General features: G+C 39.2%; 1 pseudogene; it reads left to right on the top strand.

Moving 5' to 3' along the window:
* Positions 1–8,275: 8,275 nt before the first annotated feature.
* LOC129069714 (prolyl 4-hydroxylase subunit alpha-1-like) lies at positions 8,276–42,185 on the top strand (annotated as a pseudogene).
* The last annotated feature ends 25,576 nt before the right edge of the window (positions 42,186–67,761 follow it).

Below are 67,761 nucleotides of genomic sequence, written 5' to 3'. Positions count from 1 at the left end.
TCTAACATGGATGCAATACCTGTGTCTATTTTTAACAATTTATTCCCACCAATTTATTTTTTGAAGACTCCAGAACCTTTTTCAGTTTATGAAAAGAAGAATGCTAATTCTCCTTTCAACCAATAGTTTTACAGGTTCCATAAATTTTTTTTGGTAAACTCTTTTTTACTGTAATGGTGACATTTAAAAATAAAAACATGATGTTTATTAGAAAATAATTTCCCCAGTCTTTACGAATACTTGTGAATGTTAACAGTAATAACAAAATTCCTAAAGTAACTACTGCATGAGGCCATCTGCTATTCGAATTGCAATAAAACCAGTCTTCTCATAAACAGATCATCCTGAGTTTTAGGTAACTCCAATTTTATAAAGCTTGATATGTCTTATTAATTAGAAAGTACAATAAAAATACAAATAATACTGAAAATTGTGACTGCGTAGGGATCTTTATAAAGTAATTTTTATTTATTTTTCCTATGTCATAGATTAAAAACAGGAAAATAAAAACCATATTGCCATTACCTCACACTTGTTAGAATGCTATTATCAAAAAGACAAGAATAGCAAGTGTTGGCAAGGATGTGGAGAAAAGGGAACCCTTGTGCACTGGTGGTAGGAATGGAGATTGGTGCAGTTGCTGTGGAAAAAGGATGGCAGTTCCTCAAAAATATAATGTGATCCAGCAATTCCACTTCTCTCCATGTATCTGAAGGAAACGAAGTCAGTGTGTAAAGAAATATCTTCAATCCCATGTTGATTGCAGCATTATTTATTGTACGATAGTCAAGACATGGAAACAACCTAAGTGTCCATCAACAGATGAAGAGATAAAGAATATGCGGTAAATACGTACAATGAAATGTTATTCAGCCATTAAGAAAACAAGAAGGAATTCTGCCATTTGTGACAAGGTGGCAGCTGACCAGAGACCCCTGTGCGCCTCCGCGGACCCTAGAGCTGCCTCGCTGCTCTCCCCCAAAGGGCCTTTGCACAGCCAAATGAATGTCACTGTTTTAATCATGAAGTTTGGGGTGGGCGTTACACAGTACAAGTAACGACTGATACAAAAAAGATAATACAAAGTATAGATACTAGGGATAAAAGAGGGACTATCACTACAAAACCTACAGATATTAGAAATATAAGTTAATATTATACATGACTGTATGTCAATAAATTGAAAATTGAGATGAAATAGACAAATTCCTGAAAAAAAATGCAACTTACCAAAATTGACACAAGATGAAAATAAAAACCTTAAGAGCCTATATTTTGTCTTTTTTTTAAATTGAAATCGCGAAACCAACCCACAAGGGATGCTTTGTGCCATTTTGTTTCACTAGTAAGTTCTATTGAACATTTAGGAAAGAAATATCAATATTACATCAACCCTCTTAGAAAATAGAGGAAGTAGGGACACGTCAACTCATTTTATGAGAAGAGTATAACCTCAATACCAAAACCTAACAAAGCAATTAATAACAACAAAAAATATAGAATGAGCTCTCTCTTCAAGATAGATGCAAAAATGCTTTGGAAAACATTAGCACAAAGTTACCAACAGAATGGGAATTATCCCAAGAAGACCAACTTGGTTTAACATTTGAATTTTAAAAAAAAATCAATGAAGACAATGTGCCACAATAAAAAAAGAATTCCATATGATTCTTTTAACAGAAGCAGACAATTCAATTGACAAAATTCAACCCCTTCATGATAAAACACCTCACCAAATTAGGAATAGAAGGACATTTACTCAATCTGAATCAAAAATGTCTATACGAATAACCTATAAAAGCTATTACACATAATGGAAAAATATTGAATACTTTTCCTTAAGAGTAAAGACAAAGTAAGTTGTCCACTCTTACCACTTCTATTCAGCATTATATAGGAGATCTTAGCCAGTGTATTAAGACAAAGAAAAAGTCACAAATATTGGAAGGAAGAGTAAAATCAGCTCTTTTCACAGATGGCATGATTGTTTACATTTAAAATGCTAAGGAATTTACAAAACTCCTAGAACTAAGTAAATTTAGCTTGGTTTCAGGATAAAGATCAATATACAAAAAAAATCAACCATATTTTATATGTTGTCTGCAAGCAGTTGAAAAAATAATATTTAAAAAATCCACTTTTGAAAGCATCAAAACCAGTACGATACTTAGGAATAAATTTAATGAAAGAAATGTGAAACCCCCACATTGTAAACTACAAATCACTGCTGACAGAAATTAACAAAGATCTAAATAAACATATAGATATACCACATTCATAGATTAGAAATGTCAACATTGTTAAAGTGTCAGTTTTTACCCAGGTCTATGGATTCAATGAAATCCCAATCATAGCTCCATCAGTTTGTTGTTTTTTTTAAGTAGACAAGTTTATTCTGAAATATGTATGAGAATGTAAATAACCTATAATATCCAAAGAAATCTTGTAAAATAAAAAAAGTTGGAAGGCTTACAATAACTGAATTTAAAATTTACTATAAAACCACAATAATCAAGAGAGTATGGTACTAAGAGTTAAGATAAACAAATACTCATAGATCAATGGAACAGAAATATATCTACACTTATATCTTTGATTTATTTACAATAAAGGCACAGAGCAATTCAATAAGGAAACAAAAAAATCTCAAACAACTTGTGTGCAGAACTGCATGCATAGCTATAAGGATAATAAATAATGTCTATCCTCACTTTACACTGTACACTAAACATAATTCACATTTAACTTACAAATGGCCAACACATAAAAAGTTGCTCCTCTTCCTAGCCATCAGGAAATAGAAATTAAATCCACCATGAGATATCACTATCATCTACTGCAAAGGCTTAAGTTAAAAAGACTGATGCCACCACCAAATGTTGGCAAGAATGTGAGACAGACAGAACTCTATTGTTATTGAAGTTGTGAAATTGTGTAACTACTTTGGCAGTTTCTTATAAAACTACTCTATGACCCAGAACTCCACTCCCAGATGTTTACACAAAGGATTAAAAAAGCATATGTCCACAAAGACTTGTATAAGAATGTTCACAGCAGATTTATTCATAACTAAAATTTGGAGACAGCCTCGATGTCCATCAACACTCAAATGGATAAACAAATGGTGGGCATTCATACAATTAATATTAGTCCACAACAAAAGGCAACAAAGTACTATATCGGCAACACTGAATTCCAACACATTGTGCCGAGTGAGAAAGATCAGAACAGTGCTTACCTCTGGGAGTAGGGGGAGGTGTGGACTGAGAAGAGGAATGAGGGAATTTTCTAGGGTAATAATAATGTTTTATATCTCAACAAGAGGCACTTGTAAATGGTCATCAAATGGCACATTTACATTTTGTGCATTTCACTGTATGTGCATTTTACCTAAAAAAGTAAACACATACTAATTTCCAGTTAGCTGTACTGATGTCTACACCTTGCTTTGAAATGCATAAAAAATAAGATGGATTGATAGATGGATATATAGACCCAGCAAAATACTGATTATAAACTCTAGGTGGTGAGTATACGGGTGGTTATTGTACAATCCTATCAATATTTCTGCATATTTGAAAGTTCTCTTCATAGGATGCTGGGAGGAAAAACTGCCTGAGGGTTCATGGTAGGCCTCCTTTGTTTCCATACAATTTTCGTATACAAGGCATTACTTTCTCACAGCTACCCTGTAAAACAGGCAACACCGGCATTGTTACTACGTTTCACGGCTGAAGAAATGGTCTCATAAAGGACCTTGCCCAAAGTGTCTTGGCAGTAAATAGTAAACCAGTAGCTCAGGAGACAGCAAACTTTTTCATAAAGGGCCTGACAGTAAGTATCTTAAGATATAAAGTCCCTGCTGCAACTACTGTACCCTGCTTTCATAGCATGAAAGCAACCATAGACAATTTGTAAATAAGTGAACATGCTGTGTTCAATAAAACTTTATTTACAAGAAACAGTCAGGGGCTAGTTTTTGCTCATGAGTTATAATTTATTGATCCATAGATGATAATCCTGTTTTTTTCACTACAGTGTTTACAGATAAAAGAATTGATTTTTAGAGTCAGATAAACCTATGTTTTAGGTACCACATGGGATTAATATGACAATTAAATGAGATACTTCCTATGAAGTAACTAGGACAGTGCCTGTTTTATAGCAGGTATTCAATAAAGGTTGGGTATGATAAAGGTATGTTCATTTACCTTGCCTTTCCTCATTTGCTATTACTGCCATTGCACCTCATGGTCTGGATGAACTATAACAAGAAAACAGCTGTGTAATGTTGCTCAGCCAAATTAATTTACCATAGTATCCTTTGTTTAGTAAATCTCTAACAGTTGCACTGTAAATGGAAATGCTCGAGTCTGCCTGCATTTCCTAGGCCAGCCCTGCGGTAGAAATTCATTCAGACCCCTGCAGGTGCTCCCCTCTGTTAGATCGCAAGAAGGTCCCCGTTACCTCCCTCTCTCCTCTCTTGAGAAAACAAATTGGTTCATTCCTGCCATGGGGTTTAACTCTCAGGCCATTTCTCTAACCTGCGTGATTTCATTCACTTCTTAATACCAAACTGTGTTTGTATATGAAGTCCCACGAAAAATCGAGCTTTTTCTTAAATGTGTAGTGCCTCTATCTTTCGCCTCTCTGCAAACACTGTAAAGCTATTGAGGCAACAAAATACTAGTGATAATTCTAATGTATGCCTTCTACAGATTTTGTGAGGATGAAAATTATCCCACCATAAATTTGTTAATATATCAATGGGCAAAGTTGCAAGGTATAGTCAACCATTAGGTTATAAGGGAAGATATTATTTTATCTCCTTTAATAGTTTACAGAATATTACCATAATAACAATAGACCCATTAAATGAGCACTTATTATGTACCAGGCACTTTTTAAACCATTTCTTTCATTCATTCTCACATTCATCAATATGTATAAAATACCTACTGTGTGCCAGGTTTTACATAAATTATCTAGTGAATCTGTACCCAAATCTTGTAAAGTAGGTATTAAAATTCCTGTTTTACAAACTGTACAAAATGAGGCTAAAGAGTAATTAAATTACATTTCCAATTTCCCATGGCTGCAGATTGTCAGAGCCACTGTCTAGCACAGATCTAGCATTCTGGAGACTTTCAATAAATATTGTGAATATATACTTGATATCACTTGTTTGATGTGTTACTGTATTGCTTTACCCTTCCTTTTTCAGTAGTTTTGTCCTGTCTGTGAGGACCGAACCAAGAGGCTCACTGTCTGTGACCATCCCGCACTGCTCTGTGCATAGTGGAGGATCAATAACTTTTGCTGATTCCTACCCTCAGCCCCCACCCACCATCTGTTCAGGCAACTTGTTTCCCAGCACATCCCTTACGTCATGTTTTCTCACTTTATTCTTAGCTTCTCTAGAATTAATCTGCGGAAATCAATAGAATCAGGGTCTCCCTCTCCGACAAAACACTCTTCCCACTTTGAACTTTGCCATTATACTTGAACAATCAGCTATGCTGCTCATGATTTCTGTCACTTTAGCAAGAAAGAATGTCTCTAGAGAAGTGACCAAAAAGGAGACAAAGCATCAAACCATAAACTCCTTTAGAGAATAATGTGCAATCTGAAGAGGTATTTCCTCCCAGTGCATTTGTGTAACACCTATCACTGTCACTGAGCCCTGAGGCTGAAGCATTCCTACCAACGGCTGGGGTTTCTTCACTTCCTTTTTTCCCTCCCGGCAGGCTTTTATATTAACTCAGATCCTTCTGAGCGAAGACTCCACCTTCTCAGATGTACCTCTGAAATCAGCTAATAACACTGGGTGCATTAACTAATTAACAATAGTACGGAGTTCAGAAAACAAACAGGCATGGAGCGATGCTATTATTATGGAGCTTCTGCCTGACACTATCGTCCTCATTAGGCAGGCAGTAATGTCAATGCATCTAGGAAGAGAGCAAGTCCTACTGCAAGTTGCCAGCTGGGTTTAAATTCCTTTCTCGTCAGATTATAGGCATAGCTACCACTGCAGTGAGAGTTGCAAATGATTTCTCCCCCCTTTTTTAGTGTAACTTTCTTTTTTTAAAGTCTCCTTTCACTACTATAGTCATGCCGTCTCATTTTGCATTGCTCGAAAATTTGGTTCATGAAACTTCCCAAATACCAACTCCTTAAATTCTAGAAAGACCAAAAGAAAAATGACAGTATTATTTTAACATTGTTCATCAATTGATAGTGGCTCCTTTCTGAAATGCGCTTACTGCGAACATCCCTCACACATCACATTGTAGAGAATATCGATCGACTCGCATGTTACTCATTAAAAAATGAAGTTCTTTTCTGATCAAATAAAAGATGAATATAGGAAGGCTTTGACTGTCTTTCAACTGGTGGTTTGGTTTTGTTTTTTTTTTTTAAACAAACTAGAGCTTAGGAAATAGCTTCTGTAAAAAAGTGCTTGGCTCCTTCCCTGCCTCCTTTGCAGATCCAGTCTGCTTTCTTGTTGAACATCACAGTCCTTCAAGTCCTGGTCCCGGGCTCTCTCTTCTTTTCACTCTGCACTCTCTGCCAAAGGCATCTCATCCACATCCGTAGCTTCAATTATCGCCTGCATTGGATGACTCACAGCCCAGACCCCTCTTCGCAACTCCCAATCCCAAATTTCAACTGTCTATAACACTTGGGAGGGTAGGCCTGTGAAACCCGAAGAGCACCAGCTGCCCGCTGGGGGTGGAGCACCTGTGTGCCAACCTCAGCAACTTGGTGAGTCTGAACACAAATGAGCTAAGGAGAGAAACTTGCTAAAAGAGTAGATGGTGAAAGTTCTCATCATGAGAAAAAAAATTGTAACATTCATGAGGTGATGAATGTTAAATAAACTTACCATAGCAATCATTTTGCAATGCATACATGCATCAAATCATTATGTTGTACACCTTAAACTAATAAAAAGTTTTATGTCAATTGTATCTCAATAAAACTTGTGTGTGAGGGGTGTAGGGGCAGTACCAGGGAGACGGAAGAGATAAGCCCAGATTCCTGAATTAGGCTGCCTGGTCTGAATCCCAGAGAGTCCACTTACTAGGATAATGACCTCAGACAAGTGACTTAACTGCCCTCCTCCTGAGTCTCCACATTTCCTGTGGAAATGAGGTTATAGAAGAAACTACTTGTAGTGTTTTTACAGAGATAACCTGGGTTACTATTTGTAAAGCAGTTGTATCAGTAATGCTATACTGTAAGTGTGTGATTTAAAAAAACAAAGACTATGAGAGCCAGAGCAATTAATTTCAGTACTGTTTATTTACAATGGGTCTTACAATTGTTCTTGAAGAAACTACTTTTGAATCTATAAAAGGCTTCTGAGCACCAGAGAAGAGCTGAGAGATAAAAAGAGCCCTAAAAATGACACTGGTAAGGTGTGTGAGGAAGATCCCTTCCCTTCTCATTGGCCACTGGTTAGGAAGCATTTGCGGAGATGCCCATAGCCAGTAGGTACATAAACCACACACGTGTTAAAAATCACACTGTCAATTACTACCCAGCTACTAGGAAGGCTGAGGAGCCATCACAGCTCCCTGAGAGCTGGTACTGTGTTCTTCTCACTACAATATCACCATTGTTAATTATTGTACCCTGCACAGAGAATATGCACAACAAATATTCAACCGATTGATAATACCTCTCTAAAGACAAACTTCCTATTTAGAATGATGATTATTTTCACATGTATATGTTACCTCTCTCTAAAGTCACTTGAGAGCAGATTCCATACTTCATTTATCTTTTCATGCCCGCCTAGCACACTGTCTTGTACATAACAGAGACTCAAAAGAAAAATGGAAAGAATTCATGAGTCAATAAAGGATGAATCACCCATGAAGTCTACTCATTAATAATCTTTCTCTCCATCTGTAGGATAGTAAATCTGAGTTTACAAAACTCAACTGCGAAGTCCAAAATAGTTATCACCCTTTTGTGATACTAATCTTGAGCCCTTTTGTAAAAGGCGATTATAGCAATCCAGCTACTCATTTCTCATTAAAGTTTTATGTCCTGGAATGAAGAGTTTATTTTGGCCAATTTACTAAAAGGGATGCCGAGTTCATAAAAGAAGTCTATTTCCTCTTCTGATTTTATGCCAGTAAGTATCCAAGTGAAGAATTCAGACATGTGAGAGAGGCGGCTCCCAGATTGCATTGTGTTAGCACCAGGGATACTTCCAGGCCAAGTGCCTCAGATTAAGCTCTGTGGAATAAGTTTTGAAAGGATGGTAGATAAAACCATTATTACGCTGACAAGCGTTTCATCTAGCTCCTGGGAAAGTTACCAGGTAATTTCTCTTTTCTTTGGTAACAATTACTTGAATTCCAAAGCAACACTGTTTGCTATCAAATATATATTAACATTTGGGAAATGTAGGAGATTCTGAAAAGTAAAATAAGTATGCAATTTTATTTCAGAAAGAAAGGAGTTGGAAATGTTTTATTGAGAATTATGCAGAGTACTTAACAGGTATTTAATAAATTAAGGTATATTCAAGCGCTATGTAATTAATAACAAAATTGAGCACAGAAGAATATTGACACTATAATATAGACACTATTATTTTACCCCAGTTTTTTAAACTTTTGGAATTTGAAAATACATGGTTTTTATTATTCACACAGCACAGAAACCATGGCATTCTAATTTAGCAGCATTTATGTTCATGTAAAACATGCCTACAAGAGATCAGTTCTGCTCAGCAGAGTCAACCCTGTTCCCAGCAAATCCCTAAACCTACTCCTTGCTGGGCAGGGCACACTGAACTGTAGCCTCTTTGTTTTTTCAGCTATTGAATGCACTCCTCATTCTCCTGTGGAGGAGGCTACAGAACACGAAGGAAACACCCAAATCCTTGAGCATTCCTCAGAAGTGTACAAGGTTATTTACAAAACAGAGATCAGTCTTCAGTGCAATTCAACAAACACAAGGCATATCCACAAATAACTACAGTAAAAGACAAGATCTTATAAGTAATTACAGAAAGAAAAGATGGTGCAAACAAGGAGCTGAAGGGGATCTCCTCTGGAGATCAGGGAAGAAAGCCACCTGAAGAAATGGGCTTTGGGGAGTGGCTAGGGTTGATAGTAACATGCCTTCTCTCCTACATGCGATGGAGTACATGGGACAAAGGCTGATGCTACAATGCTGACAAAAATCATAAGCATGAGAATTGTGTATGTCTAACAGGATGTTAAAATGAGACGGCTTCCAACTTCCTTTTGGCTGAGGAATAAGGACTCGGTGGCAACCATCTCCACCTTTCAGAGTGAGGTATTAGTCACCCAAGCAGCATTTGCAAAGTGAGTGTCTGAAAGCCAGTGTTATGACCTTACTTTACTCATCACCTCCAGACGCTAACAGAAGTAAGAAAGGCTGAGGGCAGACAGCTGAACTTAGAGAGGGGGATCATTCGAACGTGTCAGGATACTGAGTAATACCCACCCATTCACCCACAGCGACTGCAGAGCAGAGACAAGGAATTTCTTGGCAGGTATTCTGGAGTTCTAGGAGTAGACTGACTCCAAGGAAGAGGTTGTGGCAACTGACCAAAGACAGCAGGCAGGGGAAAGAACAACCAGGTTACACTGGCAGCTGCCTCCAGTGCCCTGTCCCACCTGCAGCAAGGCCTGAGTGCCCACGTATTTCCTGTGGTCATCTGTGGGCCACTGGGTGGAAAACAGTCAGCCTGGAGCTACTAAAAATCCAGCCCAAAGGATTCCTGGAAGGAGCAGCCTGCCTTTGGTGTCCCAGGAGCTGAGGGAGAAAACATCAGTGGCCAGCCTATGTCACGGCAAGGGCAGACATGAATGTTTTCAGAGGGGAACACCTCAAACTACAACAGAGGCAGCTTCGGTCATCTGTAAAACCCAAAGAGAGGAACCTCTCAACTCCTTCAAGGCAGCTAGAAGGAACCACTGCCAGATCACATCAGTGGTAGTCCACGCGCTTCCTGCTGCAACCCCGGGGTGGCCTGAGCTAGCTTAGGTGGCTGTGGGCGGGAGGGTTAATGTACAATGAGAAAGTAAGGACAAAACCCATACTCCTGTCCCCTGCCCAGAGCTTCCACTCAGGCTTGAGCTGAAGGAGGGGAAAAAAAGCTTTAACTTTCAATAAAGTTTCATGTTTTAAAATTATTACAGTTGAATGAATGTGTTAATTTCCTAGATGAGAGTATACTTGTGACAGAGAGTAACCAGAGGCCTTTTGTTATGGGACAGTGACCACAGCCAGGCATGGGCTTGCCCTCACACCTCACCCAAGCAGCAAAGACAAGAGCCCCTCAGTGAGGATGTCAGTGAGCCACAGGCGCACTGGACAGAGTTCTTTCTGATTCATGAATCCTGCCCATTCAAACACTACACACGGTTTATATTTTGGTTTCTATTAAGACAGAAAGCAGATGAAAACAAACTAGTGTGACCTGTAATTACATGGATAAATCTTAAAAACATTATGTTGCGTGAAAGATGCCATGTGTACATATCTGGGAATATACTAAAAATTCCCCAATTATACATTTTAACTGTATGCATTGTGTGGTATATGAATTATGACTCAAACAAAGCTATCTTTATAAGCCAGACATAAAAGAGGATGAGCAATATAACTCAATTTATATGAAGTTGTAGAGTAAAAAAAAACCAAAAACCAAAAAAGTTCAGTACCGGTACCTGGTGAGTAGGGAAGGGAGTTGGGGATTGACTGGGAAGGAGAATTAGGAAAATTGAGGTGTCATGGAAAAGGTCTACGTCTGGGCTGCACAATATAGTAGCCATTTGTAGCTATTTCAAGTCATGAACATTTTTAAAAAGTAAACAAATTAAAAGTTCATTTTCTCAGCCACACTATCCGCATTTCAAATGCTCGACAGCAACATGTGGCCAGTGGCTACTGTGCTGGACATCACAGAATAGAACATTTTCTATTGTCGCAGAAACTTTTACTGGGCAGTAGTGTTCTGTGTCCTCATTTCAATGGTTGCTCCGTGGGTCCTCTTTTCTCACAGCTTATAAACCTTACACTTAAAACTGGGTATTTTGACATGTATATAAATTCTACCATAATAAAGTTGACTTAGTTTTTGAGAGAAAATAGCCCTGACAATAGACTGTTGCCTGAGGTTAAGAGTATTTAGGAAGGGAAGGAGAAGGGGGTAAAGAAAGGATGTCTGAGAGAAGTGGAAGCAGGTGGGGGGTGGGGAGCAGGTCACTAGATAAGGAAGGAGGGTTGATGTAGGACGCCTTGCGGCCGAGAGCAGAGAGCATGCATTGACTAGAGTTGAGTGCGCAAGATCTCTAAGGAACACAGATACACAGAGAGGACAGTGGGTTCCAGAGGGGAGATATTAGATGTAAAGGTTTTGAAAGATGTGTGAGAGAAAAATGAAGCCCTAGGCCAAGACTCAAGTGGTCTGCAAAAGAGCGATGGCTCAGAGGCTGGGAGAGAAAACTGAGCACCTCCAGGGTCGGGGGTGGGGGGTGGGGGGAGTCATAAACCTGGCGGCGCCTGAAACCTGGCACCAACACATACAGAAACTGATGTGGTTGTTTAGCTAGTTTAACAGTGCAGGCCTGGGTCCAAGTGACAGGGGAATTCTGTAGAGTCTTGGTGTTTCACTTGGCAGTTTTGAACTCAGAAGCAGATGTATGAGCAGGCATTACATGAAAGAGGCTGTAACTGAGCAAAGGGTCCAGAAAAACATGTACGTGAAAGGGCAATAGGCCACCTATGAAGCGGTCAGCACTGTGTAGAAAGAGGGGGTGAAAACCACAGAAGTTCATGCAGGTTGTCATACTGGAGGAGGCCAGAACAGCAGGTGGATGATGATATGACAGGGACCAACAGAAATAAATCAGATGCTACTCCTCATAGAGAACTTTGGGGAAGGAACATTAAGAAAATGAATAGAGGTGCCCTTTTCCTGAATACCCATCGACCACTTTCACCTACCTGGTAAACATGTGTTCAGGGGTATACACTATCGGTATAATTGCCAGAAAGAAAACTAACACATTTGTTAATTCCAATGGAAAGGGTCTTTTAAAAATCATAAGTGTTTGCAACATATACAATTCTTTTGGCCTAAGTGAAAACACTAGCTTACTTATCACGTGGTATTTGTGAGGCCTACATCTAACTAAAAAGCAAGGACTGGTGACTTTCACATCCGGAAAACTGGTTTCAAATGACCAAACTTGCAAATGAGTCTGTGCCTTCTTCAATTATCACAGCCATAGTTCTGACCCATCATTTCTGAGATGAGAGGACAACTGTAGGAGCCTCCAAACCGCCCTTCTTACCTCTGCTCCTACCCTCCTGAAGTGTACTCTCCTGAAGTGTGCCCTCCAAGGCACCCCAGATGCTCAGTCCAAGGCGTAATTCTGACCACGCTTAAAGCTCTCCGCGCTCTTTGACTCTTACATCAAGTATACATCATGCTGATTCCTCCTTCTTAGCTTTCACTGTTTCCATGGGTTCTGCCTGGAACAGGCTTCAGGTGTCTCACCACATGGTTGCCTTTCTCTCATTGGATGAACCTGAGCCCAGGTACATTTATTGCACAAGCCTACCCTCTTGAACCACCAGATTGACTGCACACTCTATCTCTGCTCCCATAGGTACACTTAGCACAATATTTACGTTATCTGTTTGAATCTGCTCTAAAATCCTTGCAGATGTGTTATTGATTTTGTAATGCCTAGCACCTAAACTGCTGATGATACAAACGTACGAAAATCCAAAAATACAATAATATTGTCAAAAATTATAATGGAAATAAGGTTGCCAAATTTAGCAAATAACATACAGGATTCCCAGTTAAATTTGAATATCATATAAACAACAAATAAAAAGTTTTTAGTGTAAGTATGTCCCAAACATTGCATGGGACATACTTATACTACAGAGAATTATTGTTGTTGATTTGATGTTCAACTTTACCTGGGTGTTCTGTATTTTACCAGCAACTATAAATAGAAATTTTCAGAGAACTTAAATTATTTTAGTCCTCTTTATCCTTTTCAGAGATATGAAGTACTCGGAGTTTCACAAAGTTTCATTTTCTTAAACTGATTAAAACCCAGGCTCTAAATCCATATTTTTATTAAGTCATTTAAAGGTAAAAATGTTAGACCTGTATTTATAATCAGTATTGGGAGAAAAGAATTTTCATTGTTTTTAACTTGAAAAAACAAAGTACAAGTTTTAGATTAAAATAAAAACTCTCAATTTGATTATTTCAAAGAACTAATGTGTAAATTCAATCTACTGGATAAAACATCTGTGTTCTTAACTGAAGCTTAAAGTTTTGGAAATGTTTATAAATGTCCCACAAGCTCTAAAAAACACATCCTTTGAAAAGAGATAAATTTCACAGAAAAAGTACTGACCCAGGAGATTGGAAACTTCAGTTCATCCCCATCTTGGTCATTAGTTTGAAACATGAACTTGGACATGGCATATCTCATTTTTCTCATGTATAAAATGAGAGGCAATTTTATAACCATCTCAAAAGACCCTTCTTCCAACTCTAACAGTGTATGACTGCAGGTAGCCAAAGCCACGGGAACTGGTCGGAAGGAGTGAGCTTGGGCTCTGAGTCAGCAGACCTGGGCTTACTCCCAAGCCTTCCAGGAAACTCTCATGTTAAGTGCACCTGTGTCCAGGCTTGGCTGAGAAAATCTCCATGCATCCTCCTCTCTGTCACTAGCTTCACATTTCTCCTTTGGGCTTAGTTCACTTTTGTTAAAATAGACATTACTAAAGACAAGGGAGCTCTGGCTGGTGTGGCTCAGTTGGTTGGAGTATCATACTGTAAATTGGCAGGTTGCAGGTTCGATTCCCGATCAGGTCAGGGCAGGTACCTAAGTTGAGGATTTGGTCCCCAGTCAGGGTGCATGTGAGAAGCAACCAACTGATGTTTCTCTCTCACAATGATGTTTCCTTCCTTCCCTCTCTCTCTCCCCCTTCTGTCCCCTCTCTCTAAAATCAATAAGCATGTCCTCAGGTGAGGATTAGGAAAAAAAAAATCCACCAAAACAGAACACTAGGCAATGTCAGAAGCAGAGGGAGAGTTTTCATCGATATGTTGAGTGCCCTCTTGACTTGTCCCATGTATGCAGGGGGACACAGAGACCCTTCTCTTTCCTACCAAAGCCTGCCTTCTGATTTCTGGTTTAAGCACCTGACTTTTTTAAAAAAGAAAACAGACTCCTGGAAGTAACACCTACCTTCTGGGAAGAGCACACGTTCATAGGCGGTAGACCTCAGTAAGACCGTAAGACCACAATATCAGAACACAATATAGTAAAACTCCAGTGTTCACCTGTGAAAGTTACCTAGTTACATCTTACCTCTAGGAGCCTTGTCTTTCTCTGCACATTTTAGCGTACATCTTCTAACAACCATTACCTCTGCTTGTCTGTTAAGACTTCATTTTCAGAGACAGTAAGTCGATCAGTGACCTCTCACAAACATCTCACATGGACATCTCACATAGACGATCTCTGACTAACATGTCCACCTTAATGCTATTTAGCAAAATGTTGTATGAACTGCTGCTGATGGTGGGAGCTCCAAGCACAAGAGCAATGCAGTGCATGTGCTGTATGGTAGACCTAAAGAATGCTCTAGGATAGTCACCCAAAGTGGGTTGTTTCACTTTTTTTGAGGACCCTGGAGGCATATTTTATTACAACTTATTAAATGTTTATGTGAGGATACTTAGAGACAGAACAAAATGCTATATAAATCATTCATACTATGCACCAGATCTTTACTGGTCAAACACCATGTTCAAGGTATGATCCATGTTAGGAGCCTGAGCACAAAAAATATTTGCCCTCAGAATGAAGAGAGTGAAGAGAGAAGGAACTTTGTGAATAAGCATTAAGAGAGAGAGTACATGACCCCAATTCTATTCCCACCATCTTTTTTCTTTGCAGTGTGAGTGGTGCAGCTATGGGTACAGTTACCAGTCAGCTTATTGAATGAATTCAGTGAAATTCCACCAAGAACAGATGAAGCAGAGGTTCTGTAAAGTATGAAGAGAATGTTTCCATTACAATATTGGAAATATTAATATATTATATTAATCTGGGTCAGAAAGAACTGTTACCTACTATCCTTTTTCCCTTGAATAAGCAAGGTTTACACATATGGCATAGGTTCTGAGGTACAAATAAAACCATAGCAAGCTTTAATAATGCAGCTGGCTGTCTCCAGATTTGGGGAGAAGAGGAGATGATTCCTTTCCTAAAAGGGAATGAAAGGTTATTATAGTATGGTGGTTCCTCAAAAAGTTAAATATAGAATTACCGTATGACCTAGCAATTCCACTGCTAGGTATATACCCAAAAGAACTTTGTAAGTTATCTAAATGTCTAACCACTATGCCATACACCTGAAACTACTATAATATTGAATGTCCACTGTAATTTAAAAATAAAATTTAAAAATAAATGAAAGCATTTGCAAGAAAAAAGTAAAAGCATGGGTTCAAACAGATACTACTACTATTTGAAAGGTTCATTGAAGTGTTATTCTCAATAGCCAAAAGATGGAAACAACCCAAGTGTCCATCAACAGATGAATGAATAAACAAACCAAGGAACAGGCATGCAGTGAATACTATTCTGCCCTAAAAAGGAATAAAGTTCTGATCATGCTACAACATGGATAAACGTGGAAAACACTATGTTCAGTGAAATAACCCAGGTCCATAAAAACAGTATGATTTCATTTATATGAGATGTTTAAATTAGGCAGATTCATAAAGACCCAGTAGATTAGAAGTCACCAGGGGTGCTATAGCTTAACAGGTACAGAGTTATGTTTGGGGTGATGCAAGGGTTTGGGAAAGAGATAGTGAAGATAGTTGTACAACATATTTAATATACAGCTGACCCTTGAACAGCATGGGGTTAGGGGCAATGACAGACAGCACAGTTAAAAATCTGCATATGACTTAAGTCCACAGCTCCAGGTGCACAAATTCCCAACTACAGGTTGGCCCTTGAATAATTCAGGTTTGGAGTAAGCATGTCAGTTGAAAGAAATAAACCTATCAGTGGACCCAAGCAGTTCAGTCCCAGTTGTTCAAGGGTCAATTGTAATTAATGCAACTGAATCATACACTTAAAAAAGATTACAACTTCTCAGCACGCATGCAGACTATAGTGAAAGTGTTAGCGAATGAGGAGGGTGCATCTGCACCATGTACTGCCCTGCGGGGCTGGAGAAATCCAGTCTTGATTTCTAAAGGGGAATCAAGCAAAGGCCAGTGAACAGAGGAAGTGCACTTCTACAAGGCAGTTTCCACAGAAACGGCAGTGACACGGTCCTGAAACCTGCCTGACTCCCAAGCCCACCTTCTAAGGAGTGAGCTGAAGGAAACCCTCGCTCTTACATAGAGCAGGCAGGCATTCAAGGAGTGTGCTTAATGGGCACAAGTTAACCCAACAGACCTTTAAAAGACACTGTTAAAGTCCAATTGCACTCTCACATTGTGAACACAGTGTTTGTGCTGAAATTCAGTCTTGGCCATTGTAATCAAGCTGCAGCAAGCGGGTCTATAGGTAAAATCTGCAGGTTTCAATTAATTTAGGGAACATGCCGATGGCCAAATGGAGAAAGTTTGCTAAAATATGGCTTTTGTTTGAAGGGCCCAGACCCCAAAGTGAATTGTTAGAACTAGGTAGTGTATATTATAGAACTGTACCCATATTATGGAAACTGATATAATTTTATTTAAAAATGTCACCCCAATAAATTTAATAAATATAAAAATATAAATAAATAAATTAGTAACAAACTTGGTCATGCAGTATTAATAGTTAATAGATTTCTCAGTTTTTAAAGCTAAGAATGTTTAAAATTTTTACTTTTACTTTTAATAAAAATAAAATAACAGCCTTGGCCAGGTCACTCAATTTATTGGAATGTCATCCTGTACACCAAAAAAGGTTGTGTGTTTGATTCCTGGTCACGGCATCTACCCATGTTGTGAGTTCAATCCCCAGTAGGGGTACATATGGGAAGCAACCAATTGATATTTCTCTCTTACACCAAGGTTTCAGCTGATACAGAATAATAATGAATATAAACTGTAATTGAAAATTTAAAAAAAATAAAAAAGAACAGTATAAAAATACAGAGGGCTTGGACAAAACTTTACTGCAGACATTATGAGCAGGGATTTGGAAATGGGTTGGGTTTTGGTGATAAAGATGCCACTTATTTTCAGATTCTGATCTATACTTGGAGTATTTTTAAAATGCTGATTTGTCTTACCTTTAAATTTGGAATAACTTTCCCTAAAGTTTTCCCCAAACTATTCTACCTTTATGTGTCCTTGGCTATAGCTTACAGCCACAGAACCCTGGCTAATTAAAAGCCACAAGAAACACACATACTTATATACATACATACAAACATATAGACATTCATTCATTCACAAACTTATTCATATAACTGCCAACAAATATCAGTTGAGAATTTTCTGCCTACAAAATCCTGCTTTTGCATGTAATTAGAAATGTAAATTTTAATTGAGAAAGACTGTTCTAAAGTTTGGGTAATTTGCCCACATACCCAGATCCTATATCACTACCCACACTAGTTGAAATAATCATAAGTATCTGCCTAAAATTTAAGCTTTCAGGGCAAAATGTAGAACACCTATTTTTTACAAGATTCTCAACTTTTGTATTTCTGTTCAATTTGAATTCAGCAACACATTATTTTATTCATTTATAGGCCACAAAGCTTGAGCAAAACATTTACTTTTTGCCTTGCATTAATTTATTTTTTTCCTCCTTATCTGCACTGGCTTTTCGATAGCTGTTGTAATAAAAGAAGTTTTAAAAATGCAAATAGGAAGCAGGTACATTGCCCAAACTAATTAAGAGAGTGCTGCTAAATATTTTTTTTTTAAAGTTTTCAAATAATCACACTGGCAAAATAAAAGGCTCACTCAAGAGTAACTTTCCATAACCTTAAAACCCAAAGACCTTGCTTCACCTTTTCCACATAAGGATAAAACATTAAATGCTATCCAAATCGGAGAGTATGTTCTCCAAGGCATTCTACAAAGAGGCACTGCACTGACACGGGGGGAAAGATGATTCTTTATTGTGCAGAACAACTCTGCATTGAAGGGTGAAGGGTTCTTACTACCCCTGACCTCCAGCTACTCATGCCAGTGATGCCCCTCCAGTCAAAGTGATGATCAAAATACCTCTTAATGATTCCCAAAGACCTCTAGGGAGGTAGTATTAGTTCAGATGAGAACCAACATAGTGAAAGTCTCCCAGGGATATGTTCTAAATATATTTGTAGGGCAAGAAGAGAACTAAAGAAGACAAACTTAACTGAGTCCGAAAAACTTGGTTATGGTCTACATCCATCTCAAGTATCTGCACATGACCTTTCCTGACAAATCACTGACAAATTTGGAGGGAAAGAGAAATGGAAAAAAAGAGAAAGTCCACAGCTGTCTCCAAGTTAAAAACAACAACAACAACAACAACAACAACAACAAAAACACCTTAATACAAGCTGGAGTAGAGCAGAACGGAATTCCTGTTGCGCAGTAGTGCTTCTCACTCTTTTTGTTTTCACAGAACACTCTGGTACTTTATTACCAGACTTTGAGCAATCAAACTGTAGTGGTACACTGGTTTGCAATGACCATAATAGAGTCTGTGGTGGTCCCAGTCTTCATGTGGATACACTTTAGGCCGAAGTGACTATTTGAAGACACCTGCCTTGATCTCTTACGTACCAACAAAGCAAAGGATTTGTATATCGCAGGAAAAACACTATCTTTGCTAATGGCTTCCTATTACCAAACATTTTATCTCTTAACTAAGAGCCAGTTCATCCCTCTTCTTCACTGCATTTCATGACCCATTTAGCATTTTAGTAACGGTGTGAAGACCCAGAATGTACATTTTACATGATGATCCAAATTTGGCAATATTGCTATGAAAGGCTTACAGTATGCTAATATTCTACAGCACTGATTGCACACAACTTTCCTACCACTCTTTCATAAATTACCTCTGACAGTAGTTTTAAAGAAAAATAAACTTTGTTGTTCATGCAAGCAGATTAATTAATACTGGAGGGGGGGCAAAAAACACGGAATTTATTTAAATATGTGTATTTCTTCTTACATATTTAAACTTCAGTCACCTTCAAAGTACTCTCCCCATTTGATGCAATACACCTATTGAGACATTTTTTCCACTGCTCAAAACAGGTTTTGAACACGTTGATTTTGATGCCTTTTAGTGCTTCTGCTATTTCTTGTTTCAACTCTTCCACACTGGCAAAGTATTTCCTCTTGAGGATTTTTTTCCATCAAAAAAACAACAAAAAAAGTCCTTTAGGGTGAGATTGGATGAGATTGGAGGGAGGGTGGGGCACGGGGGTCACGCAGCCTTTGGTCAAAAACTGCAGAACACTCAGTGCGGTGCGGGCAGGTACTGTCATCGATCACCCGTCAAGAAATGGGCAAAGGCACTGAAAAAGAGTCTTCAGAAACAATTCACTGAAGCCAAACACAGCGTCTCATAACACCAGCTGGTACACTGATCCAGATGGGTTCCTAGAGCGCTCTCCTAGCAGGGGAAGCCTGCACTACAAGGGGCCTGCCCTCCAGAAGATAATTCAGGATTTTTTTGGGTCCTCCCTTCTATTTATTAGCAAGTCCATATTTCTTCCTTGGCTATTCCAGGTTTCTCCTAGGGATTTTACATTTTGAAAAGGTGTGGTAGACAGCTCTAGCTTTTCTACAATATCAGAAACTCAGGACAATACAAGCCTAATTTACAAGCTTAGTCAAAGCATTGGATTAACTCTTCTCTGTTTGTGATTCAGTATATTTAAGGTGACCACACATCCTGGTTTGCCCACTACAGCTTCTGTCTCATCTGTTCTCTTGACGTAATTAACAGCACTGCCTTTTATTCTCAAAAGTAAGATTATATGGTTACTCATTATATTCAGAGTCACTGGGAGAGAGATGACAAAGTCATCATAAGAGGATCTAGAAAACTAATTTTGTGGGGGAGGGGAACAAGTCTTTTTTTGAATGTCTATTGGCTTTAAAATAGTTTAAATAATGACTTCAGTATATATTCAAAGGGAGAAATGGGGTCTGTCTCCAGAATAAAGATGAAAAGGAGTATAAGGAGAATTCAGGTCAGTTCCATTGAACATTATTAAATATCTACTATACTACTATTCTGGGCTTTAAGGCAGAGGGTGAAAAGCTATCATTACTATACTTGGATACCTTAAATTCTGCTCTTACAATTTAGTGAAACAGACAAATAAAAGCAGAATTTTGGTATACATTGCAGTATAGCAGTGAGCACCCCCATTTCCTAATTGTAAATCTGGGAGAAATTAGTGAATGACCTTGAAAGTGAATTTATATGAAAAAATATAGATAATCTCTCACAGGTTCATTGATTCTATTCAACAGGCCTTTCCTGATTTTCAACAGGCCAAGTATGAGGTGGTTACGGGGATTAAAAAGAGAGTAACACTGTAATAGCTCATTATAAAAATGAAATTTAAAGATGTTTATTGTTTCGATGTATTCGGTGTATCATTTCAATCACAGAACATTGTGCACAAAGGGATATATTGCCCCAAAAGAGGAGCCCGTATGCCAACTAGAGATAGGAAAGAGATGCAGTTCAGGACTGAAACTTCAGGGGAGACAGGGTCTGAACTGAATCTTGAAGGATGAGTGGATGAGTCATAGTTGTCAAGGTCATGTTAATAGTAGAGGTGAGAGTATAAGTAGGAAGGGTTCTGCTTCTAATTTCACCTCTGGGAGCTATGTTCATTCAACACTGTGTTCTTCAACACATGCCTTTAATCTTGGCTGAAACCCTTGCTTAAATAACCAACCCTAACAACAGGGTTATACTCTGTAAATTTAAGTTACTGTTCCTGATGTAAGCTGTTGCCTTGGTTAAAATATACATAGCACACAGATCTTGAAACAAGAGTGAGGTTAAGGTGGGCCCCTCTGACATACAAGGCAATGACTGACATGAGTCACCAAAACACACGCGCGCATACACACGCACACGCACACATACGCAAAACTGGGTCTGGGGCTTCAGTTTGAATAGGCTTAAAGGTAACAAATGGGGAAGAAGAGGAAACAGAATAATGAACATGAGTTACCAGAGTATCAGGAGACATTAGGTTTGTTTAGTCTTTACTACTGTGTGACCTTGAGAAAGCCCCTTGTGTTCTCTGAGCCTCAGTTTTCCCATCTGTAAAAATGGGTACAATCCTAGTCACCTTATCTATCTTTCAGCTCTGTGAGGAGGAAAAAAAGAATAAAAAAATACTAAAAGAGTGGGTTCTTTTGCTGGACTAGGAACAAATCTTAGAGAGTATCTAGCCAAGTAAAAATCCTTTGAAAAAGCTTGAAGTGGTACTCAAATGTATACCAATTTTAAACTAATTTCCTTTCTCTTTAGTTGATTTGCATTTTAAACTTGGCGGCCTAACACATTCTCTAACTGTCTGCCTGGTCTCCCCTTGCTTCCTGCTTCCAGGGTGACCAATAAACCCTCTGTATCACAGATGCCTTTCTACCTCTCACAGGCCTCTTTCTTCTCTCCTATCACCTTGCTTTAGGAGAAGTCTAGATTCCATCCCACTTGCTCCCACGGCTGTTGTGCCCCTATATTAAGCTGCTACCTCCAGTTGTGACATTATTGCCTTCTCCTTTTCACAATTTAGTGACCATACAAAGCCTCCTGATGTTTTCTTTCTTGTCTTATAGGGTACATCTTATTATGAAAACTAGTCAAAAGACAAGACTGTACTTTAAAAAATTTTTAATCCTAATAAGTTTAATTTATGGGCAGGACACATAGTGGGTCATTTAATAAAGCCTTGTTTAAAGTTTTGTTGAATCATCAAGATGGTCAAATCTGTCCGCATGACTCCACAAGGATGTGGAAGATGCTGGTAAATGTGGTCATATATAAGAGGTGCTTTTAGCTCTTGTAAGAAACTCCAGCAATCCAAGAGATTATTATTTCAACTGAAAGGCCATCAAGCAACTTCCCACTATTACTTATTTATAGCTTTAGAAGCTTTTAGCAAAGCAAACGTCAACTCTTTAATTAGGCCACCCAAGTTCTACGTTTATGAAGGGAGCCAATGTGTAAAGAACAGCTGATAGGAATAGTACCTGTGAAAAACCGTAGGTGTCATATAACCATGTTAAGGGAGAAGCCACAGTTTAAAGCAAAATCACAGTGACATTCCCAGAGAAGTTCAGTTGTAGGGAATTTGGAGTCTCAGTTCTCTAATCTGTAAAAAGGAGAGAGTTGAATCTGATGCTTGGAGTTTTTGTCAAGCTCTACCATTTCATACAGCCAGGCTGGAAAAATACTGATAGAAAATGTATTAACTCATGAAAAACTAACAGAGCATTTGCTGAAGGTTGTTCTGAGAATAACCCCATACTCAGGGCAGTATTTATATTCATCCCCAATATTCCAATGTAGGCAACCAGGTCAACAACATGCTAGATCTAAATCAAGTAAGCAATCAGAGATTGTCAAAGAAGCTGCCACAAAACATTTCTTTTTAGAATAAATTAACTACTGAAAGGCATTGAGAAAGAGACAGACAGATTCAGACCCTGCCTGTTCTTCTGTGGGCATCTGATGGGAAAGCCTAGGGCAGTTCACATCCAGAATAAAGTAAACAGTGAAGTGAGCTTCCCTGCCAGTCTTGCTGACAAAACCATAGAGATAAGAGAAAACCACAAGGTTGTTATTTAAGAGCACTTTTGTATGACTATGATGACACAGAATGTAAGGTTTCAGAGCCCTCAGAAACCTCTGGAGTTCAGATTTGGGAAGTGAAAGTAATGGCATGTTAGAATTGAGTCTGTCAAATATCTTTCAAAAGAACATGCTCAACATGGTGCTGTTTTGATTGTACTCACCAAGGGCATTTTGTGACTTAAAAAAAAACAGCATGGGAATGAAAATTTAATGATTTTAAAAGGGTTCATGGATTAATAAAAGAAAAGGGTGGAAAAATATTAATGACATCTAATCTTCATGCCCAGAGAAGCAAAGTGATTTTTCCAAGGTCACTAAATTGGTTAGTGGCTTAGATGTAGAACCAGATGAGAACCAAGAACTTCCGCAAGTGCAGAGAAAAAGTTAGCGTCACCCAAATTCTTTCATGAAGAACATATTTGCATAAACAGTCAGGCAATGTGGTTACCAGTGAGGATCTTAGGCCTCAGCTGTCCCAGGCACCATTGCTTTTCTTTCTTTAGTGGCAGCCAGCACTCAGCTCAGAAGGCAGCCAGCACTGATACGTCCTCTCCGGACTGAGAGCCCTCACAAGCAGCAACCAGCTATGTCTTCTTCCACCTGCTTTATTTCCTCCAAAATCCAATTCTAAATGGTTAACTGAATTGCACGTTCATGTAGTGAGCCCAGGCAATGAACTCTTGATAGCTGTTTATAAAGCCCCTCTAAATTCTTTTTGGACCATTACTGAATTAAGCCAGCATATCAAAAAAATGAACTTCAAACAATGAGGCTGTCTGAAACACAACCAAGCATGAGGAGTACAGTTCTATCAAATTCTGAGTGCTGAGCCATTCCTTAATGCCGTGCTCAGCATGCATTTGAAATATGATTAGCTTCTGTAAACACAACTCATCACTCACCGGGTGCTGAGACTTGCGTTAGTGGCTCAGTACCAAGACACAGGTACCATTTATCTTAAACATTCCCAAAATAAGCTGCTCTCCAGTTTCCTTGCTTCTCATAGTTAATTTTTAAGTGACTTGATTGCCTCACCACTATACGGTGACATCATTTCCAGTGACACCAAAGTTGTAAAAATGACACTACAACCCTGAGAACATGGACTTCCTGGCAATGTCACAGGACACTTGCTTCCACGAACTCCATCAGCACTGAAATCACATCCTGTGACTTAAGAAGGGCCTGGAAATGAGACATGCTGAGTTTCCCTGAACAAATCAATACTATTCTCTCCTTTCTACATCCACCAGGAAGACCTGGGTGGTTCCCAACCTAGTTTCCATAGCCACAGAATAGGCTATGTCATTTTGGAAACCCCATTTGCTTGCAAAGAACCTCTACCAGGCAGTTTTCGCTATGTGAAAGGGGAAAGACATGTCCTAACGTGCCTTCCATGTTGTGAGAAAAGCAATTCAATACCAGTTCCTAATCAATCCCAGGAACAAGCACTGACTTTTAGGTGGAGACTTCTACATGTTTTACGGGATAATATTAAGGACTTAACAACTAATGCATTTGGCAGTCCAGAAGTTCAGTATTGAAATCTGTCTATAATTCCACTGCCAAAAATTACCAAGATTACAGGGCCCCTATCTTCAAATATGAAGCCATGTGGTTTTGAAGTTATGATCCTGAATCTTCGTGGTCTATCAGATTTAACTAATTGACAATCATTGAGTCAGGTGCAAACATTGAAACTTAAGGTGTTTTTTCCCTTTTCCAAGCAACTTATATTCCTATCTGCTGCTCTCAAACACTAGGAGAAAGTACGAGAGGAGGTGAAAGAGACTTATCAATGAAATGTTGAATTGAGGGAAAGACGGGGTGTGGGGAAAGAGGGAAAATCACTCCAAATAGCAAAGGGTGCACTCATTCCAAAGTGAATATAATCAAAGTGAGCATGATTTTTAAACTTTTGAGTTAATGTGCTGATGAAATGGAAATGAACACTCAAGACTTTGGTTTTGTGGAAGAGCCTTGGTTTGGGAGGACAGTTGCCGGTTTTGGCCTGGGCTTTACTTGCAACTGATAGAAGTTACTTAGCTTCTCCCTAGCTCAAGTGCATCCTCTATAAAACAAACAAATTTACTGCTCTCCCTTAATCACAGGAGTGTTAGAGGATCAAATAAGGTAATGGATGCAAAATTTCTTTGAAAAACCAGAACATATGGCAATATGATATTAATAATATACATTTTTTAATATTTTAGTACTTTTGAGTTAAAATGTGAGATGAAGTGAAAATTTAAAAAAAAAAAACAGTACTTTGATCCTCATACTTTTTCTCAAAGGCAAAGCAAAAGTTTGGAGACTGCCAATCCTACTTGTCTGTGGAGACTAGTAAGGGTATTTTTTTATTCTATGTGGTTCGAGATCTATTTATGCACAAGTCATTAGTAATCATATGAAGTTGTATTTTTGGAAATTTTACTTGAGTATCTTATCAGGTCCATAAGGATATAGTGTTCATTAGAAGAGCTATAATTTCAAGTTTTCCTGACCAATGCATCTGACTAGCACCCTTGATTGGTCAATGGCCGATGGGTTTTGAGGTCTGAACACAAAGTTTTGACACTGCCAGAGGCTAATTGCCAGGAAAAGCAGGAAGGGAGAAGAACGAAGATGTTTAGATACAGGAGTGTGAGGAAATACCACCTGAGAATTCATTGATCTGCAGTGCATATCATCTAGACTCAGGACAGTCCAAAGACCGAAAGTTGCCATTCTTCTAAAGACTGGAGCAGATAGCACAGGCGGTCCACGGGAAAGCAAGAAAGACAGCTAGCCATCTTCTCAGGGACTCCAGACTGACCATTCTGTTCTCCTCTCAGATCTATTCTGGGAGAAAGGAAGTTTTATATATACGGTGACTGTAATCTGTTGTCAAAATTGGGACACTACTGAGAGTAAATGGGGGTGCTACCAATAAGTACACCAGGACAATAGATGTAAATATCTATTTTAGTTTGCCCCAGCCAATCCATGCGTACAGTCATCCCAGTTATAGGTATTATTATTGTTTTGTTGTGTCCCTTCCAATTCATATACTGAAATCTAATCCCCAATGTGATGGCATCCCGAGGTGGGGCCTTTGGGAGGTATGGTAATTAGGTCATAAAGGTGGAGTGCTCATGAATGGGATTAGTGCCCTTATAAGAAGCCGCTAGAGACCTAGCTACTTTCTGCTCTGCCATATGAGGATACCATGGATATCAGGACAAGGTGGCAGTCTGCAACCTCGAAAAGAGCCCCAGCAAAATGCAGCCATGCTGGCACTCTGATCTCAGACTTTCAGGCTCCAGCAGTGTGAGAAATAATTTTTTGTTGTTTATAAGTCACCCAGTCTAAGTGACTTCATTATAACAGCCCAAACTTAGACATGTTTTTCTTTTTCCCAGAGACTTTTCTTATTAGGATGGAATATAGTCAATCAACTTGGAGGAACTAAAAGAAAAATAATAAACTCGTATTACCATATTTTCTAGAAAAATCAGTTCTATTTCAAGAACATCTTTTATAACTCAAAATCATAAGTTTGGAATCAAAGATTTTGATTTGAATTCTAACTCTACTACATCCTAGCTGTGAACCCCAGGCTAAAGAAAATCCTCTCCGAACCTTGGTTTTCCCACCTATATACCCAGGGGAAAAAAATGGGTGCTTTATAGGGTTGTTTTGAGGATTAAATGAGCTAATGCATGTAAAGAATTGATCTAGAACATAACAAATGTTACACTGTTTTACAAGTATCATTAAAATGTAAATTCTAGAATATGAAAACACAAAAGTGTCTGGCATCAAACCATATACTTCCGAATGATTATTTATTAAGATATTTTATTTATTTTTAGAGAGAAGGTAAGGGAGGGAGAAAGAGAAGGAGAGAAACATCTCATGAGACAGAAATAGCAATTGGTTCCCTCTTTTATGCACTCTGACTGGGGATCGTACTCACAATCCAGACAAGTGCTCTGACCAGGAAAAGAACTAGCAACCTTTTCGCTTTGCAGGATGATGCCCAACCAATGGAGCCACACCATTTGGGCTAAATGATTCTTCCTGTGTCCCTGCCCTTCTGACTTATTCCTACCCTGTTAGCCTGTGTCCCTGCCTGTTAGCCTCTTTTCTACACCACCTGGATCACAAACTTTCTCTGTGCCATACTCTATCCTATCTATCTCATGGACTGAAGTAAAAATTCAGACCATTCTAAGTCTAGAATATGGGTAAAGAGGGGATCAATGAACTCTGTTCTGATGGCTGTACACAAAGTGAATATTCATAACCTCACATCAAGTAGGCCTAAGGGTCAGAAGGGCAGACCAACTGTTCCTCAGGGTGGTGCTCTAGGGCTGCAGTCGTTCACAGATGGTGAATTAGCTTAACACTTGCTGTTAACAAATGAACGCTAGTTTTCGTCAGCCAGCTTTCCTCTCCCTTTATATCAGGGTCTTGAGAGTTAAGGAGAGAGATGCCCAGGAGAGAGCTGGTCTATAAGGTATTTTGTATTAACTTTCATTTGTCTCAAAGGCATTCTCTGAAGGTTACGAAGCCAACAGGATCTAATGTGCTATAACCAATAGTTCCAGGGCCCTCCTTTGATTCAGGGTCACACTGAGAGTAGACCATCTGCTAACACATTAAAAAGTTAACCACCTTCATTGTAACCTTCACTCAGACATCTATTTTATTCCTTCATAATTCCAGGAATTGATTAGACATGGAAGAGTGTGGTATCTCCCTTCTCAAATAGCAATGACAAACTAATGAAAATGGACAACATTTAAAACACTGTGAGCACATTCAAAAAAGCTGAACAAGCATGAGACCAAAAATTACAACTTATACATTAAGGTCAAGAGCTGCGAGGAGGCCCTGCATGGGTCTGGGAATAAAATGTTCATCAGCATCATTCTAGGATTCTAAAGGAATGAGGAGAGTGGAAGCAAGTTCTCACCAAGTGAAATTATCCCCAGCATGGCTCCGCCAGCATCAAAAGGAGTCATTTAAAAAAAGTGAAGCATTAGAGCTTTATGAACAAGTTGAATATTTCCTGTGTCAGGTAACTCTGCCATAAAAAATGCCCCTTTTTCCAGCTTCAGCCAGTGGGTGGCCATGGAGACGGAGCTCCCCTTGGAACAGCGTGAGAATGACAACCGAAACCAACGCCAAGGCGTGTCCCACTCGAAAGGTTGTGTGTGTGGCGGGGGGGCAGATGGGACATGGAAAATCTCTGACATTCCACTTAATTTTGAGGTGAAAACTAAAGTTTACCATAAATCTTAACTAAATCTAAAAACAAACATGTCACATTTCCAATACCAAACATAGCCTGAACATCAATAAATTATAGATAAAAAGAGAAATATAAAAAAAGGCAAATGAAAAAGAACACTGAAAATGGAAATATAAATAGTGGAAACTAACCCTTAAGTAACCTGGGGATAGTAACGTAGGTGGGAGGTGGAGGGCAGAGAAGGGATCAGGAAATAGAAAAAAGGCTTGAAATTACTTGATTATGCTTACAGGCTGTTTTAGGAAAATATTATTAATATAGCACAGATATAGTCACTCAGAACACACCCAGGTTCTTGATCTGTTTCCAAATCCAGAGTACACGCGTACATCAAATGCAGCTGAGCACTGCTCTCCCTGTCTAATCCTACCACCAGCAGGATTTGCACATGAAGACCAATTCTGAAACTCTCTAACTAGGTATTGTCCCAGCTGATAAAACTTTCAATACTTGACATTTATCAAACAGGTTTTGTAGAAATTCACAAATACTGATTACATTTATCATCCATTAACTTAAAGTCAAATGTGTCATAAAAGTGAGGGAAATAGATAATACAAGCAAATAAACATATCTTTAAAGCTACGTACAATAAGGAAGGTCTTGGTTAAAAATTCAAAATCTCTATGGAATATCAAAAACACTCTGTTGGAGGTGTCCAACATGGTGGCTTAGGCAAATGCTGAGTACACCCCCACCCGAGAACATCTTGAATGTACACCTATGTTTAGAGCAATTCCTCCTGAGAGATATCTGTGAGCCAATTGAACAGCTTCTGTGCAAGAAGCAACAGAGAGAGAGACCACATAGAGAAGGCAGAGGAACCAGGAGAGCACTTTAGGAGATAAGGGAATGACCCAGGACTAAAGGAATGAGTAGTGTCATTGTTTAAGTTCCCCTTGCACAGTGATAGCTGGCAGAAACTCCATCCAGGTTCTCTGACCGACCTGCAGGGCACTGTAGCACATCCCCAGCTACCCCTACTAGAGCTGGATCTGGCAGAAATAGGAGGGCATCATAGCATGCACATAAGGGGTACCTCCACCCAGAGACTGATTATGTGGGTGTTACAGAGTATTGTTTGAGTACCCACTGGGCTACGTGTGGGGCTTCCGGGCCTGGAGAAAATGCACAGATAGCAAAATGCTGCAGTACTCACCGGCAGGGCTACCCTGTTCAGAGAAAGTGGGGACACATGGGGTACCACTGTGTACCTGTGTGGAGCTCCCCTGCCTGAAAAGAGTATGATACTAGCAAAATGCCATGGGACCTTCCTGCAGGGTTTCCCTTAACAGGAAAAGTGTGGAGATAGTGGGGCACTACTGCACATACACGTGGGCTGCCCCACTTGAAAAAAAGGTGCAGAGTTAGCAAAACTCTGTGGTCCTCACACTCAGGGCTGACCCATGAGGAGCGAATGGGGTACAGCTGTGTGCCTGGGCACAGCTGGCCCATCTGGAAAGGGTGAAGAACTAGCAAAGTGCAGCTGTGAGCATTCGTAGGCGGCCCACCCAGAGAAATGGTGGAGCTAGTTGGGCTTTCAGACTCAAACACTCAGAGCAGATCCCACCCAGACCCTAACCTGACAACACAGAGTTAAAGCAATAGGGCCTCTACACCAGGCAGCCCCATCCAGATTAGAAAGGCAAGGAAGCAGGCACCCGCCAGGCTGGTCCACCCAGGATCCTCTCCTTCAGGTCAGAGGACACACCAAACACAGAGTGCGCCTGCCCTGATGACAGCTGGCCTGCCAAAACTATTTGACACATAGTCTACACAGAGACCACTTTTTTCAAGACTGGGAGAGAATGCTATTGCATAAAACTCAGAGGAACAAACACAGAAAGTCAGACAAAATGGGGATACAGAAAAATATGCCCCAAATGAAGGACCCCCCCAAAAAAAAACAACCCCCTAATAAAACAGATATAAGTGATTTGCCTGGTAAATAATGCAAAGGAATGGTCATAAAGGTGCTCAACAGACTTGAGAGTAGAATACAGAAACTCAAACAGCACTTTAACAAATAGATAGAAAATGTAAAAAAGAACCAATCAAAGATGAAGAATTAAAAACTGAAATGAAGGATACATTAGAAAAAAATTGACAATAATTTAGTTAATACAGAAGAGTGAATTAGCAACCTGGAAGATAAAACAGTGACAATTACCCAATAAGCATAGTAAAATAAAAGAGAATTTTAAAAAGTGAGGACAGAATAAGAGATCTCCAGGAAATCAAGTACACTACTGTTTGCATTATAGGGATTCCAGGAGGAGGAGGAGAGAAAGAAGCAGGAAGAATGCTTGAAGAAATACTGGCTGACAATTTTTCTAATATGAGAAGGAAACGGACATCCAGGTTGAGGAAGCGCAGAGAGTTCCAAACAAGATAAACCCAAAGAGACCCACACCAAGACATATTGTAATTAAAATGACAAAAGTTAAGAATAAAGAAACATCGTTAAAGGCACCAAAATGGGGGAAAAAAATCATATACAAGGGAAACTCCTATGGCTATCAGCTGGTTTCTCACAAGCAACTTTACAGGCCATAAGGAAGTGGCAGCAAATATTTATGGTGCTGAAAGAAAGAAATCTACAGCCTCAAATACTATATCCAGCAAGGTTACTGTTCATAAATGAAGGAGAAATAAAGAATTTCCCAAACAAGCAAAAATGAAAAGAATTCACAACCACTAAATTGCCTTACAAGAAATATTAAAAGGTCTTTGTGTGTGTGTGTTTGCAGAAAATAAAAGGGCACAACCAGAAATAATAAAATACAGGAAAGAAAATAATCTTGCTGGTAAAGGCAAGTATGTAATAACAACAGCGAGTCAACCACATCAAAAGCTAGTATGAAGGTAAAAAGACAGAAGTGGAATTAATTATAACTACAATAAGTAATCAGGGGATACACGAAACAAAGAGATATAAAACATGAAGTCAAAAACAGAGTGGAAGGGGGAGTAAAAATGTAGTATATTTATAATGCAATTGAATTTAAATGCCTATCAGCTTAATATGAACTACTATAGATAGAGATGAATCTCATAGTAAACATAAACCAAAAACATATAAAAATACAGCAAAAAAGAAAAAAACCCACTCAAAACAATAAAGAAAACCAACAAATTGAAAGGAAAGAGATCAAAGCAAGAAGAAGAAGAAGAAAGGGACAAAGAACAACAAAAACAACCAAAAAACAATGAACAAAATGGCAATAAGAACATAACAATAAACACTTTTTTTAAATTTAATTTTAATTTATTTTTTCAAATACATTTGTCTCTGCCTACCCCCCACCACTTTCTCTTGCCCCCTCCCTCCTTCCCTCCCTCAGCTCTTCCCCTTTGGTTTTGTCTATGAGTCCTTGCTATATGTTCCTTGACTTTCCCCTTCCCTTCCCTTTCCCTGCCCCCCCCCTTCCCTCTTGTCTCTGTTGATTTCTTTTCCCTTCAGTGTTGCTAGTCTTATTTTCCTTGCATCTTTGTATTGTTGGTTAGGTTCCACTTATAGGTGAGATCATATGGTATTTGTCTTTCGCCCCCTGGCTTATTTTGCTTAGCATAATGCTCTCTAGTTCCATCCATGCTGTCGCGACATTTAGTAGTTCTTTTTTTCTTTCTGCTGTGTAGTATTCCATTGTGTATATGTACCATAACTTTTTGATCCAATCATCTACTGATGGGCATTGAGGTTGCTTCCAACACTTGGCTATTGTCAATTGTGCTGCTATGAACATTGGGGTGCATAGGTTCTTTTGTATTGGCGTTTTGGTGTTCTTAGGGTATAGTCCCAGCAGGGGAATCACTGGATCAAAAGGCAGTTCCATTTTCAGCTTTTTGAGGAAATTCCACACTGCTTTCCACAGTGGCTGTGCCAGACTGCATTCCCACCAACAGTGGACTAGGGTTCCCTTTTCTCCAAAGCCTCGCCAGCACCTGTTGTTTGTTGATCTATTTATGATGGCCATTCTGACCGGTGTGAGGTGGTACCTCATGGTGGTTTTGATCTGCATTTCTCTGATGGCTAGTGATGCTGAGCATCCTTTCAAATGCCTCTGGGCCCTCTGTATCTCCTCCTTGGAAAAGCGTCTGCCCAGGTCCTTTGCCCATTTTTTGATTGGATCGTTTGTCTTCTTGGAGTAGAGTCGAGTGAGTTCTTTGTATATCTTGGAGATCAAACCTCTATCCGATGTATCATTAGCGAATATATTTTCCCATAGGGTTGGCTCCCTTTTCATTTTGCTGATGTTTTCTTTTGCCATGCAGAAGCTTCTTATTTTGATGAGGTCCCACTTGTTTATTCTTCCCTTTATGTCCCTTGCTTTAGGAGACACATCAGTGAAAAAATTGCTGCGTGGGATATCTGAGAGTTTCCTGCCAATGTTCTCCTCTAGGACTTTGATGGTGTTGCGACTTATATGTAAGTCTTTTGTCCATCTTGAGTTTATTTTTGTGTATGGTGTCAGCTGATGATCCAAGTTCAATTTTTTGCACGTAGCCGTCCAGCTCTCCCAACACCATTTGTTGAAGAGGCTATTATGGCTCCATTTTATGCTTCTGCCCCCTTTGTCAAATATTAGATGCCCATAGAGACCTGGGCTTATTTCTGGGCTTTCTATTCTGTTCCACTGGTCTATGGGTCTGTTCTTGTGCCAGTACCAGATTGTTTTGAGTATAGTGGCTTTGTAGTAGAGTTTGATGTCCAGTATTGTGATCCCTCCTACTTTGTGTTTCTTTCTCAAAATTGCTGAGGCTATTCGGGGTTGTTTATGGTTCCATATAAGTTTTTGAAATGTCTGTTCTATTTCTGTGAAATATGTCATTGGTATCTTAATAGGGATTGCATTGAATCTATAAATTGCTTTGGGTAGTATGGACATTTTGATGATATTAATTCTTCCAATCCATGAGCACGGTATATGCTTCCATTTATTTGTGTCTTCCCTAATTTCTTTTTTCAATGTTGTATAGTTTTCTGCGTACAGGTCTTTTACATCTTTGGTTAAATTTATGCCTAGGTACTTTATTTTACTTCTTGCTATATCGAATGGTATTTTTTTCTGGTTTCTTCTTCTTCTACAATAAACACTTTAAATGTAAATGGGCTAACTGCTCCAATCAAAAGACATAGGGTAGCATAATAGATAAAAGAAAGCATAATCCATCTATATGTTTCTTACAAGAGACCCATTTTAGATTGAAAGACACACAGACTAAAAGTGAAGGGATGGGAGAAGACAGTCCACGTAAATAGAAACAAAAAGAAAGTGGAGGTAACAATGCTCATATGAGACAAAATAGACTTTGAAACAAAGAATGTAAAAAGAGAAAAAGAAGGACATTACTTAATTTTAAAAGGGTCAACCCAAGAAGAAGATATAACAACTATAAATAATCTATGTTTCTAACATAGGAGCCCACATATATATAATGCAAATATTAATGGATCCAGATGTAGAGATTAACAGTAATACAATGCTAGTAGGAGAAAAATTCTCCTACTTACCTCAATGGATAGCTCATCCAGACAAAAAAAATAATATGGAAATAACGACCTTAAATGTCATCTTAGTTAACAGACATTCATAGAGCATTGCATCCAAAACATGCTATTACACATTTTTCTCATATGCACATGGGACATTTTTCAGGACAGGTCACATAACTAGGCCACAAAACAAGCCTCAATACATTCACAAAGACTGATGTTATATGAAACATATTTTCTGACCAGAATGGCATGAAACTAGAAGTCATACAGAAATAAAACTGGAAAAAAAAACAAATACATGTAGAGTAAACAACATGCTTCTAAACAACCAATGGATTAAAGAAGAAATCAGACAGGAAATCAAAAACTTCCTTGAGACAATTGAAGGCAACCTTACAAAATTTAAGGAATACAACAAGAGAGAGAAGTTATAAGAAGAAATTTCATAGCTATACAGGCCTACCCCAAGAAACTGGAAAAATCACAAATAAACAATCTAAATTTATATCTAAAGAAACTAGAAAAAGAGGAACAAACCAATCCTGAAGCAGAAGAACAAAATAGAAATCAGAGTGAAAATAAACAATATAGAAGGCAGAAAAACAATAGAAAAAAATCAATTAAACTAAGACCTGAATCTATGAAAAGATAAATTCACCTTTTCACAAGACTTAAAATTTAGCCTTGGCAAGACTCATCAAGCAAAAAAAAAAAAAAAGAAAAAAGAAAAAAGAAATTAGAAATGAAAGAGGAGAGATTACAACCAATACCACAGAAATACCAGAAATAAAAAGGCTCATTGAATAATAATATGAATTACATGCCAACAAATTGGACAATCTAAAAGATGGATAAACTTCTAGAAACATACAATCTTCTAAAACTGAACTAGGGAAAAACAGAGAATCTGAACGGATCAATTATTAGCATTGAAATTGAAGCAGTACACACACAAACACACACACACACACACACTCCTGCCCCCAACAACACAAAAAAGCTCAAGACCAGATGGCTTCAGAGGTGAATTCAACCAAATAGTTAGAGAGTAATTATTACCTATTCTTTCAGATATTCCAAAAAAACTGAAGAGGAGGGAACTCATTTCTCCAAACTCATTCTAACAAGGCAAGTATTACCCTGATACCAAAACCAGAAAAAGACACTACAATAATAGAGAAGTGCAGGTCAATATCCCTAATGAATACAGATGCCAAAATTCTCAACAATATAGTAGCAAAGCAAATTTAACAGTACACTACAATGATTATACACAATGGAGATTTAACCGAGGATGCAAGGGTGGTATAACATCTGCAAAACAATTACTGTGACTCATCACATCTATAAAACCAAAGATAAAAATCATATGACTATCTCAATAGATGCATAAAAAAAAGCATTTGACAAAATTCCACATCTATTTATGATAAAAATCCTCAACAAAGTGGGTACAGAAGGAATTTACCTCAACTTGATAAAGACTTTTTATGACAAGCCCACAGCTAACACCGTGCTCAATGATGAAAGCTGACACCTCTTCCTCTAAGGTCAGGAACAAGGCAAGAATGCCCATTTCACTGCTATAATTCAATACAGTACTGGAAGTCCTAGTTACAGTAATCAGACAAGTTAAAAAAAAGACGTCCAAGTTGGAAAGAAAGAGGTAAAATTGTCACTATCTAGAAATGACATGGTACTATATACAGAAAATCCAAAACAATCTACCAAAAATTAATATAGTTAATTTAAAAAAATCACTAAAGTATCAGGATACAAAATTAATATACAGAAATCCACTGTGTTCCTAAATATTAATAATGAACAATCAAGAGAAATTTTTGAAAAATGTACAATTGAATCAAAAATAACATAATACCTAGAAATAAATTTAATCATGGAGGTGGAAGTACTCTGAGTACTCAAAGACAAAGACAACACAAATAAATGGAAGGATATATGATGTTCATGGACTGGAAAACTTAATATGGTTAAAATTACCATACTACCCAAAGCAATCGACAGAGTCAATGCAATCCCTATTAAAATACCAGTGACAGTTTTCTCAGAACTAGAATAAATAATCCTAAAATTTATATGGAACCACAAAAGACCCCAAATAGGCAAAGCAATCTTGAGAAAGAAGAACACATCTTGAGGTATCATACTCCCTGATTTCAACTATACTACAAAGCTATAATAATCAAAATAGTACGGTATTAGAACAAAAACAGACACATTAATCAATGGAATAAAAGAGAAGCCCAGAAATAAACCTGTGTTTTTATGGCCAACTAATCTATGACAAAGGAGGTAAGAATATACAATGTAGAAATAATAGTCCCTTCAAAAAGAGGTGCTGAGAAAATTGGACAGATACATACAAAAAAAACCCCAAGAAACTGAAGCATTCCCTTTCACCATAAAAGACAAACAAACCTCAAAACAGATAAAAGCTCTGGCCAGTGTGGCTCAGTTGCTTGGAGTGTCATCCTATACACAGAAAGGATGTGGGTTTGACTTCCGGTCAGGGCACATACCTAGGTTGTGGGTTTGATCCCCAGCCAGGGAGCCTATGAGAGGGAACCAATCAATGTTTCTCTCTTACATCTCTCTCTCTCTCCCTACTTCCATACCTCCTTCCCTCCTCTCTAAAAGCAATGAAAAAATTCCTTGGGTGAGGATAAAGAAGTAGTTTAAAAATTGATTAAATGTAAGCCTGAAACCATAAACTCCTAGAAGAAAACATGGGTAGTAAACTATTTGACATTACTCTGAGTAATATCTTTTTGGATATGTCCCATTGAACAAGGGAAACAAAATCATTTTTTAAAAAAATGCAACTTCATCAAACTAAAAGGCATTTGCACAATGAAGGAAACCAACAAAATAAAAGGACAACCTATTAAATAAGAGAATATATTCACAAATGATATATCTGATTGGGGGTGATATCCAAAATATACAAGGAACTCATACAATTCAATTAAAAAAATAAATAAAACAATCCCATTAAAAAATGGGCAGAGGACATGTCTTCAAAAAAGTCATACAGATGGCCAACAAGCATATAAAAAGCTATCCAACATCAGTATACAAAATTAAGTGTAATTTTATACCAACTGCACTTTAAAAAATTTCTCTCTCATATTTCTTTTTTAAAAGAGTTTATTTATTTTAGAGGGAGGGGAAGGGAGGGAAAAAGAGAGGGAGAGAAATACTGATGTGAGAGAGAAACATCAATTGGGTGCCTCTTGTATGTGCCCCAACTGGGGACTGAACCCACAACCCAGGCACGTGCCCTGACCAAGAATGGAACCAGTGACCTTTCACTTTGTGGGATGATGCCCAACCAACTAAGACACACTGGCCATGGTATCTCTCATATTTCTTGATTAAATATAGTTTTACCCTTATTTGTGAATATCCATCCTGATTTCAACGCAATATATAGGTACATGTAAGACCTCTTAAGTTTTCAAAATTTTATTTTCATTTATTTGACATCACAGCCCATATTTGCATTATTTGGAAGCAGTTCAGTCTAATTACTGCACTACAGAATTACTGGAATGTGTTGTGTAAGTCAAATCACATGTTGAACAATATCCATGAACTCACTATGTAAAGACTACTGTGAGTTTAAAACAAAAACAAAAACAAAAACAAAATAAAGCCAAAAATGTTGTAATGTAAATCATCTTCTATCTTGCATTTTACTTGAAAAATTCTAATCTAGGCTTTCATTGACTCTTAGTTCAGAAAACAGTTTTTTGTAAATAGGGCACCTTACATTCTTTGGCAGGCCCTATATGTGGTACCAGAACATTCACCTTGAATAGAATTTTTAATAGTATAAGGCTTTCCTGCACTGCCACCCTGTGGAATATTCAGAGAAGACAACCAGACTTGAAAGCCTAAGGAAAGGACCATCACCACCAGCCACCACCCCCGAGGACTCAACTTCTCATTACATAGTACAGCACATTCGTTTTGCAGCTCAGGTCAAGTGATATCAGAATTTATACATCTGAAATGACTTTGGCCTGTTAAATTTCTTACTATGCATTCTTTAAGTAACTGAAAATTCATCGATGTTTCATTTTCAATTAATGTAAAAATTTCTACTTCATGTGAACTTTTAAACATGTTTACTTTTTTTCCCTAAGTATTTCATGTAAACCTCTGAGAAAATACCTCATGGAAAGAACCAAGGGAGTTCATGAGGCAATGAACTATATGGTTTAACCTCACTGAAAGGAGGCTTGTTATTACCTGAATTCTGTACCTACTCCTACAGTTCAATCTCTTCCCTGAGAACTGTATTATTATAATAGTGACAACTGGAATAGCACAGGAAACAAAAGGCTTTCACAGAAGTACACAATGATCTGCTAAAGATTTTGATTTTAATATATTGTTTTCTGGTATTAAAGACATTATAGGACCATGGGTTGATATTTGCTTTTTATGTTGACTGTTGGAGTGTTCATGTTGGAAAGTCTGTAAATAAATTTTATTTTCCTGCTGGTTTGATACAAATTATGTCTTTTATTGGAAATAATGTTCCACCTATCAAAGCAAAACTCAAAAACAACAACAACAAAAATAAAACTATAATTGTTGTATTGAGAAACAAGGTCAGTTTTGTCTTCCTTTTTTTTTTTTTTTTTGCTTACTTCTACCACATTTTCTTTCCTTACAAAATCTTTTCTTTGGGTGAACTCTAATTACCATGGAAGTCTTCCTCAAAAAGTCTTCCTTGGTATAAATTCTAGAATGTGTAAAAAAAATAATTCTTACAACTCTATAATAAAGAGATAAATGACCCATTTAAAAATAAGCAAAGAATCTCAATGGATAGTTCTTTAAAGAACATTTACAAATGGCCAACAAGCACATGAAAGATGCCCAACATTAGCTATGAGGGAAAAAATGATAAAATCAAAACCACAGTGAGATACCGTTTTGTACCCTCTGGGTGGCTATATTCAAAAGGACATACAAAACAAGTGTTGACAAGGATACAGAGAAAATGGAACTCTCACACATCACTGGTTGAAATGTTGAATTGTACGGCACTTTGGACAACAGTTTGGCAATTCCTCAACAAGTATAACAGAGTTACCATATGAACCAGCAATTCCACTCTTTGGTACATTCCCAAGAAAACTAGAAGTGTACTTCCACACAAAAACTTGTACACAAATGTCCATAGCAGCATTATTTATAATAGCCAAAAAGTGAAAACAGACAAAACATTCATCAGCTGATGGATGGATTGGCAGAATGTGATATATCCTTATGATGGAATATGATTCAGCCATTAGAAGGTATAGAGCTCTGATATATGTTTCAACATGGGTGAACCTTGAAACATTATGCTAGGTGAAAGAAACCAGACACAAAAGAGCACATATTTTATTGTTCCATCTATATGAAATGTGCAGAATTCGCAAATCCAAAGAGATGGAAAGTAGATTAGTAGCTGACAAGGACTGGAAGCAGGGAGTGATTGCTAATGGGCTGGGGTTTCTATTTTTGGAGGGATGAAAATGTCCTGGAATCAGATAATGGTAATGATTGCACAGTTTTGTAAATATACATTGACTCTTTGCCCAACGATTTGCAAATATATCTCACCCCAATAGATTGTCTTTTCACTTTTTTGATGATGTCCCTTGAAGCTCCAAAGTTTTTAATTTTCGTAAGTCTAATTTACCTAGTTTCTTCTTTGGTTGTTTCTGGGTTTTGGTGTCGTAGCAATATAATCAATCTCAACCCACAAACACTGTGATGCATTTAAACAGAACAACAGACACTGCTACCAGGACACTGCAGAGACTCTGTTATCACACAGTGCGTAATCTTTACTAGTCACACCTAGGCTGGGGTCAGGGTGCATCCTCCTCCTCAGCACCCTGTGCTCAGAATTTCCTTTCTTAGCACATGCTGTTCCTTCCCCTTACCTGGAACACTGCGCCTTCCAGCACAGCCTGTTCCACAGAGCTCTTGCACGACTCACTCCAGACATTTGTGTAGGCATTAAAAATTCACAACAACCATCTAAAGTGGCTGAAAGCGAATGCAGTCTTTGGATGCATCATGCCAGGAAGACAGTGCCAATCAGAGAGAGTGAGAATCTTAGGGGACTCTGCAGGAGCCAAACAACAGATGGACCAGAATTTCAGGGCCATATTTTAAGAAAAGTTAAACATTGAACTGTAACTTGATGCTGGTGAACAGGAAAGTAAGGGGGCAGAAGATACTTCTTGGAAGAAAAAAAACATGGAAGTCATGCCTCACTTAGCCCAAGGGCTGCTGTGGGGGAACCTGAAGGAAACCCCAAGAATAGAAGTTACAGGGCTATGGACTCAGGAGTCAATATAAAGAAAAGCTTTCTAGCACAGTGCCCGGCACTGAGAAGGAGCTCAACCACTCACTTACTGAATAAAGACAGAATGAATAGATTCAAACTCCCAAATGGGGCAATGGCTATCCAAAGAATTAATGAGCTCCCATCCCTGCAAATACTCGAGCAGGGGGTGGTGGAAAGGACTGCTACTCGTGGCTTAGCCGCAGGGCAAGCTGAGATGTAAATTTACTAGTCTCGGCACCTAGAACAAGTACTCATAACAAGCTTATGTTTTAGATCTCTTCACCCTAATTGTTTTATCAGATGAAGAAAAAGACTTTAAAAGGATTAAGTGTCTTATCTGGGACTACACAGAATATGAGATTGGTGGAGGGCGGTGGGGGGGGAGGGGGCTTATTGGCTCCTCCTGCAGCCCAGCTGCGCTGCTGGAGGGCTAACGGGGAGGGGAGGCAGCCTGCCGCGGTGCAGACGGCAGGAGACGGAGAAGGCGCGCCCCTCCTGCTTCCCAGGGGTGTGAAACTGTGGAATTAAGACTTCCAAAGTGATCCGGTGTGATTTAATTGTAGGGGTTCTACTTCCCCCAGTTTTTGGCCCATTCAGGCTTTTTTACTTCAATTGGTCAAATGACTGATTGGATTTTATACAGAGAAAGATCTGGTGACTCCCCTGAAAGACTGTACTAAGGGCAGAAGACGACAAATTAGAACAAATAAAAAAAAAAAATGGGCAGAGAAGTTAGATCGCCTAACTAGCACAGTGACAAGAGATCCAGAAGGATTTGCTGGGCGCCCTGTAAATGCATTCAAGTTAGTGAAACGTCTGAACTCTGAGTGGAGTGAGTTGGAGAATCTAGCCCTTAAGGATGTGTCAGATTGCTTTATCTCTAATCTAGCAATTCAGACACAGTGCTTCCCTAATGATGAAGATCAGCTTCCAGGGCAGCCAAAGCCCTGTTCCATCTCCAGGACACCTACAATTTGGACACAGACACCATTTCAAAGGGTCAGAAACCTTTTCTGACAGTTGAGGATCGTTTTGAGTTGGGCAAAGTGGCCTGCACAGAAGCAGATTACTACCATACAGGACTGTGGACGGAACGAGCATTGAAGCAGCAGGAGGAAGGGAGGCTTCTACTTCAGACAGAGTCTCTGTTCTAGGTGATTTGAACTATGCGGGTTACCAACAAGGAGACCTCAATAAGGCACTTTTACTCACAAAGAAGCTTCCTGAACTGGATCCTGAACATCAGAGAGCTAATGGTAACTTAAAATATTTTGAGTATATAATGGCTAGATGCCAACAAGTCTGCTTCTGATAACCAATCTGATCAGAAAACCACATGAAAGAAAAAAGGGGTTGCCGCGGACCGGCTGCCAGAGACAGGAGTCTGAAATGCTGTGCCGCGGGGAGGGTATCAAAGTGACTTCTTGGAGACAGAAAAAACTCTTTTGCCGCTCCCCTGATGGAAACTGGAATTCTAAATTTATTCTGGCTCCAGCCAAACCGGAGGATGAGTGGGACAAGCCTTGTTTTATTCGCTTCCATGATATTATTTCTGTTGCAGAAATTGACATTGTCAAGGATCTAGCAAAACCAAGGCTGAGGCAAGCTATAGTTCATGCCCCTGAGATTTTAAAGTTGACCACAGCACAGTGCAGAGTATCTAAGAGGGCCTGGCTCTCTGGTTATAAAAACCCTGTGGTGTCTTGAACTAATATGAGAACACGAGACCTAAATGGATTCGATGTTTCCACAGCAGAGGAATTACAGGTAGCAAATTATGGAGTGGGAGACAGTATGAATCCTGTTTTGATTTTGCACAGAAAGACAAGCCAGATGCTTTCAAAGAGCTGGGAACAGGAAATAGAACTGCTACATGGCTGTTTCATATGAGTGATGTATTAGCAGGAGGAGCCACTGTATTTCCTGAAGCAGGAACTAGTGTTTGGCCCAAAAGGGGAACTGCTGTTTTCTGGTATAACCTATTTGCCAGTGGAGGAGATTATAGTACATGGCATGTGGCAATGCCCAGTGCTAGTTGGAAACATGGGTATCCAATCAATGGCTCCAGGAACATGGACAAGAAATTCGAGACCATGTACCTTGTCAGAACTGGAATGACAAGTAGGCCTCTCTTCCTCTCCTTTTGTACTCAGATGTGTCTGATACACACAGTTCCCAGTCCTAACTTTCAAGAATTTACCATGGACTAGCACACCACTCCATGACTGACTCAGTTATGGACCTCACCCCATGTTTCATCTGTGGATAATTATTAACTTTGTGGGTTTTTTTCCTTTTAAAAGTAACACCAAATCAGCACATTGTACGTACAAAACTTTAAAGTTCAGTTGATATCACAGCGGACAAACAAGGGAGACTGCAAAATGAGGAATTCTTACATTTGTTACATTTTTTAAAGAACTTTTTTGTTAGATTAAAAATATACTTTAAGAATCTGGTTATGGTATATCGCTACATCTTAGCCAGTGGGTGGTAGGCTAGAATGGGCCATGTGATTAAGGAAGACATGCCTTGTAGTATGTACCTAGGTACTGTGTTTACCTAGTCTTCTTACTTTCTGGATCTACCCGAAAACTAGGAATAAACTAGGCCTCTAATCTGCATTTCATACAAAGCTTACCCACCATATACTTTCTAGGTTTATTTTTTTTTCCTCTCAAGTTCTTGTTTACTTATTTATTTGCAGAAAAGGTCTTTAATAAATATTCAAAAAACTGGGTTTTTGTTTCATTGTGTTTTGGTAGCAAGAGCAAAATAGTTAGAGAACCAATCACATGTAATCAGGAACCCAGTATTAACAGCTGGGAGGTTCTGAATCCCACTCCAGCCCATGGGGTCAATTTTTCTCCATCTGACAACTGCAAAGGCTATGTTCGGACAGGATGGGTAATTTTTTTCATTGTCACCCCAGGTGGAGACAAGATTTGCTCTAAGGCGAGAATGCTGATCTTGACCGCTGAGCAAAAGCTCAGAAACAGAAAAGGACCCAGTTTCCCTCCAGCCCTGTGTGATTTGTCTTGTCTTAGCCAGAATATCAGAGTGTGAATCAGAAAATATGAGGATTTTCCAAATTCCAGTCTTCAGGCCTAGGTACCCAGGGGGGCCGGAACCTCCAGGTGAGGTCTCACCAAAAGCTTTTTTCCACAAGTCCTTTTTAAAGAAAACATACTTTATTTTACTTATCTCATTTTTTTTTCTCATAGCTCCTTTGTGATGAATTATATCTGTTTGAGGTAAAATAGTTTGATTAAAGAGATTTTAACAGAAAGTTCTACATAACAACACTGGGGTTCTCAACGAAAAGAATCATTACTTGGTCTGTTTCTTTGTCCATTTTCTTAAATGACTGAAGATTTTGTGGATAAACTTTTGTTTTTATTAGTGCTAATGCTTTGCCTCATTCTTGCTACAGCAGAGTCATGATACTAGCATTCTGATTAAATAAATTTCATGCCTTAAAAAAAAAAAGTGAGATTTGATTTGAAATTCATCTCCAGAATGCGTATCTTTCCTTTTAATCACAATGTTGTGTTAGCTCTGAAGTTTAATAGACTCCAAGATTCTGGGCTTCTTTTAAATTTTGGACCATTATGATATAAGAACAAGGCACTTATGTACCACTTTTTCAAAATAGAGAACCTGAATTGTCTGCTAAAACTGAGGGAGACAAACCTACCTGAGCCAGAAAATCACAATGACCACTCTATGTGGTTATTGCATGTATTTTCCATTCTCTAATTCCTAGATTAACTAGTGCTTTATGAATTTGTCTAGCTTAAAAATAACTTTTGATACATCTGGTTGTTCTCCTCTATAGCTACAGGCATGCATGTGTGGTCTGAGGAGTGAGGTTGCAATGAGCTGGAGGACAGGCTTTAAAACACACACAAACACCCACCCACCCACCCACCCACCCAGGAGTCCTCTTTCTGAAATGACAGGGCCCCATCTCTGCCTGCCATTAGGCCTACATTTAACGGACAAGACACAAAGATCCTGCTGAAATTTATTCCAACTTCCTCCTCCTCTATTCTTTAAGTACCTACCCTATCTCCCAATAGTCCAATATCTGGTGCTCTATTTCTTGAGTTAAAGCAAACGCCCCCCCCCCCCCCGCCCCCCGCCTACTTTAACGTGCAAGGAAAGGGGAGGAAGATGGCAAACGTGATTGCATGAGCCATTTTCAGTCATTAATGACCTCGCCATGATCAGCCTGATTGGTTGTTAGATTTCAAAAAATACTACATTTTAAGAGAGGCAGACCAAATAAGTGCCTAGTACAACACCTAACCAGAGTCCGAAGCAGCCAGAAATAATTACTCAGGAAGGAACTGGTAAAGAATACCGATCATGCTCTTTCTGATTCACCATAACGAACACTGCATCAGAGCTGTGGGGTCGCTCCCAGGATAACACCTTGCTCCTGATCGATCCTCTGCTGCTGAGACCGAGTGAGTGAGAGAGGCGATCATAAAAGCGCAGACAATTCCTTCGGCCATTCTACACGGTGAGTGTATGTTCCCCGGGTCCCTCACAACCAAGTGAGCAGAGTCTGTTTTGCCCTCAGAAAGTCTCAGGACCTCCAGGTTGTGGGAGCCTCTGTAATTCTAGTGCTAAACATAGTTTTCCTCACAACATGATCCTCAAACACAAACCAACCAATTCAACCGAAGAAACAAAGATGTAGTCCAAAGCTGGTGGAAAAGTTGGTGGTGTTGAAATTATTGAGAAATGACACATTACTGAGGGCCATGACATTTAAACCGTAGGCCCTGAGTAGGATCTGACTCCACCCTAGCACTGGAGATAGAATCTATTTCTACCAACTACTAGGGAAGGGGATGTTTTATTTATCAAAAATGCTATATTATAACCAGGTCCTATGGAAGAGATTGGCATAAAATGTTACTTATATACAACATAATAGACCTTGTCTGAGAACTCTTTTTGGGGTTGTGAAACACTGGACCCAGTATTATTAGTGGCATGGCGGGGGCGGGTTATTAAATGTTAGACCCTTGTGAGCCTCTGGGGTGTCATCCAATCTGGGTTAAAAACAAATACTAGAGAGGTGGTACTTGGGATGTGAAATTCTAGATATGATTCTGCCCATGACTTGCTGTGTGGCCTGGAGCAAGATATTTCACCTCCCTGACCTTTAAATTCCCTTCTCTGTGAAAGAAGAGCATTATGGTTCCAATGACCTTGGAAGTCCTCGTAGCTCTGACAATTCGTGATTATATTTTAATGTGTCCTAAATTCCCACCTTAGCGCGACATCGTGTTTCTAGCAACTGAATAACCTGTGCGAAAACCTAAACAAATTCCAACGAATTTGACTTCACAGAAAGAAATCAGTTCATCAGCATATTCTGCATCCTGAGTTCTTCTGTCTGCACCAAGTACACTTCGGTATGTCCTTCCCTGCCGAGTGCGCCCCCCAGGAAGCACCCAGGTTACACACAACGCTCAAGCTGCCAGCAGGCATTTCTAAGTTTGGCTGCTCCAACAATTTATGAAAAAAAAAGTGGTAAGAGTGGGAGAAAGAGTAACAATTTAAATAACGTTCACCTGCTTGTCCTTGAGGCTATGTGGAGTTTCTGGAACAGCAAGCTTGAGACCAGCTGTGACAAATTACCTGGGGGTGAGGGCGGTCTGGGGAAAAAAAAGCAGAGTCCCGAGATGCTCACAGGACACCCACTGACTCAGGGTCAACACGAGTTGGGAACAGGAATGCGCTCCCCGGGTGATTCCTTTGCAGAGCTTGAGAGTTGCCAAGGTTGAAAGATTTATGTGGCAAAACGTACGTAAACATCCAACAGCCTAAATTAATGTAGGAATCACAGAGTGTGAGTGGGCAGACTGCCTCCACAACTGGAACACACATTAAGATGGTACTGAGTTGGAGGAGCCCGTGAGACATGGGAGTGATACTCACGAGACAGATCTGAGCTGGCAATATCCATTTAAGGGTTGTTGCCTGTAAGCAGGAAGCTGGGCAACGAAAGGATGAGGGAAGAAATAGAAGGTAGGCAAAAGGGAAGAAATATATTCACCAAAACATAGTCAGTGGTCATTTCTGGGTAGTAACATAGATCGTGGGTGACTTCTACTTTATAGTATCATTCCTTTTATGTTGTTTGGATTTGCTTTTCAATGAGTATTACCGTTTTTATAATCATTAATCAAAATATCATTTCCTGACTGATGTAACAGAGATGAGGAAAATCCATTTTTCAAAAAGTTCGAGAACAAATAATTTCTTGAGAAGTGAAAATCCAAGATTATAGTCCTAATACACTTTTCAAAATATTTCAATTTAAAAGCATTTTTATTATTACATAATGAGTTAACACATTAAAACTCTCATGTTATAAAAACTATATTTTTCCTCTGAATATTTTGATAAGTGACATTTCTGCAGCTTAATCCCTACTTACTAAGTTTAGTTTTTTTCCCCCTTAGAAATGCTTTATGTAGGTCCTGTACACATATACAACTGCAATTACATGAGAATTCCCATTAAAAATCTGTTAAGTAATTAACTCCTTCAGGTATAAAAATGTTTATATACAACAAAAATAAATAAATAAAATCTAATACGTATAATTTTATATTTATTGTAAGTACATAAGATCTCTATGAATTCCTCTTCATTTGTATTCATTTGCTATTTATAATAGCTCCCCCTAGTGTCCAACTGGTGGAAAGGCATAACAGTGGGGAAACAAAGGACAGGGTGCAAATAAAATGGGTATTGGAGGAGCGGAACGAGATGAGGCTGGATCATTGTTGTCTAGTGATCTAAATGAAGTGCTTAGCTTTTTTTGTACTACATCTGACTCCTTCCTAGGTCCCTAGACAACGATGAAAGCAAAAAAAAATGAGATTTTGCATGACTTTAAAAATTAACCAAAGACAAATTTCCAAAACTGCCCTATAACATCTTTCGATGTTTACTTCCAGCCTAAACTTGATTTGAGAACCTCCGTTCCCTTTCACCTAATTTCCTTCCAGTTAAAACATTATCCCGTCTGGGGGAAATTGCACTAAGGAGTGGATTAAAAATAAAAGCCTTTGAAATTTCAAGGAGAGTGTCCCACTGTGATGCTGACAGATGCTTGGGGGCAGCTGTCTTGTTTCAGTATCATCACAAAAGCCCTGCTCAACTTGAGATTTTTTCCTACTCCTCAAAGCTGTTTAAATAATGGGGCTATCTCATTCATTCTTCCAGCAAACATTTTCTGCCCCCTGCCCTGAGGAAGTATCAGGAAATACGGTAACCTCTGCTTGTGTGGGAGCCCACATCTACCTCAGATGTACTGACATCAGAATATACTCAACCTGATATTTTTCCAAGGATCTTAAGCCCTTGAACTCACCTTCATTTAACCAGTGGGCCCCCCGCTACTGCTTATACATTGTCATTTTGTATGAAAATGTCATTATTTTTAATTAAAATATGAGAAAAGGTACATATAGATCTCAAATGTTACTAATATTTTTTTCTCCTCCTACCTTATATCCATTTATTGGGCAATGCTATGACTGAAATTCTGGCAAGTGATACAGTATCAGAACTAAAATTTTGAACTCTAACTACAGAGAAAAACTAAGTATTACTGAAGTTAAAGAATGTAAAATAATTCCAAATGATTTCCAAGCTTTCACATTTGAACCCATTCATTCACATGATATAATATGACTTCTCAAAAAACAAACAACCCCCCCCCCCCCAAACCCCACATTCACAAACATATGGAGGAAAAGACTACTAAGGAGAGAGAGACCAGACAAGAACTACCTACTAGTACTTAAAACCACAAAGTAAACGTTTTCACTCACTCACATTTCCCTATTTTAAGCTCTATTGATTACAGTCATAAATCATGTTTCATCTGAAACACAGAGCTTTCCTTCTCCAACGATTAGAATTTAACCAAATTTTATTTTGGTGTTAATTTACAATTTGTCACTAGGGGGAGTAGTTGTTCTTTTTTTCTTTTTAAGAAAGTTTTGCTAAAACAAAAACATTTTCTTTAGTTTGCTCAGCATATATTTAAGTTTTAGTATGTGAATATTTGTAAAGGCCTTGGGTGACCACAGGGTACCTGGAGGATTTTCTAATTTTCTGTGTTGTTTTGGTTACAATTTTGTAGCTATACCAGCTGAATTCACACAATCTTGATGCTGATAAATTAAATCTCTAATGACTTGTTTTTGCATTTTTAGTTTTTAAAACAAATCCCTTCTGGTAGCATCATAATTACATAGCTGTAAAAGTAAGGTAAGAAAAAGGCAGTATTCTGACAGCTGGTTCTATCCTCTAATAAACTTGATTTTGAAGCAATTCTGGAACACAAATTAATACAATGTTCCAGATTATAAAATTCATTTGAAATTCCATGTTTAGAAAAAGATACAACATGGTGGTCGGCACATAATAGGATCACAATAATTATTTATTAAGCTGACAACATTAATTTTAAAAAACTCAGGGATTCATGGTTAGTCCACCTCTAGTCTGCACCCTCCACCTTCTACCCTGCAAAATGAGATCTGAACTTCAGATGTAAGTAAACACCCTTTTTGGTCTTACAAGTCTCACTGTTAAATGCACACATCATCAGCAAATAAAATTTCCTAAATAACTGCAATAATAGCTGCAAATGTGAATTTCTGGATAACTCCCAATCCAAATAGCAACCTAAACAATGCACTGTAGTTCTCAAGCTTTTTGGTCCATCCATGTTATTGGGGAAAGTTTTGAAGGCACTGATGCAGAATGATATCTTGTTTCCCAGGCCCATCGTCAGCACATTAATCAATGACAAAAACACACTGAGAGTGGACCAAGGCCACAGAACGTGAAGGAGAGCATGCAAGCCCAGAGAATTAATGTGTTTTATACTTGCCTGATGCAACCACTGACATTCATTGACATTATTTTTTTCCATTAGCACTATTCTTATGATTACAGCCAATTTGTTCAGAGGAAGGAGGAGGAAGGGAAAGCAAGGCAATCTGTGGCCGGCTGTAAAAACTCATCTCAGAAGTAGAGCAAACCTGGTGCCTGAGTACTCTGTGATGCCTTTGTACTTTTGACAATGGCTGCCTATTAGCAATTATAAACCCTGGAAGGTTTTATGTTCCTCAATCATGGAGAGGTATATTTTAAAGAACAATTTTTCTTGTCTGCAGTGAAGAAAAATGTTTCCAGGAAGCATATATCTCATCCATCAGAACAGAATGTACCATCCAGGGCCAACTGAGTTTGAGACAATTGCCTCTCAGGGCACGCTACATTGTGCCCTGGGAATCCATTCTTCTCCAAGGCTTAAGCCGATTGACTTGCGATCAATTAGTACTAATTCTGAGTAGCATCTGATATTCTCAGCATGCTCCCCTATCCTCTTCATTCCTTAATTCCTACAATTAGCATGAATTAACATGAGTTCCCAGTTCATAGATGAATTAGAGGTTTAGAGGCTCTTTGGTGACTTCTCTGGGTTCAGAATGGCATTTGGTGACAGAGCTTTCACAAAACAAAATTTTCTCCCCCAAACTCTCCTAGTTTGTTCTTTTGAGATTTCCTATACAGCAAAATACAAATAACATGTACAGGTTGTTGAACCTGATACTGTTTTTCAAATAGCAATGCCAAAGTTGTTTTAAAAGAAGCTCCAACTTCAAAGATTAATATGGGGGCTTATCTATGGGAAAAAGACTAGGATATAGCAAGGTATTTTTATGGCATCAAGGCAAATTAAGCCTTATCGCAAACTACCATAATCAACGAAGATGCCTTCAAAAACCCCCCCCCAAAACATAATACAGCACCAAAGAAGTATCCAGAAGTAATGTGCCACCTAAGATTATTTAGCCATTTAGTCACTCTGTTTTATCCTCAGATTACTCCGTGTCTTGTATATGAGAAGTGGTACGGAAGCAGGAAGTGTTTGCTTAAAATACAAACCTTCATGAGTTAGCAAAGGTAACAGGAAACAAATTCCAGAAGAGACAGGAAATACCAGTGGAGTGTGAGACCGGGCAGTCTCCCAGTGCCAACCGCTCTGCCAAATGCCACACAACCACATCACAGGCATCTGTGCACAATGACTTGTCCTTGAGGGAAAAGGGAGACTTGTGTGTTCAAAGATGAAAGGGCTTCCCCAGGTAGGAAAAAAAAAAGCCACTGAGAAAATGAGGCATTTCACTTTAAAGCATTCTGAAAATGTCACAGCCTGTGTGACACAGCAGGTATCAGGACAAAGGGAGAGTAGAGATAAAGTATCAGCACTGAGTGTGTTGAGAAGGATGGTGATGGTTCAGGAAAGGCAAAAATAGAAGCGTGTCTACTGCTGCTAGAGAGGATAATTCTCCGCCGGGAAACATACATTTTGAAGGATGCCGAAGTTCCCTTATTTTCCCATTTAACATCAAGGAGAGGGGCCCGTGCTGCCCCGGGAAAAGAATCCGGGTCCCTGGCATCTCCATTAACTGAGACAAAGGACGGCTGACTATATGACGCGGGTGCAGGCGGGGGCTCCGGAGTCCCTGGGGGACTAGGGGCTCCCTGGGCCAAGTGCATCGTGTGCAGGTTTTCACACTTTACGCCCAAAGAATGAGAGTCCCTTATTCCTGACCTTGACGGCAACTAGGCTCTTGTGATCCAGCTTCTTCTCATGAATGAAATGAGGACTTCGAGGCTGTGTACTGAAATGTGGGGGCCTGGTGCAGTAGGGCGGGGGCGAGGCTGGCAGCTGGAGGACCTAGATATGCGACACTGCTGGAAGGACTTTACCTCTCTGGGTCACCTACTTGAGAGGGTGACAATAGATGATTTTAAGACTCTTTACCGCCCTGAAAGCTCTATGGTTTTGCTCTCTTTAAAGGAATGATATTCACCTACCGGGACCCTTGACATTAATCTGGTGCTCTAAACGAAGGAGCAGCAGACGGACGCCTCACACCCCCCCGAGGGAATCCACCCTGACCTCGTCTCACAAAGCCCATGAGTTCACAGCCCAGGAGTCTCAACAGGACTCAGTCCCAGGCACCTCGGAAGTCTGGAGAAGAAATGGCAGGAAACACCTCCTGCAGCACTCCACAACTGCTCCCCAAGGACAGCCAGGAACACCACGGCGAAGGCACAAATATCAAGGCTCTGTGCCTGCACAATTGGGGAGATTCATGATGTTTCTGGGGGTTGACAGAGAAACTTGAAGCACTGAAGAAAATCCAAAATAATTACATCAAACTATGGTACTCTGGAGAAACATAAAAGTGTCATTGTAACATTTTCAGAATTTATTTCTTCATTACAGAGTAGAAAATTAGGGCTTCCACATCTTGCCTTTGCTTCTGACTCAGCCGGAGTGTGTGAGAACTCCCCTGGCACCGGAACAGAAAGCAGGGAGGCCAGTGGATATATTTACTGACAAGTGTTGGTGCTCCATTTTCTGTTTGCTAAAAGATCTGACCTATTTTCACAAATCACACGTCATCTTCCCCTACTACTTGCCTCCTGTGATAACCTGGCTCTAAAGAAAGGCTAGATCTTAGTTATCTGCTTTGTATAATTTCTCTGCTCATGCATTTGGAAGTGACTCTCCGTCCTCATGACCTCCACAGGCTGGTTGGGGAGAACTGTGGGATTCTAGCCTGGCCTATGTTGTGTTTACTGGAAGCAGCTTCCTGTCCTAAAGGAAGAAAGGAATTGATTACTAATTCCTTTCAAATATCTTCTTTTGAGCTGTGGCTCCCCTCCAACTGAGCAGACACCAGACTTTTTGTAACTGATATTCACAGATAAGGTGCAGATAATATTTTGGCCAACAGTTCCAGCCTCGTGCCACGACTTGCGAGATGCCCGACCTTCTCACAAGATGCCAGCTGGACTGAAGCGCTGAGCGTTTAGCCCTTTATCCACCACAGATGCCGAACCCCAATGGGCCAGCAAAATGACCAAAGGCAAATTTCAGAGGAAGGTAGGGGCATGTGGAATAGTCCCTGAAATGTCATGTGTGAGCCCTATACTATGTAAGGGCAGATCTCTATGAATACGTGAATGCTATCACAGTAATGCAGAAGTTAGAGGGTACAGGTCCCAACAGTAGTCTATATTTCCACAGAAATAAAATGGGTCCATGTGCATAACTTAAAATATTCTAGTAGCCGCATTAAAAAGGTAAAAATTAATACATTTTACTTAAGCCAACATATCTAAGACAATACTATTTTGATATGTTTTCTCATACTCTTTGAAATCCCATATGTGTTTTTACACATCTTAATTCAGACTAGCCACATTCCAAGTGCTCAATGACCACATGTAGCTAGTGGCTATTCTATTGGGTGGCAGAGGTCTGGAATGGGAAATTTCGTCTTATTCAGGGAGAGAAATTTCACTTAGTGTTTAAGAATTTAGGCTATGGAATCGGACTTTGGGCTTACCTGCTAGCTATGTGAATTTAGGTAAACTCTACTCACCTTTCTAAGCCTGAGTTCTTACCTGTGAAATGGGTCAGTGCTAGTACTTGTTATATGGAGCTGATGGCACACAGAGAGCAGAGGTTGTCATGATTCTTCAACCCCTTACCCACCTCAATTTAACAGACACTTATTGCACATCTCTTGTATAGCAGGTACTATGTTAGTCTGCCTGGACTGCTATAACAAAGTACCACAGACTGAGTAGCTTAAACAATAAACATTTATTTCTCACAGTTCTGGAAGCTGGGAAGTCCCAGTTCAAGGTGCCATCTAATAGGTTTCTGGTAAAAGCTCTTCTCCTGGCTGACAGGTGGCTGCTTTCTCCCTGTGTACTCACAGAGAAGAGAAAGAAAATGAGCTTATTCTCTGGTGTCTCTTCTTATAAGGACACGAATACTATTGGACCATCGCTCCACCCATATGCTTTCATTTAACCTTCATTATCTTCTTATAGGCCCTCCCTCCAAATGCAGTTACATTGGGGGTTAAAGCTTCAACATTTGAATCGGGGTGGGGGAACAAACTTTAGTTGATAGAAGGTGCTATAAGGTATCAGACAACTTTACAGAACACAGACTTTTCCTTTGGCCTTAAGGAACTCAAATTCTAGCAGAAGTGTTGACTAGTCACAAAACTAAGTATAAGAGATAATGTTTAAATGCTAACGTAGAGGTAAATACAAAATGCAATAGAGGTACAAAGGAGGAAACAGTCAGTGATGTGTTGGGAAGAAATAAACAAAAAGTTCTCATCTGTAGCATTTGCCAATTTCCATGATGTAGATACTCCCACCATGGCTGGTTTCAAGCTGCCAGAGTCTTACTGAATGTTTAACAGTCAGTATTCAACTCTCCCTAGTCGGACTGAGCTAGCTCCAGTACACTCCTGAAAAATTTCAACTTAGGGAAAGAAGAGTTAGCCAAAAATGTGGGATATCATCCCAGCCTTGAAAGATAAGTAGGAGAGGAAAGACAGTTCAGAGTGAAATGGAAGATAAGTGGGAAAAACTGAGAAGGATGAAAGTAGATGATGACTCAAAAAGTAAGTAATCTCTTGGGGTTGGAGTATATGAGAGGAAATGAATCTAGAAAGAGAGCTTCAGATCAGATCCTAACAGAGACAGACTACAAAAATAGGAGCGGGACTTCCTTCTATAAAACGGGCCATTTAAAAAAGCCTCTAATTGGACAGTAACAAGGATAAAATGTAGCACTTCACCTTTCAGAAAACACTTAGATGTGCATTACCTGCATTGTCTCGCTTTTCCCTAACACAGAGCAGATATTACCACCCCTGTTGTGAGATTACCACCTGGACCTTCAGAATGTCACCTTATTTAGAATAAGGGTCTTTGCAAGTGCTTAACAATGGTGATATGTTCTGAGAAATGTGTCGTTAGGCAGTTCTGACATTGTGCAAACCTCATAGGCTGCACTTACACAAACCTAGAGGTACAGCCTACTACATACCTCGTTTTTATGGCATACCACTGTCCTATATATGGTCTGCCGTTGTCTGAAATGTCACTTTGATATATGACTGCAATTAAAGTGAGAATCTTGAGATGGTATCAGCCAGTTTGTTGGGCTCTGAATCTAATGAACAGCGTCCTTATGAGAGACAAAAAAGGAGAAATATAGACACACAGAGGGGAAGATCACGTGAAGATAGAAGCAGAGATTGGAATGATGCAAGAAAGCCAAGGAATGCCAAGGATTGCCCACCACCACCAAAAGCGAGGGGAGGGGTGTGGAATGAATTCTCAGCCTCCACAAAGAACCAACCTTGCCAGCACCTATTTTTAGAACTTCTTACATCCAGAACTGTGAGAGAATAAATTTCTGCTGCTTAAGTCACCTGGTTTGTGGTAATTCGTTATGGCAGCCTTAGGAAACTGATTAAACCTCTTAAGAGAGATGAGCCTTAAATTAAGGCTCCAGAGAGGTGGAATTATTTGTTCAAAACCTTTGGTCTAGAACTTGGTGAGACTGGAACTGGGTCCCATATATCTTGGCAGCTGGTCTCGTGCTCCATGGATCATTTCACATGGCCTTGTCTTTTAAAGAACACGTGGGTCGCAGGAAAAGTGTAAAGCTGTATAAACCTGCCTCATGATGGGGCAAAGTCAAATGCAAACTTTATATCCCACATAGAATGTGGAATCATGCTTTCTCCTTTTCCCGTATTTCCCTAATCGCCTGCATGCATGGATGTGTTTAGGAGCACGCAGACCAGGGCAACCTGCTGGTTCCCAAGCAGGGTCAGCTGGCCTTACGGTAGAGTCGGGCCTTGGTGCAGCTCCAAGTGCCGTGGTCTCTGGGTCATTTGTTCTCATAACTCACACTCTGCTGGTGTGTGCAGACCCACCCTTCAGCCATGCGCCAGGGAGAAAAGTCACTTAAGGAGCTGAGTGATTTCTGCCATCACAGAAGGACTTGACAGGTTTATCCCAAGGGTTTCTACCCTCCTCTAGGACACTGAACATACACTGGAGGCTCTGTGACAAGGTCACATCTAAAAATCTCACCAGCCCAGGGATATCAGGTGCACTTTCTATGTCTTGCTTCATAAACTCTGCAGTACTTTGTCTTCTGGGTGGTGAAGGGGAGGGGACCAGGACAGCCAATTCCTGAAAAGTTCTTGAAAATGTTATCTTGATGATAATCCTGGGGCTAATAGAGGTGACACCCATCCTGTAGCAGGGAATGCAGTGCAAATCGCTAGCAGAATGGATTGATCAGCTCTAGAACACTTTTTAGCCACCCTTTTCCAAGGACAAACTTCAAGGAACTGTTTCTTTGCCAATCGCACTGCCAAGAATGCGCCCTTATCGATCTCGGTGTAACCACCAAGGCTACAGGTACCCTCGGCAGTGACAGTCTCCTGTTGAGGTTTCCTCATAGTGCTCAGTGCTGTCCCTTTGCAATGAATGTCTGGCAGAATACAAGAATGGCTTCTCACCACCCAGAGCAGCAATGATCTTGTTCTTCCCAGGAGACCTCCAGCGAGCATCCGGAACACAAATACCAGGTGGCCCGACGGTTCCCCTCATTGAGGACAAGACTTCCCTATCGCTGTCTACATTTTGACAGAGATGCTACCAAGAATGGCAACCTAAAGCTCAAAGATCGAAATGCAGAATGCACAAATGGCAGAGCTACCCACCTCCAAAGAATGAAGCAACGGCAATGTCCCAGCCAGTCTTTTCTGCGGCATCTTTCAAAAGGAAACACTACTTACAAGTTACCCATTATACTCTTTCAATGTTCTTGATTCTCTAGACTCAGTGAAATGAAGAGGGACCTCAGGGATCCATTCCTTTGTCTGCAATGTCTCAAATGTTTTATAAAGAGGGCTGGGCTTCATAATGAGCCTGCTTAACATCACCAAAGAGTGATAAATAACAATTGCAGTTCACAAAGCAAACCTTCTCAAGTCCCTCTGAACTTTACAAAGATAACTAGAGATTCAAGCTTAATCCAGGCATATAAGATTTTATATTTTTAATGAGATTTTCAAAGGTGATACTTTTGATCTATACTAAATACAGGTCACCTGCAGACTGTGGCTATCTCTTCTAATTTGATGTCTCCTTTTACAGGTGTCAGAGTAGTTTGTTTTCTGGCTACTAGAAAGTTTCATGTAAGCTAAAATCAAAGGAATTTAGGTGTTTACAGCTTTGGGGGAAGAATGCCATCATGTGTCCCTGGGGATGTTCCCTGAGGTACCCAGGGAGCAGCCGGCCATATCAGTGAAATGTCTGTTCTGTTTCACACAACAGCAGGAGTTGAAAAAAAGTCAGCTACTCAGATTTGTTTGCTTCAAAGAAAACTAACTTGAAGAAATTTTTTCTAGGGGAAGTGGCTCTAAGGAATAGTAAAAGAACATTACTTTTAGAAACAGTAAGACTTGAATTTGAACCGCGGCTTCAGCATTTACTAGTTGTGAAACCTTGGGCCAATTGTTAAACCTGAGCCCATTTACTCCCACATGAAGTACCGAGAACAGTATGCAATTTACAGAGTGGTTGTGAGCACTGAACTATACAATCCTGGCAGAACGTCAGCAAATAGTAAGCGATCTTCACCCCCACCCTCAGCTCTCTGTCCCAGATGCTCTGGAGAATACAATCCTATGACCTACTTCCATAATCCGTCCCAACTCCTGAAAGTTAAGAATTCTTTGTTTAACTTAAATACGTTTTTCCAGCCATTTAAACTGTTCCCATAATGTTCTGTTCTCAAAGGAATTTAAAATGTCCCAGATTTATCTCCATGTGCTGCTACCAAAGTCTTCATGTCTTAGAGGTTTCAAAGCTAAATAGTAAATGACTTTGGGATTTGCATTGGCTCTAGAAGACATACAAGAACAAATGGCTAAATAAATGTTTGAGAAAGTTAAACTTTCCTTTTATATCTTTAAATAGAAATTTAAATAGGAATGTCCCAGATTATGATTGCTTCTGAAATAGTTTTAACATCATAATTTTTCAAGTTTTATGCCTAAATATTAGCAGTCATCTGGGATATTCCCATTAGCACTGATTTATGACAGTCTGGTTACTATTGGTAACCAGACGCTGCAAAAATTAAGTAAAATATAAATTAACAGCCAGACACTAAACATGACTGGTTTATAGGCTGATCATTATTGAAATCTCACAATAAACCAAACAGCTGGCACGTTTTCTTATATGCAAATTTGGTCTTTTAAAAACCATTTTAATCCACCATTATTCTTTTCTTCTTTTTTAAAAGTGTGGATTTAAATTCACAAGGAACTGGATACTTCCTTTGTATCTCTGTTCCATTTACAAAACCATAATGGCAGCTGGAATGATAACTAGTGAACTGAGTGTTCACTCAGAGCAGAAACCGCGCAGGGACCGCATCTTTTGATGACATTGTTCTTCATCTTCTCTGACATTAAAATGTACTGTTTCATATGCTGGAAAATGAGAGGGGGAGAAAAAGCACAATCCATGAAAAGTCAGAAATGCAGAAGAATCTGGAAAGATAATTTTCTCCTTCTCTTTTCCTGTCCATAGACTGCCCTCGGGCCCCTTGCTTCAGTTGCTATTAACACCAGACCAGCCTCTTAGGATCTCTCATGTGTCTTGTGGCTTTAGAGCCCCGTGAAATTGTAACCCCAACATTGATAAGGACAGGAAGAGCACTTCCTTCATAATGGGAAGAAGGCCAGGAAGGTCGGTTTACGGGGTGCCCCTTGCCAAAGAGAAGCCCCATTCAATGCACTGGGTTGAAAATAGGCCGCCCTTGGCTCTGCCTGAACTAGGACATCCTGGAATGATGTTTTTAGTACATGCACAAAAAGGCTTTTCTGTTCAGCTTGAGTGTACCTGAAAATCAAAGATAAAGTAATCTCTCGCCCTACTTGAAGTTACTGCAATTCACAAATAAGATTTCTGGGCCCAGAGCACTATGAATAGACTATTACCAAGAAAACTCAGCCACCAAAAAAAACACAAAAACTGGTGTTATGATGGGTAGGACCTCATACAGCACTGCAACCAGGTTCTCATTTATTTTTTTTAAATCACTCAAAACAAATTGATCAAGTGAGAACAATAAAGCCACATTCTTAAACTTGAAAATGTCACAAATGTTTGTGAAAACTGCATTTCTATATTATAGGATGTAGCAATAAGAAGTATATTTTTTGGTGTGGTATGTCCAAACATTTGTTTTATTGTTGTTGCTGTTCAAATGTTTGTAAAGCAATGTAACCATTTTCAAAGAAAACCTTAAAACAGAATCTTAATACCCAGAGCAGATAAAAGAAGCTTTAAGTATTAACAATTTTATAATACCTTCCCAATTTACTCTCTATAAAGTTAATAAGAACAGGCTGCTTTGGATTAAACAAAAATTTCAACTGAGCATTACAGATAACATTTGTTTCAGCATTCAAATTATACCTGTATTTTTTTGTAGTTGCATGGTACCAGAAAATGCCCAATTAATACAGAGAAGTAGTTTCAAAGAACAAAAGTTTTTAATTTTTCACCCTGCTGTATCGAGACATTCTTCGATTAAACACAGGTGATGCCGGCTTTATGCAATGCAGGGGCAACACAGTTCAGCCAGGCAACAAACGCTAATGCACTGAGGGCTCCCTGGTGCTAACATTTTGTGTTTCATTATACAAAATTTCATTATACATTTAAAATAGTTTATAATTGGTCACTTTAAAAGTATTACGTTTATTATGTTTAAGCACAGTTTAAATTTTATTTCCTTTATTTTGCCTATAAATAGAAACCATTTGTCCATATCACATTAAAAAATTACCTAGTAGAGTCTCATATAATATTTAATTCTCTGTAATTTTAATTACATGCCTGTCTCCCCACTATACACCCTTCTAATTCCCTACAGTTGAGGCCATGTGATGCCGTCAGCAGGCTCACCCTGTCTCAGGCTCCAGCACCCCTCCTGGCTGGCCCTCAACAGGCAATGTCAGCTCAGTCTTGGCTGCTGGTGTAAGAATGAGTCCTTTGTAGGTTTCAATGGTGCCAATCCTTTTCCCACTGTAACTTCCTGTAAGAGTCACTTCTCTTGAGAGACTTGATGATAATACGTGAGATCAACTGCAACAAGGTTTATAAAGAGTTTCCTCCTCAATCTATTGAACCAACTCATTTTTGGACAAAGGTGTCTCATTTTACTAGCAGCCTAGGGAAGGAAAAGTCAGGTCTTCACCGGTGGTTTGGCTTAGCACGTCTTCTTTTTAAAACGTCATGCCTGCAACATAATTTAAAGGTCTGTCTATATGAAAAAGCCTGAATTCATTGCCCTCCAATCCGTGAAGAATAACTGCCAGGGATCCCCTGTAAGAGCACACCCTTCCTTCTTGAGCCTAACCAGGGAGCTAAATGCCCGTGAGGGCTGGCAAAACCCCAGCACGGAGCCAGGCCACCAATGCCCCCTTTGAAAAAACAAAACCAGGCTCCCTTCCCCAGGAATTCTGACCTCCCTTTCTTGGAATAAATCACTGAATTTCCTATCATTAGCCAAAAAAATAAAATAAAATACAATTCCCATGGAGCTTTGGTTTCTGTGTTATAAAAACAATAGGGTTGTTTTTCCTGAGCAAGGGCTGTTTTCCCTAAGAAAAGTAAAAACACTGATCAAAATACCTCATTCCTAGCCTGATCTCACCAAGAGAAAAATAACACTTTTCAGCAAGTTTGCCATCTTCCCATCGCCTTCCAACTCCACTCACCTAACAGAACTAACTGGGGGCCAAACTGTAAGTGGTGACAAGTGAGGATGAAACTGACCACTGTAATTTTGACTACACGTCTGTCTCCTTGTCTTGAGGCCTTCGGCCTCCCTGCACCGAGGCAATGTGATCATCAATAGCACAACCCTGCAGCAGTCTCAGGCACCTTTGCATCTCATGAGCCAACATCAGTTCGGTCTAAGCTGCCGGCCCTGTTTTGATCCTCTACCCAAGTTTTTCTAAAACTGAGTCTTGTGGGAGTTGACTTGTGAGACTCAACTCAGGGACTGGCGTTGGATTCCCCAACGCCGGTCTCCAAAACTAGATCTCTGCTTCTGGCTGTCAGGTTCCTAAAGCTAACAGATCTTAGCCTGTCCTCTGCCTGCCCTCTACCACCGAATAGGATTCCTCTCGCTGCTGCGCTCTCTCCTGAGCCTGGGTCTTGAGCTCATTCTCCTGCCTGGGTCTTCAACCCAGGAATCTAATGGGAATTTTTCTATATTAGCCAACAGACCACACACTCCTAGAGACAATCTCTTGAGGATGGAGCGTATCTCTTAAGAAGTTGGACCTGTGAGACAGCATTAAGAAATACAGGGTATGTCTACCTGGGCCCTAAACATGGCGTGTCACAAATACTCAGAAGGGGCTCCTGCATAGGGGGTGATAAGAAGCTAAACACGTGCAAAGTTAGAGCTCAACTGTGGATACCAGAAAGGGGTGGAAATGAGGAGTGCAACAGGCACAAAAGGCCTGCAAATTCGCATGCACAGCAAGCACTTGAACGAACAAAAGTTATCTTCATGATGAAAAAACCATTAGGCTCACCACGCTGATATAAGGATATTGAAGAAAATGGACAGAAAGAAGAGGATCTTCCAGTCCTGAAGGAAATGGGAAAAAGGTGAAGGCGAGGAGAACAGAAGCTTGTTAATACATTTCTCCCTGAGCACTTAGCCAGTTCCAGTAGTCTCCACTATGTTAACGGAATGAACCAAAGGAGGGGATGACCCCCTATGAGAACCGAAGTCATAGGGTAAAAAGATTATCAGCGCCTCCTTGGGGCAGGATGGTGGCTGGGGAACATGCAGGGAAGGAGCCTCATGGCAAAGGTGAAACTGGGGGGAAATGAGTTAGAACCTCATGGTTTCCTTCAAGAGAATCTCCTTGAAGGTTCTGGGTTCTGTTTTATTCTCAAAGGAAGCCACTGTCTCTTCACACCTCCGGGTCCTCACTGTTCCTAGTCTTCTGTGCCCTGCCAGCAACCAGTTGAGCCTGAGAGTGGATCAGTGGTGAAGTGGTGAGAGACAGCGCAATACAGGTAAGAGAAGATGGGATCTGGGTCAGCAGCAGCCTCAATGATGGATCTGCCTTGCTATTTCTAATGTGGCCTCAGGTAAGTTACTTAGCCTCTCTCTATATATAGTCATGTATATAGAAGAACATATCTTTTTCATAGGGTTATTCTAAGGACTAAAAGAGGTAAAGGATGGGAAGAACCTTTGAAAGTACTTTAGAAAGCACACAGCATGAATGAAATAGTTGGTTGCTACTATTTTTCATATATAAAAATTTTCCAGACCATTTGTGCTATTCTTTGCAAAAAGCACCTTCTCTGTATTGACATCCTACCAGTAAAGAAGAAAATTGCTAGGAAATGGAAGTACACTCCCTTCTGTTATGTTCTTCGAATGACCTCATATGGCCATCAAAATAACTTGAGAAGATGAAATTTGCTAGCATTGCAAGTGGTACATATTTCACAATTACACTCCATAATTGCCCCAAAGGAAGATATAGTTTAACATATCCGAGGGTCTGACTATGTGTGCGGTACAGTTTAACTACTGTAATGAATAATGATAAGATACCCATGCCCTCAAAAAATAAAAGAGTTCATAATCTACAGAAAGAAAGAGACAAATGCCAGCTGACTGTGACATCATATACGGGTTATACATTACAACAGCTGAACTGAGAAAATTCAGCAAGAACAAGAGGAAGAAAGAAACTAGTTGTCTTTTGGGAGCAGAGGAGATTAAAACAGATAGCAATGGATAGTCTAAGAGAATGGTAGCACCAAAAAAAAAAAAAAAAAAAAGTTATTGACTTCAGCCAGAGTTACTTACATGAAGCACCCAAATTATTTCACTGGAGTTTTGCCTGCATTAAGATGAGAAAACAGCTCATGTTTTAGGGCCTATAAATAATGTAGTAAAAGTTAAGAAGCCTGTTATTCATACCCAAAAACCACAAGGAGTTTAACGACATGTATCTCTGTTATCAAAGAGAATTAGATTGGCCTTTACGATACCAGTGCAAAAAAAAAAAAAAAAAAAAGAGTAGACAACACATTTTTCTAATTACAATGTGACTGGGATTTTTTTATAGGAAATAAAAAGCAAATTAAAAAGTACCATAAAACATAGTAGTACATCAAAATGAATTACAATGCATATATCATAGAAAGTCTAAACTGAAAACTAGTCATTACCCAGGTCAATTGTTTGCAGGGAACAATATATTTGCTTTTCTAAAGGTAGATGTGTTATATAAACAATATGGGATTCTGTTCCTGTGACATTTAATAGACTTGTAAGTCGCTTGGTGGTGTCAAAAGTTTTTGCCAATGTTTTCTCCGTTTTCTTTATCTAAACACTGTCTACATCTGTAATAAACAGCCTATCTCTTTTGCCATATTCCTCACTTCAAAACCCTATTAGACCTGGCAGGTCTGAGAAACCACCACTTGGTCCTATAATCACTTCAACCTGATGATCACTCACACCCGGATGCGACGAGTGAGGTGCCCTGGACTTCCCCAGACCCTGCAGCCTTAGCTGTCTTTGCACCTCCCTAGGACCTTCCTCTGCCTTAGCACAATCATCTGGTTTCCGTGCTGAGGCATTGTTCTAGGACAGTTCTCTTTCTGACTAATTGCTTCTTTTGTCAGCTCTAATGAATGATGCATGATGGTGTTTAAAACAGTTTCCATAAAGGCTTCCCAGTCTTTAGGACACAGAAAGTAAAATGCAGTCACTTTATGGAACATGACCTTAATTGACCAAAGTGATCTTAGATCAATCACCCTGAATTTCTTAACAGACTGTCCAGGTGAGGACATCCTCAGTAATGTACTGCTTTTAGAAATCTACACACATTTTCTTAGATATGTTCCCAATGGGTCTTTATCAGACACCAGCACTGTGTCTCTGAAATATACAACAGCTCCGGTGGCAGCAGCTTCAAAAGTAGAAGCAAGTGCATGAGACACAAGCCTGAGAGAATGGGAAGCTCAAAAGAGCACATGGCAGAATGGTTTTGTCTGACCTCTGAAACAAGGTCTAAAGAGAAAAGCCAACGCAGACTGTGTCACCAATTACTTTGAAGATATCACATTGAGAAATCGCCTGTTCCTGAGCTCAGCTACACCCACTTGATTTGCAACAGCAGTGAATTATCTAAAAAGAAGCCGAAGAGCAGAAACACCTAAGCTGCTAATATGTAAGTAATCACTTCTCATCAGGAGCCAACCCTTTGGGAAATAACTACATCTCCCAGAGGCATAGGCAATGATTCAGCAAACTAAAGCAGCCAGAAAGGCAATATTGGAGAAAGCAAGAGTCATTAGAAACCTAGGGAGAAAATATAGCTTTTCATGGTTCTTACCTAAGCAATTTAAAGGCACAAAAAGATAACTGCCAGGAAGTACTGTAAAAACAAAGAAACAAACACATCCAATCCAGAAAAGGTATGGTTTTTGAGAAGTACTTTAAAACAACAGCTATAACCACCACTGCCACCACCCGAAAGAAGACATCTGAGTTGTTTTGTCACTTATCCTAGTTGGATTCAATCAATACGAACTCTTAATTAATTTTCAAGGAATTAAAATTGGTGTCCACAAAGTGGGTGGGGACCTACTTATTGCTCAAAACACAATAGAGGTCATGCAGTTTCAACAAATACTTTATTTTTCCTATGTGTCTTCAATTATGTCTTCAAGCTGAGAAACTGCTTCCTCTGGCATTTAAGTTAGACTGGCTGCCATTTCAGGGCTTTCAAAAGGGCACTGTTCATGTTTTATGCCACTGGACTATCTATTTTGTACCATTTTATACTTGTATTTATGTAGAATTTATATTCTTACTAATAATTTGAAATATCTAAGACCTGGAGGAAAAATGTCTTAGTTCTTTCAATTTTGAAAGTATTACTCCCAAAAACCTGTACCTCAGAGTCTTAGTTGCCCATAATCCTAAGAATAATTTTTATTCTCATATTTTCTACGTAAAAGACAGTGACAATACAATGCAAGCAGAACTGCAAGTTTAGCAGTATGGATGAACATCAAATTTGCTGCTAAATCTTATTAAAATGCAACTCTATGGCATAAATACTACATATATAAATGGGATATGGCTATAATTATAACACCATGGAAGTTTTTGAGTGAAACAAAATTTTAGAATTATTCTAAACAAATGCTCTCACTTTACAGAGAAAGATACTGAAGCCCAGAAAAGCTGTGACTCGTCAGTGACTGGTCGGAAGCCGGGATATAACTTCCGCACAGGTCAGAGGACCCTAATGTGTGCCCAATTTTAACAATGCACAAATCTACCCTGAATGGTCCCATTGGACTTTCTTGCATGGCCTCCTCTAGAGGCATATCCTGCCAACATTTCACTAAAATGAAGGCCCTGGTTCCTGACCCATTCCCTCATGGAGTGTGCATCCTTTCCCTTACACCAAATCTAAAGAAGAAATCATTTTCTCAAGCTTAAATATCAATCAATGAATGCTATACTTCCTTTGCTACATCTTTATACAGCCAAATGTTATAATTAAAGAAACATATGCTAATAAATGACACTTTACTGTTACTAAAATAGAATCACCATAAAAATAACTGGATCAAAATGATAATTTCAGTGCACAGATTGATTGTGAATGTGTAAGAATGTTCAAACATCTGTTATGGAGAATTTCACTTGCTGATGTTGTAGACACATCAACAAAGCAGGGAGAACAAAGGTTGTCAGCCAGGATGGGTCCAATAATATGTATGTTTAATGTGAATTCTGGGTACATAAGACATACTTGGGTAGAGTAAGTGTATGTCCTCACTCCAATATCCCATCAAAATCATAGCAAACTGTCCTCAAGAGAAATCAATCACTAACTTGAGGACTAGGTAATAAAGGGCAAGTATAGCTCTTATCCAAGAGTTTGAAATGACTCCCTTGCAAGCTCAGATTGGGCAGGGTCAAGAATCATGCAAGCGAATACAAATTCACACATTTCAGTCCTGACAGAGTAGAGATTGAAGTGAAAATAGTCTTTTCTCACATTATTCCCTCTTCTATCACCACCAAGTCAGTCCCAGTTGCCTGTCTACTGCAAGACAGAGGACAAACGAGGGGCTCTTTAGAACACTGCTCAGAAGGTGAAAGAAGCACTCAGTGGCTTGGGCTCTGACAAAAACCATAAGGACGATGAAAGCGTAGGTTCAGGAATGTGCGATTTGTGCTCTGAGGAAGTAACTGTAACAAAAAAGAAACGTATAATGCTATTTAACAGAGACTGGCAAAATGGGAAGATTTGGTCAGGGGCTGGCAGGAATCAGTGTTTTCCCGTAATTGGAAGGTCAGAGTTCTATACTCTGTACTAGTCTGTTGATAAACTCTTTTCAAATTCAAAACAGTGTTGATGAACATGCACAACCCGAAAGTGTCAAAAGGAGAAGACTTGTTTTAATGAGGTCCCTATTTCTTGCAAGACAGTCTGTAATATTCTGATTCTATATAGAAAATCTAGCCCAACATTTCCTTAATAACCCTCAAGTATGCATGCTGAGTTCTCTCCGTTAAAAATGTTTACTGCATTATATATGTTTACATTAACCATCTAAAGATTTATGATTTCTTAAAGAGTTCTCAGGTAAGACCTTCAATCATTTCACCATTTTCATCTGTTCTTCCCTTTCATATGATATTTTAAATGTGCTCTTATCAATCAAAGTGGTGGGTAGTCATATCTGACTGTTACTTTCTTACTGGGTTTACAATCTGCAAGATAAACAGACTGACTGGTTTTCTATCTTGGATGCACAGGTAACTCACCAGGGGAGATTTTTAAACATATCAATACCTCGGCCACGCCCCCAGAGATTCTAACTTAATTGCCTGGAGTGGTGCCCAGCTACTGGCATTTTTAAACACTCCCCAGGTGCCCACTCAGGGAACCCTAATGTGTAACCAAAGCTAAGAACTTCTGCCCTATGTTCTTTCTAGGTTCAACAGTTAAGAGTTCTTTTCTTCTCAACTTGTTCCATTGATTTTCTAAACCTTACATCTACGTCTAGTCATCCCTTTATTGACTTCAGATCTTGTTACAATATTTTTGGCCAATGTATTTCCTGCCCTTCCAGATTTGAGGGGATATGTGTGACAGAAATACTTTGTTGACATTTTATCCTGGCCACTGACAAAAATGGTGGCTAGGTCAAGGCCCAAGACAGAATCTTGTGGCATGTTTTTATAAACCACTCTATCATTTTTAGGTAGGATCATTCAACTATGTACCTTTCTCTCTCAGCATTTCTCTGTCTTTTTCATATGAATATCAAAAGAGTGATCTTATTGAATTTGTATCAAAGTTCCCTGATCTACCAGGGCTACCACCGCCAGAGAAGAAACTAAGGAAACTGATGTTGACAGAACTACTCCATTTCATTTTCAGCTGTCACAGTTTAATAATCTTACTTTAAGAAGCCAAATATTCAAGAATTTTCCAGATTTCTTTGAGACAGTTAATTGACTACCTTTGCAAATGCCTTCCATGTCATTTCTGAGCCTAAATTTAATGAACAAAAAATAAAATAGACTCAATTCTTCCTCTTGTAGAAAAAATTTATACCTGTTTGGAGGAGAGGAGTTCTGTGAGTACGAGTGTTCCACAGGAAATGATGGCTTCATTCCATCATGAAGACCTTTTAATTCTCTACTGAGGAATGAAAGAGTCCTTAAAACTTTGCCCAGAAATGCATTCCACTAAAACTTTGAAATGGTCCAGAAATACAGAGAAGATTAATGTTGTTTAATGTGGAGATTATCTCCACACTGTATTAAAATTTGTACCTCCCTCGTAGACACTCTAAGGCATGCATTACGGGAAAAACAGCTAAAAGTCTACTGGGAAATGAGAATGCTAGAGGCTGAGCATGTTAGTGCTGCTTTTCATTAGGACAACTTATATCATGGAGCTAATCAAGAGGCGAGCGCGATATAAATTACTTACTCAGGAAAGAAAAGTCCTATGAGTGAGATTACTGGAGTTTTGTTTCTTTTGCTTTTACATTTTTAATTATAAACATTTTTGTTCATTTCTTTCTCTAGAACATGGTGCTTCAAATAAATAATTTTTGCTTAAGTAATTTCTTAAATAATTTTTCTGGAAACCAGAGAGTAGTTGAAAAAGAAATGATAATTATTCCAAGATTTCTGTAATAATTAAGGAAAAGATATTCAGCCTTCACAAAAATAATCTGACTAAAGCATCTTAAACATTAACTAAAAGTGATCCACATACATATAGAACACCCTGACATAATGTACTAAGGAACTATTTGCCAAAGTTTCTTTGATTGTCTCTTTCTCTTAGGAAATGCAGATGGAATGTTTTCACTCTATTTCTCATCTTCAGAAACTTAGTACATTATGCTTAACCTCTACTTGGTACCTCATAATGTCAAATTGCCTCATGACAAATATTCAACAAAATCATAACAGAAATGTCACTTACAGTTTGGTTGCTATGTGTAGAACTAATTCTAAATCCATGCTACTAAAAAATGCAAAATCTTCACCCTAAAACATTTTAAAAAATCAATGCTCTCCTTCATCTGCTACAGCTCATTCTCTATCTAGAAA

Source organism: Pteronotus mesoamericanus, unplaced genomic scaffold (assembly GCF_021234165.1).
Source record: "Pteronotus mesoamericanus isolate MK-2021 breed Mesoamerican mustached bat unplaced genomic scaffold, CSHL_Meso_final contig_24, whole genome shotgun sequence".
NCBI lineage: Eukaryota > Metazoa > Chordata > Mammalia > Chiroptera > Mormoopidae > Pteronotus > Pteronotus mesoamericanus.
Note: the sequence above shows the minus strand (reverse complement) of the source record. Positions and strands in the feature narration are given on the sequence as shown.